General features: G+C 38.9%; 4 protein-coding genes and 2 long non-coding RNA genes across 9 annotated transcripts in view; 4 read left to right on the top strand and 2 right to left on the bottom strand.

Moving 5' to 3' along the window:
* Positions 1–4,331: 4,331 nt before the first annotated feature.
* On the bottom strand, positions 4,332–5,049 carry LOC144657561 (uncharacterized). Its single transcript, XR_013571575.1, has 4 exons — positions 4,937–5,049; positions 4,720–4,818; positions 4,477–4,612; positions 4,332–4,375 (listed from the first exon to the last, which is right to left on the bottom strand). It is a non-coding gene; the product is annotated as an uncharacterized LOC144657561 (long non-coding RNA).
* LOC144657554 (uncharacterized) lies at positions 4,831–11,780 on the top strand. Of its 4 annotated transcripts, XR_013571565.1 has the most exons (7): positions 4,831–5,048; positions 5,151–6,663; positions 6,938–6,971; positions 7,172–7,262; positions 7,718–7,850; positions 8,538–8,681; positions 10,214–11,780. It is a non-coding gene; the product is annotated as an uncharacterized LOC144657554 (long non-coding RNA). The 4 variants fall into 4 exon arrangements; XR_013571566.1 differs by lacking the exon at positions 10,214–11,780 and adding an exon at positions 9,160–10,164 and having other exon boundaries at positions 4,831–6,663; XR_013571567.1 differs by lacking the exons at positions 8,538–8,681; positions 10,214–11,780 and adding an exon at positions 8,078–8,109 and having other exon boundaries at positions 4,831–6,663; positions 7,718–7,838.
* A 2,778-nt stretch (positions 11,781–14,558) lies between these two features.
* On the top strand, positions 14,559–28,824 carry LOC144656339 (uncharacterized). The gene is made up of 4 exons (XM_078516570.1): positions 14,559–14,661; positions 18,177–19,289; positions 26,379–26,388; positions 26,480–28,824. Exons 2-4 carry the CDS (start codon positions 18,286–18,288, stop codon positions 27,401–27,403), a joined length of 1,938 nt encoding a protein of 645 aa, XP_078372696.1. The 5' UTR covers positions 14,559–14,661; positions 18,177–18,285; the 3' UTR covers positions 27,404–28,824.
* An 894-nt stretch (positions 28,825–29,718) lies between these two features.
* Positions 29,719–36,162, top strand: LOC144657530 (uncharacterized). Its single transcript, XM_078517894.1, has 2 exons — positions 29,719–29,805; positions 34,189–36,162. The coding sequence occupies exon 2, from the start codon at positions 34,308–34,310 to the stop codon at positions 34,839–34,841; it is 534 nt and encodes a 177-aa protein (XP_078374020.1). The 5' UTR covers positions 29,719–29,805; positions 34,189–34,307; the 3' UTR covers positions 34,842–36,162.
* A 9,592-nt stretch (positions 36,163–45,754) lies between these two features.
* LOC144658736 (uncharacterized) lies at positions 45,755–47,602 on the top strand. Its single transcript, XM_078519202.1, is given in 4 exon segments — positions 45,755–45,816; positions 46,526–46,863; positions 46,865–47,123; positions 47,418–47,602. Coding segments are annotated over 3 exon segments (765 nt in total). The 5' UTR covers positions 45,755–45,816; positions 46,526–46,542.
* Positions 47,603–55,323: 7,721 nt separating this feature from the next.
* LOC144657080 (sushi, von Willebrand factor type A, EGF and pentraxin domain-containing protein 1-like) overlaps positions 55,324–62,790 on the bottom strand; it is a 20,903-nt gene continuing 13,436 nt past the window's right edge. The window contains exons 6-7 of the mRNA XM_078517374.1: positions 61,848–62,054; positions 55,324–55,429 (exon numbers count right to left, since the gene is read on the bottom strand). Of these exons, the coding sequence (XP_078373500.1) occupies positions 55,425–55,429; positions 61,848–62,054 (212 nt within the window). The 3' untranslated portion in view covers positions 55,324–55,424. The remainder of the gene's footprint in view (positions 55,430–61,847; positions 62,055–62,790) is intronic.

Genomic DNA, 62,790 nt, shown 5'->3' with positions numbered 1-62,790 from the left:
TTTTTCTGCATCATTTGGAGAAAAGTAACTTGCATTCAAAGTCGCTTTAAAAGCCCAGAGAACAGCCGAGCAAAAGTAAGCTCACAGGCGGTCAATATGCCCGGTGCCCGGCCCTTAATGAATCCCCTGCCAGTTTCATTATTCTAGCAGTCTTTGCACGAACACTCGTTTTTTCTAGAGCTGTATTCGTAGTTTTTCCCACCCTCCCTCCCTCTGGAGAAGGGCATTAGCTTTAAATAAATAAATTATGGGTCACACTTTGTGGTTCGGTTAAGTCTGCGTAGCGACTTCCCCCAAGCTTTTGGCATTATTTTGCCTTGTAATTCTAAACCTTTGCCTGAATCTTGTCCGTTGACGGCAGCTACATGTAAGCTGAATTGACGTCCCGTTCAATTTCAACCATCCCGGGTTTTCACGAGAAGAATGCTCGGGGGCCAATTATTTTCTCAGTAGGGAAAAATCAAGCTACATGTACTAGTCGCTACGCCGTTACGAATAGTTGTGCATCATTCGTTGAAATTAAATTTCAACGCGCTGAGAAGTCAACAGCGATAAACCTTCGCAAACAAACGCGTGCACACACAAACATAAAAGCCCGACAGTGAAAAGTGTATACAATAACCTCATGATATCTGCAAGTGTAGGTAAGCAGAAAAAAAAAACATATAAAAACCCCAAATTCAAGTATCCATGAGAAAGCACAGTTTCGATCTTGCCCACTTGCTGTTTTCTGTTGTGAATTGCACAACATTCTTCTGCCTCTGATTGGGTAGTCTACACGAAAGAATTTGAATTTATTAAAAGTGGTCATAGTTTTGAGCGCCTTGCTGTAACTGTCTGCAATTCCATCTCCTTTAATAGTGAATAAAATAGAGAGCTTCCTTGCACCTTGTGCCCTCAAGACTCACACCAGACCACTAAGGATGTTATTGTCGTTTAAGCCTTTTTCAAAGATTGGAACAGCTCATATATTTAGCAGGTGAGTGACGGGTAAAATTGAATTCAATTATGATCATGATATGTAAGTATAAGACAGCTAATCATCCACTTCTATCAATTAAATAAAGTGTCCAGATGATCATACAAGCTTTTGTTTGTTACCATTTTTTAAACTGTCATATGAGAATAACTGTAGTACATGTGTTGGCTATTTTGATTATTCCTGTTCTCCATGTTACTATTTTCTCTGTGGCATGAGTGGATCCACTTAGAGTGGATCCACTTTTTCTTTTCTGTTTACATGCGTTTCAACAAGACACATTTGTCTCTCAAGAATTACAAAGACAGTTCTGGTAAGTAAAAATGCATATGTTTATTATGGTTCAAACTTTTGTTTGATTTTGCTTTGCTTTGCCCTCTCCCGGGATGTTTATACGTACTCATTATTTATAATACTCCGAGTGCATATTATTTTTCTATTGGCTATTTTTATATGATACTTCTGGGTGTTTGTACATGATAATTTTAAATGCCAATGCTTTTTAGATTTTGGTTTTTTGTACATGATTTACATTTGGCTCTCACAGTTCTGGTAAGTAAAAATGCATTATGTTTAGTATGGTTCACTCTTTTGTTTGATTTTACTATTGGGTATTTGTACATTGATCATTTTAAATGCCAATGCTTTTTAGATTTTGGGTATTTGTACATGATTAATTTAAGATCAGACCACTAAGGATGTTATTGTCGTTTAAGCCTTTTTCAAAGCTTGGAACAGCTTGTAAGCAGGTGAGTGATGGGTAAAATTGAATTCAATTATGATCATGATATGCAAGTATAAGACAGCTAATCATCCTCTTCTATCTGTAAAATCTAATCAAGTGTCCAGATGATCATACAAGCTTTTGTTTGTTACCATTTTTTTAAAACTGTCATTTGAGAATAACTGTGGTACATTTGTTGGCTATTTTGATTATTCCTGTTCTCCATGTTACCATTTTCTCTGTGGCATGAGTGGATTCACTTGGAGTGGATCCCTTTTTCCTTTCTGTTTACATGCGTTTCAACAAGACACATTTGTCTCTCAAGAATTACAAAGACAGTTCTGGTAAGTAAAAATGCATATGTTTATTATGGTTATTAAAACATTTTTTTTTATTTTACTTTGCTTCCCCTTCTCCTGCCCGGATGTTTTTACATACTCATTATTTGGTACTCCAGGTATATTATTTTTCTATTGGCTATTTTTGTATGATACTATTGGGTGTTTGTACATGATAATTTAAGTGCCAATGCTGTTTTGATTTTGGGTATTTGTACATGATTAATTTAAGTTCATGCTTGTTAAATACTATTGGGTAACATTTTAAGTACATGCTACATGTATTTTACTATTCTGGTATATGATAATTTAAAATTTGTGCTATTACCATTTGGTATATGATAATCCTTTAGTGCATGCCATTTTATTGTTTTGAATATTTGTACATGGTAGTTTTATTTGCCTGCTTTTAAACTATTCAGTGTATTTGTACGTGGCAAGTTTAAGTTCATGCTTTATTTTACTATTGGGTATTTTTACATCATGACAATTTTAAGTACATTCTATTTTACCATTTAGTATATAACAATTTTTGAAATGCATGCCATTTTACTATTTGGTATGTGATAATTTCAAATGCTTCCTTTTTTTAATATTTGGTTTTTATAATGATAATTTTATGTACATATTTTTTACTATTCGGTATATGATAATTTTTGGTACATGCTTTTTCATTCTTGGGTATTTTTATGTGGCAATTTTAAGTACATGCTATTTTTACTATCCAGTATATGATTATTTTAAGTACATGCTATTTTATTCTTGGCCATTTTTACATGACAATTTTAAGTGCCTGCTTTTTAGCTACCGGTATTGGGCTTTTGTACACGATAACTTAAAGTGCATGCTATTTTTAAAGTGCATCCTTTTCTTGTCGTGGCCTGTGGTCCCGTGGTTGTCCTGTGAACGTGCAAGCGAAAGTCGTTCTTTGTTTCATGTATGTTGGTATGTGGCAGGATGGCCTCGATCTCATGCGAGAAGACATTAGAAAGCAATCAATTGCATCACAGCAACGTAACGTCAACAATGACATTTAGCCGCAAAGACAGCGCGTGCAAAAACAATTCATTAAGCCGATACCGCTAGGCTGTAAACAATTTTTGCTTTCGGCGGAAGGACAACTCATCTAATCTTGTGGTGGCGTGTGGTCCCGTGGTTGTCCTGTGAACACGCAAGCGAAAGTCGTTCTATGTGATAGGGATTGTGGTAGGTTGGCTAATTAGCTGCCTTGTGCGCTGTTGGATTGAGATTGTTTCACTGATAGTTTCAAGTGATGTTGTACGCACGCTTTATGCTGAGCGCTCAGTCGTTTGAAAATTGAAAGACGATATAAACACTCTTGTAACTCAGTTTACGTTTGCTAACCTTATCTTGGGTCAAACGCATGCCTCTGCCAGGGAAACCAAAAAAACTAACAAAACTAACTAACAAAATGTAAGAAAACTATAAATTAAGGTGTGTGGTGTTTGCCCCCACAGACAAAAAATCCTAGGTACGACCCTGTTTTTTCACAGGATATTAAACAACTCTTTAACCAATGGCCATTTGCTTGCAGATACTGGTAGTTATGTCTTTTTTATTTTTTGTTAACCTACCTCTACGCTCAACTCAAAAAGATATTTTTTATAATTTAGTGGGTTTTTACAATTATCTTAGGTGAATTAGCCAGTCTTTTTATTCTTTTTAATCCTTTTATTGATCTTCTATTTTTACCTTATGCAATTAAGTTGCAACTTTTTAATATAGATATGTAATTTTTAATTGTAAATAACTTGTAAAGCGCTATTTAAAGAAGTAAAATATTTTTCAAGGCTACATGTACTTTTTACAGCAATGATAAGAAATATGTCTGCAGTGCATTCATGTGAACCTCACATGTTATTTTAGTTATAAGGCTAAAATTGAATTGTTAAAAAAATTAAGAAATTTAATTTCTAGGTTAAAATATTTCCTAATAAATGACAGAAGTGGTTTTGAAGTATCTCCAATCTCTCAATTCCAAGTGCATGCAATTTTACTATTGGGTATTTTTATGTGCATCCTTTTTTTACTGCTTTGATGTTTTTCTTATAATACGATTAGATCTATTCCAAATACCATGCATGTTTTCCTGGTGTCCTTGTACCACTTTTATCAATTGTGATCCACTCAGCATTGATACACATTACTGGAAGTCAAGGGCTAGCACAAAATGAAAATAGAAACCTACCCCGTTCTTAAAACGTTCCATCAAATGGAATTGATTCGCAAAGAGTACTTGTTGATTTGACCGATTTGCACAGTCATGACCTGCATCACCGGAAGTCAACCGATCATTCGAGACGATTTGTCTGCCTTGATCTCTACCCCAACACATCAGAAGTCAACTTGGAAAAAAGGGTTAAAAACATTGTTAATTTGATTCGAACCGATCACCTACGAGACGATTTGTCTGCCTTGATCTCTACCCAACACATCAGAAATCAACTTGGAAAAAAAGGGGGTTAAAAACATTAATGTTAATTCGATTCGAACCGATCAATTCGAGACAATTTGTCTGCCGTGATCTCTACCCAACACATCAGAAATCAACTTGGAAAAATGAGGGTTAAAAACAGTGTTAATTCGATTTGAACCGATCAATTCGAGACAATTTGTCTGCCTTGCTTGATCTCTACCCCAACACATCAGAAGTCAACTTGGAAAAAAAGGGTTAAAAACATTGTTAATTCGATTCGAACCGATCAATTCGAGAGAATTTGTCAGCCGTGATCTCTACCCAACACATCAGAAATCAACTTGGAAAAAAGGATTTCTCCCAAAAAAGGGTTAAAAACATTGTTAATTCGATTCGAACCGATCAATTCGAGACAATTTGTCTGCCGTGATCTCTACCCCAACACAACAGAAATCAACTTGGAAAAAAAGGGTTAAAAACATTGTTAATTCGATTCGAACCGATCAATTCGAGACAATTTGTCTGCCTTGATCTCTACACGACACACCAGAAGTCAACTTGGAAAAAAGGGTTAAAAACATTGTTAATTCTATTTGAACCGATCAATTCAAGAGAATTTGTCTGCCGTGATCTCTACCCCAACATATCAGAAATCAACTTGGAAAAAATGAGGGTTAAAAACATTGTTAATTCGATTCGAACCGATCAATTCGAGACAATTTGTCTGCCGTGATCTCTACCCAACACATCAGAAATCAACTTGGAAAAAAAGGGTTAAAAACATTGTTAATTTGATTCGAACCGATCAACCTTCGAGACGATTTGTCTGCCGTGATCTCTACCCCAACACATCAGAAATCAACTTGGAAAAAAAGGGTTAAAAACATTGTTAATTTGATTCGAACCGATCAATTCGAGACAATTTGTCTGCCTTGATCTCTACCCAACACATCAGAAATCAACTTGGAAAAAAAGGGTTAAAAACATTGTTAATTCGATTTGAACCGATCACTTCGAGACAATTTGTCTGCCTTGATCTCTACACAACACACCAGAAATCAACTTGGAAAAAATGGGGGTTAAAAACATTAATGTTAATTCGATTCGAACCGATCGATATGAGACGATTTGTCTGCCGTGATCTCTACCCAACATACCAGAAGTCAACTTGGCAATAATGAGGGTTAAAAACGTTAATTTGGTTTGAACCAATCTATTCGAGACAATTTGTCTGCCTTGCTTGATCTCTACCCGACATACCGGAAGTCAACTTGGCAGAGTGTTAAAAACGTTGTTAATAGGATTCGAACCAATCGATTCAAGAGGATTTGTCTGCCTTGATCTCTACTCGACATACCGGAAGTCAACTTGGCAGAGTGTTAAAAACGTTGTTAATTCGATTCAAACCAATCGATTCAAGAGGAATTGTCTGCCTTGGCAAAAATGAGGGTTAAAAATGTTGTTAATTCGATTCAAACCAATCGATTCAAGAGGATTTGTCTGCCTTGGCAAAAATGAGGGTTAAAAATGTTGTTAATTCGATTCGAACCAATTGATTCAAGAAGATTTGTCCAGGCCTTGATCTCTACTCGACATACCGGAAATCAGCTTGGCAAAAATGAGGGTTAAAAATGTTGTTAATTCGATTCGAGCCAATTGATTCAAGAGGATTTGTCTGCTTTGATCTCTACTCGACATACTGGAAGTCAGCTTGGCAAAAATGAGGGTTGAAAACGTTGTTAATTTGATTTGAACCAATCGATTCAAGAGGATTTGTCTGCTTTGATCTCTACCCGACATACTGGAAGTCAGCTTGGCAAAAATGAGGGTTAAAAACGTTGTTATTTTGATTTGAACCAATCGATTCAAGAGGATTTGTCTGCCTTGATCCCTACTTGACATACCGGAATCAATTAAGGAGGGTTAAAAATGTTAATTGGATTCAAACCGATTGATTCGAGACAAAATCTTCAGAAAATGGTCCAAAATCATCAGAAATTTCATATCTCCGTGCAACTATGTAACATCCTAAATGTATTCAAACTGTCTGTTTTTAATACGACTCTCTTCTCCTTGCTGTGCGCTTTGTTTTCTTAATATTTTTCAGGGTTTTTTGCCTGGATCGCCTGGATGGAAATCTATCCACCTGACTGGTGCTATTTCTGGATATATATATGTGTAAAAGGTAAGGTATGGCTACACTGGAATATTATTTTCTGGAATAAAATTAGTGACTTTTGTGAGGCCCCTTAGACTTTTGTTATAAAGACAACATCTTGTCAAAAGAGCAATTTTTATTTGAAGAAGTTAATTGGTAATTTGAGTGAAGAGAAGTTTCAAAAGGTATTTTGAGAGTGAGTTATTTCTAATTAATATAGTAAATGCACATAATAAGATTAAACTTATCTTATTGTGAATAGTACTTTACCTTAATTTAGCATTCTTATTTTTTTTTTTAGAATCAACCTTGAGAGTTGGGGGTGCGGCTTACATGTATGTACAAGACTAAGTGCAGCTATTATATGCCTTATAATTATACACATGTCTTTACGGGTATTAATTTTTTTTAATGGAACACAAATTAATAGTCTGTAATTTTAAAATTTAGTGAGCAATCTCTTTTCTGAAAATCGGTAAAATTATATTCCATAATCCTTGAACTCTAACAGCGCTTCTTTTGTGTCTGTTTACAGCTTGAATCATCATTGTAAATTGCACCTCAAAAGAAGAGAAGACCCTGGAAATGAGGAGGCTTTGTTGTATCAAAATGGCAACAATGAAAAAGTAAGTATCATTACAATTGTAACCACATTGAACACTGGCTCTTAATTTGCAGTATAATGCATTTTGAAGTGTCATTGCGGTGGTTTCGTTTCGTTGTTTCGGTTTTGGTACATGCCCAGTTTGTTAACCTACTTTTTTTGAAAATAACACCAAATTGATTTGGTCACCCTTCTAATAGTTTTGTAAAAACAAAATTATTGTTTTTTTTTTTTTTTTCAAAATCCAGCTGGTAAATGTGCCCAGTAGTTTATGCTTCAAAGACTACATGTTGTGTTTCCTCCTTGCCTTAATTAAGACTAAAACTTGTGTTATTTTGTTTTATGAATTTTGAAACAGTAGCAATGAATGCAGTCTAATTTAAATCGCCTGAAACAGTCACCTTCAGCAAAGGCACTGGTTCCTAATTATCACAGAGCTACAATAAACTTAAGTATATCCTTGATTTTTTTTTTCAGACAAGAGAAGAAGTGTAAATCTATCAAGCATGTTCTATTCAGTGTCCACAAAGAAAAAGTTGACAAACATTCTAGTACTGCCGAGATGCAGATTGCTTGGACAATGCTTTCGAGCAGAAAGGTAACCTGAAATGTTTCCTGTTTCATATTTTTCTTTGAGGAGAAGGATCAGAGGGCTTAATTTTTTACAGTAATTAGGTAAAGGGATTACCGGTAGTGAACACATGATGCATAATCTAAACAAGACTACATTGATCAAAACCCTTTCTTCTTCTTAATTTCCTGGAATAAACCTTCTGACTTTGTGTGGCCCTGTTAGGGGATCTGTCAATAATACATAATCCTGTCTGTTTACAGCAGTGAGCTTAAATCATCATTGTGAGTTGCACTTCTGACAGCCCCCCCCGATGAGACGGCTGTACACAGGCAGTTGCACTTCAAAAGCCGTTAGAGAGAAGACAGCATGTCCGGCCGATACATTTTCTTGGGTGTGTACTTATTTTCATTTTGCCCCTTCTACATGTCCCCACTACACCCCCTGCTTCGTGTCCCTTCAGTGTGAAGAACACATGATTTTGTCGCTGCTACATGTCGCTGTAACATGTCTGTGCGTGTTGTCCACATGTGTGCATGCAGAGAATTTTTAAGACCTTAAATAAGCTTGACGTGTTATTTTGTTTTATGAATTTTGAAACTGCAGTAGAAATGAATGAAGTTTATTAATCACCTGAAACAGTCACCGTCAGCAAAGACATGGGCTGCTAATTATCACAGAGCTACAATAAGCTTTATACATATTTGATTACTTTTCAGATTTGAGAAGAAGAAGTGTAAATCCATCTGGCATGCATTGATCCTATTCCTGTCCCACAAAGGAGGAGAGCTACAGTGTAGTTGGCAAAAATTTTAGTACTGTCGAGATGCAGATTGCTTGGACATGCTTTTGAGCTGTAAGGGCAGAAAGGTAACCTAAAATTTTGGCAGAGTTTTTAATTTTTACAGTATTGGGTAAAGGGATTAGTAAACACATGATGAATTAAAACTGCATTGATCAAAACCGTTGAAAGATCCAAAGTTGTTTACAAAGGAGATTGTTCTTGTGGCATTTATTACATTGGTGAGCCTGTGAGAAACTTAGCCCATCACATTCTTTCACCTGGCGTGTTCTCTCCTCAGCACAGACATTCCACAAGCGTAGGATTGTTGACAGGCTAATGATCCAACAGTTCTGCCCCAGCTTGAACAAACAAGTTATTTCTTATGTTTCCAAACTTTTCCGAACAGGAGTTACATAAGATATATATGCTTGCATGTGGATGGTTTTACATTTTAATTTTACAATATTTAACTTTTTTAGCCATGTAAATAGTATATATAATTATCTTGATTTACCATTCACCACTGACATTAGTGACAACAGTTATTTTGTAAATTTTTTGTAGCAAGAATCATATCTCGGGCAGTTTCTATCAGATTTGCAATGGGCATGATTGAAAAACCTCAGCTTCATATTGCAAACCCCAAAAAATACAGAAGCCTGAAATTTTAGACCCAAAAAATACCTGGCATAAAATTTCCAACCCAAAAAATACAAGACTTAAATACCTCAATACTGTTTTTTTTTTTTTCAATTAAGCAGAACTTTCTAATGCACAATGCTAGAAAATGTTTGAATGAATATTTTTCTGATCCACTGATTGCAACCAAAACCTGAATGAATTAGTTCACTCGGAGATAAGACCCAAAAAAATACACATACGCTTTAAGACTGCTAAAAAAATGTGACAGGTCTCTTGGCCCCCCAAAAAAACCGAGCATGTATATTTTCAACTAAAAAACTGTCGGACCCCCCCCCCCCCCCCCCGTCATGTATACTTCGAGTACTCCCCCTGGGGGCGCAGTGGCCTAATGGTTAGCATGCCGGACTCTGGACATTACAGGGTCTTGGGTAGGTGTACAAATGGGTACCGGCGAAATAATGCTGGGGGTACCCTGTGATGGACTAGCATCCCATCCAGAGAACCAGGATAAGCTCCAGCAGTATGTGCCACTGGTTCAAGGCTGCCCTTTATTTCCGGGTGGGGCTTATAAGCAGAATAATAAAGGTTTCGAATTGAGTCATAGCAACATTGAATGAACTCAATGAAATAAATTTCTGTTAAATGGGAGAGGGGGGCTTGTAACAATGTTGATCAAAATACATAATTTTTTATTATCTGGATGTGCATAGTTAAGCTTTTAAAAACTTGTAACCAAATCCAATTCATTTCAATATTTGGAGCGATATTAAGAGAGGAAGCTTATATTTTCTGTCTAGACAAAGATGAGCTTTTTTCTACTGCGGTCAGATAATGAGATACTTGTGTCAGAAATCCTAGTGACCCCATTCAAGTAGCCGCTCTTATAATCTGTATGTCAGTACATTTCAACAGTAATTGTTCAAGCTATGGATCAATTTGCTTGCAAATCTTCAGTATTTTTCAACTTTCTTTGCAGGTTTTTTTCCACAAAGTAACAAAGTCCTCAGAGGAAGGGCAATGCATAACTCACCAACACTCAATGTAGCAAAGTACAATTACATCCAAACTGTATGTTACAAATGACTAACAGTGAAGATCATGAAAGGACATTGATGTAGTCAGTTGGATATGCTGTGTTTGGAGTCCAGACAAGATTTCTTTTCTACTAACAAACGATATTGAGAAGATCAAGTGATCATCTACTGATTTCTCCTTACATTGTTTGTCCACTGTCCATCAGTCAAGTGATGAGAACAAAGACAATCATCAACTGGAGAATACTGTCTTGATAAACCACCAAATTCTCAAAACAAACATTAAAAGAAATGTATTGGGAATAAGTAAGGAGAATTGAAATGAAACGAAAGAAAAACTAAACAGCATCTTGATCAGGAACGATCTCAATTGCATTTACTTTCAACACACATTTACATAATACAATGATGAACAAAACAAAACCAGGTTCATCTATGACCTCTTCAGTTGGTTGCCATAATAGATTTGAGTCTGGGATGACTTTATGTAATCATGCCTGAAAAGTTAATCTTGCTACCAGCTTCTAAAAGACAACAGCTATATTAAAAAATAACCAACATAAACAGTAATATAAACCATACACTGATAACAAAATATCATTATTAAATACTTTAAGAGAAGATAAGCAATAAAATTACGTAACATTTCAATGAGCACATGCCATACACATTTACATTTGAAAATGTTACAAATGACAATGTGCAGGGTTAAACGTTCATTAAAAAATTATGTAGTAGTTAAATTGCTTGCTTAATCTTAATGTATTTATTTAAATTCTTTTGTTATAAAATCTTTAGTTGTTATAAATAAATACTTTAAGATAAAGATGAGCAATAGAGTTACATAAAATTTCGATGACCCCATGCCGGCATGCGCATTTACATTTGATATTTTACAAATGACAATGTGCAGGGTGTTCATTGAAACCTTATGTAGTTCAATCGCTCCTCTTAATCTTTATGTATTTATTTTAAATCTTTAGCTGTTAAAAATAATAACTTAATTAACAATAAATATAATTTAAAAATAGAAATAAAAACTTGGAACCTGCTATCAAGGTATTTTTCATGTGTGGTTACATGAAATCATCCCACTTTCAACTCTTACATGGCAACCAATTGAGGAGGTCACAGATTTGACTTGCTTTGCAATTTCTTATTTCATATGTAAAAGTGTGTTAAATTTAAAAGTAAGTGTAGTTGTTCTCGATTGAGGTATTTGTCACTGAGATTTGTACTAGGATGTTTACATAGCCAATAAATCTAGTACAGTCAACTCTCGTTATAGCGGACACGCTCAGGGTATCGTTTATTTCCATTATAGCGAGAGTCTGTAATAGTGGGAGTCATTTCCAGTCAAACCTCTTTCGCCGGGGATCTAAATTTTGTCCATAATAGCGAGTGTCCACAAGGCAAGAGTTGACTGTACCAGTAACCTTTATTTGGGAAGCTCAGAAACTATAACAGTAAAGAGTTATGAATCGAATGGAAATAAATGTAGTTGTACCTTATTAGCGCTGCCTGAAAAGTATTCTAAGCCGGAGAAATTGGGGGAGAGGCATGAAAAATAAAGACTAATACTAAAGGAAGAGTCTCTAAAGCTCCCCCACATCGATCCAACATCAATCACCCCCCCCCCCTCCCCATTAGAAAAAAATGTTCCGCAGTCCCTGGTGCTTAGTAGGATTGCAAAAAAAGTAACAAGTTACCATCTTGAAAGGATGGAGTTGGAGTGGAAAAGTTAAGGGCTGGGGGGGGGGGGGGTAGACTTGCTTACAGGTCGAGCTCACAGGGTCTACTACCACCAAACCGGAAACGAGAAGCGAACAACTTTTAGAAAGTCTAAGGACGGCTAATAAGGAACAGGAGTCGCGTACTTTTGCGTAAGGACCAATGACCACTCAATAGGCTAGTTTCGGATTACGCTCCACTGATCACAAACAAATAAATAAAGTCGAGGTTGTGAAATAATTTGAATTTCTCTTTTGTTTTATTCTTCTGGACCTCAACTTCACTCCTTTTTCCTCCCCCTCCCCCTCACTGTGTTTTCAGCCTCGTTCCTACTACCCTAGGGCACGTTTCTTCCTTTCCCCAATCCACTCCTGAGTAAGGATCCAAGATGGCGCCCGATCAAAATGCGTTCGAATATGCTCGCTAATTTGATCATGCTCCATTTCATAATTATTATTTCTTAAATATTTTTACTTAATTTCAATATTTAAAATTTATTTAAATTTAATTAAAACAGACTACCGTTAATTCCGGTTATAAGCCCTCTCCCCCCCCCCCCCGCTTAAAAGCCCCTCCGGTTATAGGCCCATCTACCTGGAAACAAAAAAATACATCCCATTATAATTCCCCCCCCCCCCCCGGATATTACCCCCCTCTGCTGGATGACAGTACTAAACAGGGCTAAATGTTGCTTTATTATGCGTTTTTAACTTAAAAGCATAAATTATTTCGATCAACACTCGCATGGCTCGTTTTGAAACGATGTTTTTATTCCGCTTCTAAGCCCTCCGCTTATAAGCCCACTCGAAACCCCTTACGAAGTTGAATAAGCCCAAGGCTTATAACCGGAATTTTACGGTATTTTTTTTGTCTTTTTTGTCAGTGTTGGCTCGGACGAAATCAGAAAAGCGGTGAGTTTAAGCAGAAACAGATTTCAAAACAGCGAATTATTTATTGTCAGTGACATTGATGAAAGCTAATAAACAGACTGTTTTTTCATTTACGTGATACATCTTCTGAAAGCTACCTGATTGCGAAATTTTGCTTTTCAGTTTGGCAATTTTGCTCAATTGTTATATTTAGCCGTCGCTTGTGTTTAACAATTTGATTAATAAAAATGTTTTAACTTTTACTTCATGCATTGTTTTTGTCTATATAATAAAAAGAAAATTACACGGTGGCTTGAAGAAATGAATTTTATTTTCTCGTGGTAAAAGCAATATTTTACTCATTACCACTTGAAAATAAAATTCATATTTGATATAGGGAATACAGGGGAATACAGGAGATTACAGGAGAATACAGGGGAATCAGGAGAATACATGAGAATACATGACAGACAGGGGAATACATAAGAATACAGGGGAATGCAGGAGAATACAGTGGAATACATGAGAAATACAGGGGAATACATTAGAATACAGGGGAATACAGGAGAATAGGGGGAATACATGAAAATACAGGGATACGGGGAATGCAGGAGAATACAGGGGAATCAGGAGAATACATGAGAGACAGGGGAATACATAAGAATACAGGGGAATGTAGGAGAATATATACAGTGGAATACATGAGAATACAGCGGAATACTTTAGAATACAGGGGGGAATACAGGGGAATACATGAGAATACAGAGCAATTCAGGAGATTACAGGGGAATGCAGGAGAATACAGGGGAACACATGAGAATACAGAGCAATACAGGAGATTACAGGGGAATGCAGGAGAATACAGGGGAATACAGTACGGGAATACATGAGAATACAGAGCAATACAGGAGATTACAGGGGAATGCAGGAGAATACAGGGGAATACAGGAGAATACAGGGGAATGCAGGAGAATACAGGGGAATACAGGAGAATACAGGGGAATGCAGGAGAATACAGGGGAATACGTGAGAATACAGAGCAATTCAGGAGATTACAGGGGAATGCAGGAGAATACAGGGGGAATACAGGGGAATACATGAGAATACAGAGCAATACAGGAGATTACAAGGGGAATGCAGGAGAATACAGGGGAATACATGAGAATACAGGGGCAAAGATTCCAACCCTCCCGATTTGATCAGGAGTCTCCCGATTGATGCTTGCCTCCCGCTCTCCCGAATCGATAAAGAACCATTTAGTACTTTTTGCGATCTGGTGTAGCAGGACAAAAAGTGTGGAATAAAGACCTGAAAATTGAATGAGTCAGGAAATGGCCGGTAATGCATTCCGGTGGCCAGACCCCCTAGGGCGCACACCTTCACGCTAGAATACTCCCTTTTTCCTTCAAGGTGGAATCTCCGCAGTGGAATAATGAGAATAAGAGCAATAAGGAGGTTACAGGGGAATACATGAGAATACAGGAGAATACTTGGGAATACATGAGAATACAGGGGAAAACATGAGAATACAGGGGAATACATGAGAATACAGGGGAATACATGAGAATACAGGGGAATACATGAGAATACAGGGGACACAATACATGAGAATAAGGGGAATACAAGGGAATACGGGGGAATACACGAGAGTACAGGGGAATACAATATCTGTATACACTATAATAAGGGATACATAAAGTACATACCGGAAATCGAGCCTAGTTGAGTCATGGTCATGCAAGCTTTCGAAGTCGGCGGCTTGATTTTTTGACTAATTTGCTACAGACAAGGTATGTGCGTTGAGCACTTATTATAATAATCTTGATTCATTTTGTGATCCGTTTTCTGCCCAGTATTCTCCAAATTATGACGGGGCACTGGAGAAAAACCAAAACTAAGAAAAACAATGCCCTGCGATTGAATTCCTGTTCCAGTTGAATATGACTGAATGCTCTGCTGAATGTAAGCTTATAAAAGTGAGGATCTATGGGTTCTATAATGTCTATACAGCTTATATACGGATATACCCAATTTGGGGACATGCTTATACCTAGAAAGAGCCACGTTCGGCCGTTGTCGGTTCGACTCAAACGATCGAAAAATAATATATGCTCCAAAAATGGACGAATTTGAGATCTTTCGTTCCTAAATTACAATAAACTGTAAGCCATATAAATATAAAGATCACTTATCTATTGTTGTTTGTCTGTTTTTGTGGGATTTTGAGGGGTTTTGGGACGTTTATTCCTCGCTTGCCGCTGATAAACGTCCCAAAACCCTTCAAAATCACACAAAACCAGACAAACAACAAATTATAGGTAAGTGCGATCTTACAGTTTATTGTAATTTAGGAACGAAAGATCTCAAATTCGTCAATTTATGGAGCATATTTTTTTGATTGCTTGAGTCGAACCGACAACGACCGTTGCAAATAATTAACAAATAATTAACGAGAGAGCCTGGGCCGCCTGTGTTGCAACACAAGCAATTGCAAAGAAGTCTGAAAACAGTAGCCTGCAGAACAGGCGGTTTATTTGCGGGTCGAAGCGCAAAGTGCTAGGTTTTTATTTAGCGGGTCACGCAAGGGCGAGCGCGAAGCGCGAAGCGCGAAGGAAAAATAAACCGCCTGTAGACACACCATTGTTTATGCTCTTCCAACCGTTCACCTGACGAACGGTTTTTGGTGATTGGCTGCTTTAAGCCACGTGATATTAAGGTGGCCTGCGGGTATTTATGAGGCTGACAGTTCCCTTTTTTAAGCACGTTTTAAGACTTGAAAACCTGACGCGATTGCTTAGATTTTTGAGAATCTGAAAGAAAAATCCTTAACATATATCAAATGATAAGTTTTATAGCGATCAAACGCGATTTGTTTAAGTTATGAGCGATTTTCGGAAGCCTTTGTTTTTAATAAAATGCGATTATTTTTAAAATGCCACGGTTAATTTTTTTGCAATTACTCCAAAACGCTGCAAAACAGTTGAAGTTTACTCACAACAACTTACAGGAAAATCCACTCCGTAGATTTCCTGAACGAGCGACATCTTTTTTTTGCCTTTGAAAACTGTTGTGTTATGCGTCTGACTTGACCGTCGCATAAAAATAAAAATGTGATACTTATAATAACCCAGCACCAGCCAGTTTTGAGGCTGATGTCGCCTTAATCTTGTGTGCAAAAGTTAAAAAGATCGTGTATATACATCAAATGTTAGCAGTCAATAAAGATGGATGGTTTTCAGCCGAATTTTTGAAAATATAAAACAAACGATGTTATTTCAAATTGCGAAAAATTTGTAGATTTGTTTTGCATTTTTTTAAGTAATCTGCATTTTTACAGAATATTTGTCAGACCTTGTCCTTCCAGAGCGAAAATTTAACAAATAGAAATGAACCAAAACAAACTGAACTTAAGCGAAACATGTGGCAAATTACAGATTTAGAGGTGTCAAACGAGACGACCAACTGTTTTCCCAGTGTACTAATACTTGAGACCTGTTTCGCGCTAATAAATTTAAGCGTTCTTTGATTGGTCCTTTCTCAGTCTTTTATGTCAATCAAAAAAGTGGGCGGTAGAGCATGAGTGATGAACAATGGTCTGGCTACAGGCGGTTTATTTTTTCCTCGCGCTTCGCGCTCGTGGGGTCGCGCTTCGCAAAAAAAAATAAACCGCCTGTTCTGCAGCCTAGAAAACAGTTCAGGACTTTAGGTTTGGAACGCATGCCCACATGTTACTCTCATGCAATGTTCTACTAAGCTTATTTATATATCTCCCAAGGTATCCAATCTAACGTTTGGCAATCAAACCCAATCAAAACCCTTAATCAGCCTACCTTTAAATCAAAGTTTTTGCATAAATCTTATCGCTACATAACTTTACGTTTATGGAACAACCTACCTGACAATATAAGAGCTGAGGGCTCGTCCTCTCTTAGAATTTTTAAAAATTTACTGAACAATGTTAACCTGACCACCGAGGTATCGATTGGTTTACATTTTTAAATTTTATTGTCTACGTAGTTTTTAAATTTTTATAGTCCAGTCTTTATAGTCTAATTTTTGTATTTTTATTGAATAGATAATCATATTTAAATTTTTTACATTGTAATTTTTAGAATACACGTTTACTTTTAAACGAGCCCCAGGCTCATTGGTGACATGTGTTTAAATAAAGTACTTACTACTTTACTTACCCAGTCGAACACAAATCGTTTGATCACAGACAGCCCAAGCTCACAATGAGAGGAGTTTATCATACTACTCTTTTGAAAATTATGATTTATGCGCGAAACGTGACTCTGACGCTTGGTGGCATATGGAGGTGTTGTGTTACAAAACAAAAAATTGGTTTGTTTTGTTGAAAGAGAATCTGGGATCATTGTGCCTTCCTCCAATCAGGTGTATAAATGGAGAGCAGTGATTTAATGCTAAAGGCTAATGCTGCGATGGACTAGCATCCCAGACAGGGGGCCGGAGTAGAAATACTCCTACAGCTGTAGTCACTTCATGCTACTGAAACAAGGATAAGCTCCAGCCTGACGGGCCACTAGGCTTGTATGCAAAATTAACCTTACCAAAAGTAAACAGACACACAAATAATAAAATTAATTGTATTAACTTAAATGACAGAAAAGTCATTGTCATCAAAATTATGCTTTTATCTATGAAGAAATTTAAACGGTTTCATTTTTATTTGTCTTAGAATCAAATTTGAAAATCAGACATTGTAGGGCCACTTATTTGCACTTACCCGTATTAGCGTTTGTAAATATTCAGTTAAAAAAAGCCATAAAGCCACATGTTATGTAGTCTCCTTCGCAGCTGCTATTTGGGAGGTAACACAACGCCATCCCAATGAAGGGGGAGCGTTGTGTGACATCCCAACAGGCTGCTGCAAAGGAGACTACATGTCATACTGTCATAAAACACGGCGGGGATTTGAAAGCACAAGATAAATTTAGAAAACAAAAGCCACAGGCGAGTAAGTTATATATTTTACAAGTGTTTTCAAATAAATGGAGTGTATTCTGCCCAGGTTCAGGCTACTTAAAAATATTTTATGTGGAGAGGATCTGCCCTAAAGTTCAAACCCTCACTGACTGTTTTTAATATTTTTGACAGAAATAGCTAACCCTTTGGCCTTTCATATACGGTTACCTTCGATAGAAAATGGCAACCCTTAGAGATGATATGTGTTTCTGCTGCCAACCTGCATGAAAACATGGAAACTACCAGCTGTGTTTGCTCATTGCCCATTGTAACTTCACAATGTTTCAAAAGTTGACTATCTGTTTTTTTTTCTCCAAAGGTCTTACACAATTGGAATTTTCTGTGAACTTTGTTGCAAGAATTTTCAGCTCTTCCAGGAAAGGATAATTTAAAAGAAAGGACAGATAGTTTTTTTTAAATCAGGTGCTATGGAAAGTGGTGAAGATGGAGAACAACGGATAGATGCATTGCCGCAAAGAGGGCAAAAGCCTTTTCAGTGTGACCAATGTAACAAGTGTTTAAGTTCTAAAAGAAGTCTCCACAACCACGTCAGAACACATACCGACAGAGAGAAGCCTTATACATGCGATCAGTGTGGCAAGTCATTAAGTGACTCGGGAACTCTCAAGAGACATAACTTAATACATACTGGAGAGAGGCCTTTTGCATGCAACCAGTGCGACAGGAGGTTTACTCTATTGTGGGATCTCCAGAGTCACAAAAGGACACATACGGGTGAGAAGCCCTACACATGCAACCAGTGCGATAAACGTTTTAGTTATTCAAGGAATCTTCAGAGACATAGACGAACACATACAGGAGAGAAGCCTTTCAAATGTAGACAGTGTGACAAGTGTTTTCGTCAGAAAGGAGCTCTTTGCAGACATGAACAAACACATTCTGGAGAGAGGCCTTTTACATGCAACAAGTGTAACAAGAGTTTTTGTCAAAAAGAGCAACTAAAACAACATGAAATTACGCACACAGGAGAGAAGCCTTTTGAATGTAAACAATGTGGCAAATGTTTTGGTCAGAAATGCCATCTTCAAAATCATCAACGCACGCACACAGGGGAGAGGCCTTTTAAATGTCATCAATGTGGCAAATGTTTTGGTCAGAAATGCCATCTTCAAAATCATCAACTCACCCATACAGGAGAGAAGCCATTCAAATGCCATCAATGTGGCAAATGTTTTGGTCAGAAACGCTACCTTCAAAATCATCAACACCGCACCCACACAGGAGAGAAACCTTTTAAATGTAACCAGTGTAACAAGTGTTTAACTCGCATGGATAATCTCCAACGGCACAGTGCAACACACATAGAAGACCGGGCGGGGGTAGAACGAGGGCAAAAATTATGTGCAGTCTCTAGTTTAAAGTCTTTTTTGAATAGTGACTGCGTATCGATTACGATGTCGCCCGATGCAGTGTAACTGATAACGTAATATCCATCATCGTTAATCGGCCATCATCATTGACACCGTAAGAAACCTTAAAAAATATTTTTAGAACGGAGATATAATCATGCCTGTCAACCGCATGTTGACATCGATGTCCGTCCTTATCTTGTCTTTCCAGATAAATACTTTTAACTGAAAAATCAGCGAAATGCTAAAATTCCACTTTACCAAATTAGAGATTGAAACTTTCTGGCAGAAAGGCTGCACGTAGAATGGAGTGCACGTTTTACTTCTACAAGTCGCAAAAAGTGTGGTAGTTTTTTTACTCGTATCAGGTTATGCAGAACGATAGACAAGACAAGTCAGTAGTTGCTAGTGGCTAGGTCTCTATATTTTACCCTTTTAGTATGAGATTTGTGTCATCTGTCGTGTTGAATTCCTGTTGAGCGATTCATTACAAACCAGGAATCTAACAAAAACAAAAGGTTTTACCGATTTACGCCGTATGAAGGTTTTGGGTCGCACAGGAGCCTTGCTCATTAATAAATTCACCAGCCAAATTACTTGACGGAGTACTATCTTGTAAAGCTTTATAATTCGCTGCATTTTGAGCATCGATTCCGCTAAAATTCATCAATGATATTATAGGATGATGGAATTACATCATAATTGACGTTTTACTAAGAGATGACGATAATTGTGTCCTATCAAGCTAGAATAGCACAATAACTATATAACCTAGTAATAAACATTCACTCTTTTGTATTATGACAGAAACGAAATTTTAGTATTCAATAACGGCTGGACGTTTTTTGCCTCTAAGAGAGTAAAAATGTGAAATCTAAACTTTGAACCGTGCTATTTTTTTTTTAAAGGAAATTTCAAAATTCGCTTCTGTCATAACACAATAAAATCACCATGACACAATAAAATCACCACAATAAAAATCACCACAATAAAATCACGCTTCTGTCATAACACAATAAAATCACCATGTTCCATGCGAATCAGCTCTTGAAATTATTTATCGGCTGAGAAAACTTGGATAGAACATTTTAGGTTTTGAGGCTTCCGAAGAGCTTCCGAGTCAATGTTTACAACATCGTGTGCTATATTCAAATGATTGCAAGGGTCATGCGCGATTTTAATTAAATTGTATATTTTTTGTTGAAAGGTTAATTTTAGTTTTGTTCAGAAAAAAGATTCGCGTTTAGTTCAGTTTCCAAGATTATATAAGCTGGTTACATTCCATCCCTGACATTCCTTAGGTTAACGAGGTGATAATTTAAGCAAGAGATGATTATTCGCATTCACAAGGGTAACTTGTCAAAATAATGACTCTGTGCTGTGCTTGTAACAGTTGCAAACTAATCAGAATAAAGGATGTTGCTGGGCCCTGCTACGATTTGCCATTAACATGTAGGGTGCTACAAGTTACAGAGGTGTTCGATAGACCTATAGATACTGTAACAGAAGCCTGTTTGACAACCTTAAGACGCTTTTCATTTGTCAGAACTGGCCAACCGACCCGGTGTTTTTGAATATGAAATGGGCTTTTCCTGCAAGATCTTCCCCAAAATCCACCATAACAATGTATAATATTTATGTATTGACTGATTTAACAGGACAAATCTGACTAACAAAGGAATTGTGTCCGACCGGCCAGTTCTTACAAATGGAAAGCACCCTTAGTTGACCTCGGGAGTTTTAAAGTTTTCAACGACCCCCCCCCCCCCCCCCCCCCCAAAAAAAAAAAAAAAAAAAAAAAATGGCGATAAAAATCCATGGTTCAGTGTTAGCAAGGCCCAGTATTGGGGATAAGCGGCGAAGTGAGCAAAAAGCAGGTGACAGGGGCGTTCCCTGGATTCCGGCTTTTAATCTCATGCAAACACTTGCTCTGTATTAAAATATCAGATTTGCTTTTTTTCTTTGGATTTCGTTTCAAATACTATATTATTTGGTTGGCGAAAGCAAGGTATTAAACATTTCCCTAGTATGTTTCTCTCGCCTTTCTGAAAGAAAGATCAAGCAACGAATCTTCTCCCTCAGTACTCAATGGTTGAAAATACTATGATTAAATTAATAATTATCGTGAAAACAAAAACAAATTTAATCCAAGTGTGATATTTGTAGTATTTTCATTGTAAAAGGGCCGGTTTACACTGTCAAAATTCCCTTGGTGAAAGTTATGTGTTTGAACTTCAATTTACCTTGTAATTCACACAAGTCACAGAGATCATAAAAATCTTCAAGGACGATTCCATTTCTTAGATAAGTTATAAATAAGAATGCGTAATCAAAGTTACGTGGAGTAGTTTGAAAGTATACCTCAGCCAATCAAACTCTGGCTGCTTAAAAGCTGACCCAACGAAATGGGAAATCATTTCACTAGTTTCCTTACTTCCATATCGGCACAAGAAAAGTCCAGTCCAGTTTCCTGAACGTCGAGAATAGCCTGGACGCTAGTGTTTTAAAACATGGCGACGAGCGACCGTTTGCAGTTGGTTGAAGTCTTCGAAGTCTTTGCGGCTTGATTTATTGACTAATTTGCTTTAGTTAAGGTAGGGAAACTATTCAACAGCAAGTTGAACGCTTACTTTAGTTACATAACTAATAATTCTATTTCTGCCCAGTTGCTGTAGAAAATTAACGAAAACTAAAAGCACTTGGGCAACTACAGAATGCAGGGCCACTTCGGTCCACCGTGTCGGAACGCTTTATAAAACGAGGCATAACACAGTAGATGCTATTCTTATTCAATGACATGCAAATAAGTGGCCCTGTATTCTGTAGTTTAGCGGCAATTTGCTTTTGGTAAACATGGCGTTTAGTCGTTTAGTTTTTGTTGATTTACAGTCGAAGCTCTCGTAAACGGATACCCTCGGGACGCGAAAAAAGTGTCCGTAACTGGAGCTGGCCGCTTACGAGAATGGTTCTCGTAATAATTTTTCAGACAGTGTCGATAAATCACTGGACAAAAGAAAATTATTCCGAGTAAGGTCGAGTACCCACAGGGCGCCCAGACAAACTGTTTGTGTATCGACTGTGCACATTTACATTTTTATAGAGAATGTATGGAATTTACTGAATGGTTTGTAGAATTGCGTGTAATAGACCCTTTGCATAAATGGCGCCCGCATTTGAATAACAATAAATACATCCTTAGCCTCACGTTCACGTAAAAATCCTTTGTTAAAAAACATCCACACGAGGCTAAGGATGTACATGTATTGTTATTTAAATTTGGGTGCCATTTATGCAAAGGGTCTATGGTGCAAAACATTAACAAATTTGTGCTGAATAAATGTTAAGTTTCCTACCATTTGTGTAGTGTCGTTCTTTTGGCTCGAAATGGCGAATTTAAGTCGATTGAAGGGTATTGTACTTTCGCTGTTTACTATACATCTAATTATGTGGAAAGGGTGGAAACTCCAACAGCTCCAAAGTAGAACACTTCCAGCGCCGAGCCGATTTTCGACCTGATAATCCCATCGCACAACTTTCAAACTACGCACCAGAAAAGAGGAAGGCTTGACGAATCTTATCGTATCATTTTATCGAAAATTTATCCAAACGGTCAGGAACAATCCCTCAAACAAAAACGGGTATCCAAAATTTTTAAGCCGTCCGAATGCGTAGCACCAATTTGTGGTGCCGAAGGGAAACGCTATTCCCCAGCCTCTTTGTGATTGGATACAACTGAACAATGGTCGTTCAAGATTTTGTTTCGTGGATAGGGAGGCAAAGGCAAAACCAATACTCAATAGTATAGGGAGTGATGCCAATTGCGCGAGTTGATTATCAGGTCGAAAATCGGCTCGGCGCTGGAAGTGTTCTACTTTGGAGCTGTTGGAGTTTCCACCCTTTCCATATAATTAGATGTATATAGTAAACAGCGAAAGTACAATACCCTTCAATCGACTTAAATTCGCCATTTCGAGCCAAAAGAACGACACTACACAAATGGTAGGAAACTTAACATTTATTCAGCACAAATTTGATATATTTTGCACCATTATACGCAATCCTACAAACCATTCAGTAAATTCCATACATTCTCTATAAAAATGTAAATGTGCACAGGCCATACACAAACAGTTTGTCTGGGCCCCCTGTGGAGTAACGCGTCACGCTCAAGTCACGAATGTCTTTTATCGTTTCCTATTGCGAAGTGTAGTCAAGCACGCGGTGTGAATTGAGATGTGATTTTCCTCTGTCGGCAAACTCGCTTTGTTGTCAGTGTTATAAGGAATTTCTCGAGAATAACCGTTGTTAAAATTTTTCGCTTTGCCGTAGTTTATCTGTGATACAATCACAGCAGATCTTCTCAAAAGCAACACCTATTAAACAACGTCTGCAAAACGTACTGTCTGCAAGACAGAAGCCTCGATCTAATGTGACAAACTGTTGATTTTTCGCATTCTTACTGCTCTTGAAGACAAGATTTTTCTCTTCTGGTGTTACGACAAACTGTCGTGATTGACACATTTTTTGCATTCTGATCATTCTTAGTGGAAGAACAAAATTTTCAACTTCCGGTTTGCAGATAGCCTTTATAAACGTGGCGCGCACGCGTAATACGCAATCCGCTGGTCACTGTCAAGATTAGGGTTGCGGGCCTCTCTTGGGCCCGCAATTATAAGAATCACAAATAAGCCGTACAGAAATAAAGCTTAAAATGGCCGGTTCATAAAGTCGCTTATCAGCTGTGGTCATTGTTAAATACAGTCAGCGAAAAGCTTGTTCAAAGCAAGTCGATGGCTTTTTCAATCAAGCAACAAGCAAGTCAATCGCACACAAAAATGTTTATTGAGCTACAATTCACCTTTGAACATGAAAGCACTTCAAGTTGTTATCCTCTTCGATTTTGTTTGGTATTGGATCGTTGATAATTTGAGGACATATATTTTTCTTCCACTTCTGTAAGCTTCGAAGCTGAAGACATTTTCAATAATGCACAATTTTTGTGCATTATTGTCAATACTGCACTGTCGGGGTTTGCTGACGACAGGTAAAGCAAAATCACGTGATCTATTTTAACCAATTGCGCGCATGGATTTTGGACAGTGAACGAAGATTGTATATTAAACTCTGATAAAACATAGGTTTTTAGCAGAGCGCGCATAGACTCCTATCTATATTATAATGGAAGATAATCAAGACCTGGTCTAATCGAATGATAAATTATTGAACTTAATCAAGCTAAACACTTTGCGATCGAGTTTTTGTTCCAGATGCAGTTAAATGCGATTAGATGTAATGTATCAGTGAAATCTAAGATTCAACTCCCCCCCCCCCCGCATACCGCGGGCATTTGACGCCTTTGCCTCCCGGGGGGGGGAGGGGAGGGAATTCAATAGTCAAAGGTCAAAGTCTTCCCGGGGGTGGGGAATTTGATCCGACCACAGGGGGTGGGGAATTTGAACGCGGACTTAATATCTGGTCATACCTGTCCTAGTAAATGCGGAGATCGATTATCTTCTATGTATCGGTTATCTTGTATATATATTAACTACCTATACAATAGAGGAAAAAATGCATGGTGAATTTATAAAAGCCTGCGTGAAGACAGGATTTAACAAGCATAAGAAGCTATACACAGATAAAACAGTTATCAGTTTAATTATTAATTTTTCCCGGTGGTGGGGGCATTTGATCACTGATAATGGGCTTCAAATACCCAGGGGGGTTGCCTGGGGGGGGGGGGTTGTTGAACCTTCGTATTGACTACTGGTAATACATAAATTGAGGTTGTGTAAAATGGAAAAAGTCGTATTAAAACAATATTTAGATCTGTTCAGTGCTGTCATCCAGCAGAGGTGGGCTTATATCCAGCAGGACTCATAACCGGATGTATATTTTTGTTTTCAGGTAGATGGGCCTATTAACCAGGGGGGCTTATAAGCGGGGGAGGCGATGCTTATAACCAAAATTTTACGGCATAGGAAATAACTTATTATAATTCACTTAAGAAAACAACTTACCTCGAAGAGAAACCTGGTTGTATACTTCTCATTCTTAAAACATGCCATACCAAGGTTTTAAGGGGGCCCTATGGGTAATAGAAGCAAACATATTACTCGTAAAATTCCCAGAGGCCGGTGTTATGTCGGGGGTGTTTGTTATGGGAGCGTTATGACCAGCATTCCTTCAGTGGGATTTGAACATATGGCCCAAACATTACCGCAGAACAGTGCTCTACCAACTGGCATATAAAGAGGCGTAATGAAATATGGGAGAAGGTCCTTCCCCTAGTTTTTCTCAAACCCCCAAAACAGTAAAATAATATTGCTCTGCAATTTATCTACAATTACTTGTCAAATATCCTTAATCTTCTAACACCCCACCACCCCCCCCCCCCAAACCAAAACAAATCTCAAGAACAGTGGTGACAGTTTGTATCTGGTAAATTCCAAATTAATTGTGTACAAAAAACACTTCATTCAAATGATTACTGGCAATGCACATCAAGTTTTAAAGCAGTGACTGCATTGAAGTTATCACCCATACCAATTTGCTCTGTATGCTATTGCAAGTGTAATATAAAACCAATTAGCATCTCTACCCATAACATTGAGTGAAATTAGCCATAACTGGTGTTGTAAGTTACAGCCCTTAATGGCAGCCCTGAGTCATAACATAACAAAATATACAGCACAGACATTACTTGTGCTACTTTAATACTTTTTCATAATACAAGATACACTTATGGCAGTACTGCACAACTTCTACAACGGATCATGTAGTAATATTTTTACCTACTATCACTTTACAATAATAATATTCACAATATTAAATGCTAAATGTTCATAAATAGAAAGAACACATACACACTCAATGTAATAGATAAATATATATTCACCACCTAGCGTGATGAATATTGCATCATGAACTGATGGAGGCTCAGTCCTGAAGTCCAATCCGTTTTTTGGATAGGAAAGTTAACCCTTTCATATACCTTCAATAGAAAATGGTAGCCTTTGCAATTGATAGGTGTCGATAAGTGTTTCTGTTGTCCACCTTCATGTACTCATTTGGGAACTACCAGCTTTGGTCTGTTCGTTGTCCTCCACATGTTGCAAAGGTCGATTAACTGTTTTTGTTGTTTCCCCCAAAAGGTCTTGCAAGGTTGGATTTCTCAGAAATCTGATCTGTGAACGTGTTTTATATCTGGAAGAGCTCCACGAGAAAAACGTGATTTAAAAGAAAGGAAAGATAGTTTGGAAATCAAATACTTATGGCAAGTGGTGGAGGTGGAGAACGATCTGAGAAGAAACCTTTTAAATGTAACCAATGTGACAAATATTTAAGTTCTAAAGGTAGTCTCCACAGCCACATCAGAACACATACCGGAGAGAAGCCGTATACGTGCAATCAGTGTGGCAAGTCATTTAGTGACTCGGGAACTCTCAAGAGACATAACTTAATACATACTGGAGAGAAGCCTTTTGCGTGCAACCAGTGCGACAGAAGGTTTAGTCTGTCGTGGGATCTCCAAAGTCACATAAGAACGCATACGGGTGAGAAGCCCTACACATGCAACCAGTGTGACAAGCGTTTTCGTTATTCAAGGGATCTTCCGAGACATAGACGAACCCATACAGGAGAGAAGCCTTTCAGATGTAACCAGTGTAACATGAGTTTTGGCAAAAAAGCTCATCTTAAAAGACATGAAATGACGCACACAGGAGAGAAGCCTTTCAAATGTGAAGAATGTGGCAAATGTTTTGGTCAGAAAAGCCATCTTCAAAATCATCAACGCACGCACACAGGGGAGAGGCCTTTTAAATGTAATCAATGTGGCAAATGTTTTGGCCAGAAAAACCATCTTCAAACTCATCAACTCACCCACACAGAAGAGAAGCCTTTTAAATGTCATCAATGTGGCAAATGTTTTAGTCAGAAACGCTACCTTCAAAGTCATCTACACCGCACCCACACAGGAGAGAAGCCTTTTAAATGTAACCAGTGTAACAAGTGTTTAACTCGCATGGATAATCTCCAACGGCACAGTGCAACACACATAAAAGACCGGGCGGGGGAAGAACGAGGGCAAAAATTATGTGCAGTCTCTAGTTTTAAGTCTTATTTGAATAGTGGCTGCGTATCGATTACGAAGTCGCCCGATGTAAACATAACGTAAAATCCACCATCGTTATGAAACGTTAAAAATATTTCTAGAACGGAGAAGAAATTACGTCTGTCAACCACATGTTGACATTGATGTTCGTCTTTATTTAGTCGTTTCAGATAAATAACCTTTTACTGTGTAAACATAACGAGATTGAAACTTTATGGCAGAAAGGCTGCACGTAGAATGGGGAGCACATTTTATTTCTTTAAGTATTTAAAAGTCGCAATAAGTGTAATAGTTTTTTTACTCGTATCAGGTTTTGCAGAACGATAGACAAGACAAGTCAGTAGTTTGATCTTTATATTTTACCCCTTTAGGATGAGAATTCTGTCATTTGTCGTTTTAAATTCCTGTTGAGCGAGTCATTGCAAGCTAGGAATCTAACAAAAACCAAAACATTTTACCGATTTACGCCGTTAAGGTTTTAGGTGGCGCAAAAATTGGTCTCGCAGGATCCTTGCTCATTTATAAATTCATTAGCCAAATTACTTGACGGAGTGCTTTCGTGTAAAGCTTTTTTTAATTCGCTACATTTTTAACTCGAATCCGCTAAATTTATCAAGGATATTAGGGGATGATGGAACTACATCATTGTCCATTTACTAAGAGATGACCGTATACTGTGATGTTACAAGCCCTTAAAAGTTTAACAGCGGATAATGCGATTTTCTGTCCAGCTAGAATAGCACACCAAATTAAATTACTACATAACTCTATATTGACTCTTTTGTGTTATGACAGAAACGAAATTCTAGTAATCAAAAACGGTTGGAAGTTATTTGTTTCTAAGAGAGTAAAAATGTGAAATCTAAACTTTGAATCGTGCCATTTTCTTTTTGAAAAGGAAATTTCAAAATCCGCTTCTTTCATAACACAATAAAATACACCAAGTTTATGTTCCTCGCGAAGATCTTCCGAGTCAATGTTTACAACAACGTGTGCTATATTCAAATGATAGCAAGGGTCATGCGCAACCTTTATTACATTGTATATTATATTGTTGAAAGGGTAATTTCAGTTTTGTTCAGAAAAAAGATTCGCTTTTAGTTCAGTTCCCAAGGTTATATAAGCTGATTACATTCCATCCTTGACATTCCTTAGGTTAACGAGGTGATTATTTAAGCAAGAGATGATTATTCCATTCACAAGGGTAACTTGGCAAAATAATGACTATGTGCTGTGCTTGTAACAGTTACAACTGATCAGAATAAAGGATGTTGCTGGGCCCTGCTACTATTTGTCATTAACAGGGCATCACTTGTGCTACAAGTTACAGAGGTGTTCGATAGACCTATAGATACTGTAACAGAAGCCTGTTTGACAACCTTAAGACGCTTTTCATTTGTCAGAACTGGCCAACCGACCCGGTGGTTTTGAATATGAAATAAGCTTTTCCTGCAAGATCTTACCACAAATCCACCATAACAATGTATAATATTTATGTATTAATTGATTTAACAGGACAAATCTGCCTAACAACGGAATTGTGTTCGGCCGGCCAGTTCTTACAAATGGAAAGGCGCCCTTAGTTGAGTTTTAAAGTTTGCAACGACCCCCCCCCCCCCCCCCCAAAAAAAAAAAAAAAAAAATTGCGATAAAAATCCATGGTTGTTAGCAAGTCCCGGTATTGGGGATAAGCGGCGAAGTGAGCAAAAGGCAGGTGACAGGGGCGTTCCAGGATTCCTGCTTTTAATCTCATGCAAACACTTGCTCTGTATTAAAATACCAGATTTGCTTTTTTCTTTTGATTTCGTTTTAAATACTTGATTATTAAAAAAAATAAATAAATAAATTATTTGGTTGGCGAAAGCAAGGTATTAGACATTCCCCTAGCACGTTTCTCTCGTCTTTCTGAAAGAAAGATCAAGCAACGAATCTTCTCCCTACTCAATGGTTGAAAGTACTATGATTAAATTAAAAATCATCGTGAAAACAAAAAAAAAACATATTTAAGCCAAGTGTGATATTTGTAGTATTTTCATTGTAAAAGGGCCGGTTTACGCTGTCAAAAATTCCCTTAGTGAAAGTTATAATGTGTTTAAATTTCAATTCACACAAGTCACAGGGATTGAAAATCTTCAAGGACGATTCCATTTCTTGGGTAGGTTATAAATAAGAATGCGTAATCAAAGTTTCGTGGAGTAGTTCGAAGTATACCTCGGCAAATCATACTTTGGCTGCTTTAAAGCTGACCCAACGAAAAGGGAAATCATCTCACTAGTCTTCAAACTTCCATATCGGCACAAGAAAAGTCCAGTCCAGTTTCCTGAACGTCGAGAGTGCCTGGGCGCTAGTGTTTTAAAACATGGCGACGATGGACAGTCCGATGGATACGCGTTTGAAGTTGGTTGAAGTCTTCGAAGTCTTTGCGGCCTTTGCGGCTTGATTCACTATTGACTAATTTGCTTTAGGTAAGGTAGGGAAACTATTCAACAGCAAGTTAAACGCTTACTTTAGTTACCTAACTTCATTTCGTAATTTGATTTCTACCCAGTTGCTGTAGAACAAAATTAACGAAAACTAGCATCGATAACATGGCGTTTAGTTTTTGTTGATACTGTTATTATTCTCTTTGATTTTTGGTTGGTTAAGTGGAAGATAATGAAAACCTGGTCTTATCGAATGATAAATTATTGAACTTTATCAAGCTTAACATTATTTTCCGATCGAGTATTTGATCCTCATCTTCCTGTTGTGTTTGCAAAAATCCCAGCTGAGGGCTTCAGTGGGTGACCAATCAAAATGCCCCCTAGCCTGCGTGGCCGGCGTTCAAAGGGGAAGGAGAAGGGGAGTTCGAGCGCGAAGCGCGAGGTGCGAGAAGAGAGCGCGAAGCGCGATCGGGGAAGGGGGGAAGGGGAACGCCTGCCCTGACGCTATTGTTTTTGTCGTTTTTTACGTCCAGATTCTGGACGCAAAAATCGTGATTGTTCTGATCAGTCAGATGTATGTCATTCAATCGATTAATTTGATGGCTGTGGTCTGTTCTCAACTTTCATTCAATGCAGAGGAATCCAATGGCGAATGTTATGAGCGATTTCTCTGCGAAGCGGTTGATTCTTTGAAAGAAATCGGCCGTTGTAGGATTTAGTATCAAACTACTAAATTTGCGAAAAAATTATAACAAGTTATAGCAGCCGGTAACCGCTACACGCTGTGAATTATAAAGTTGTATGGGTCACGGCCAGTTGCAATCCGACGCCATAAACTCCAACACCGGAAACGCTGCTTGATTGAAATAAATGTTCTCTCAGTCTCAGAACGGCAACTTTTGTAACAAATCCGCAGTTGAAGGGTGCAAGGGAGATATATCTGACCTCATCTACCATGAAAAGATTTTGTTTTTCCATATTTCTGACAAGAAGACAAGAAGAAAAGAATTAGATAGGCAATTCAAATGGTGAAGGGTTTTATTCCCCGCGAAAATCGGCACCAATCAGATTGGATAATTTTGACAGCCAGACGTAAAACAGAGGGCAAGCAGATGACAAGAACTTTAGAGGCGGTATGAAAAAAACAATAGCGTCAGGCCGGGCAGGCGTTCCCCTTCCCTCTTCTCCGATCGCGCTTCGCGCTCTCTCCTCGCACCTCGCGTTTGAACGCCGGCCACGCAGGCTAAATGCCCCCAAGACAAAATGCTACCAACAAAACGCCTCCTTAAAAGCACGCGGTACGCAGTGTTCTTGATGTTTCTCATAGCTTCCAAGCGCTTTTGTTTCAACTCATGGATTAAAGAACGAGGTATATAATTCATGTGAAGCGTGCTTGTTTCGGCGCATGGCGGGCATGTGTCGTAGCCAGCACATTACACGAGGGGGGGTACTCCGGCTTGTTAATGACAGGGATGATCGAAGGATTTTTTTGGGTTTGAAATTTTCGATTCCGGGATTTAGATAGGGGATTTTTTGGGGTATTAAAAACGAACTAAAGTGCCTTGGCGTATGATGAATAAACAAAACGAGCGTTCTTTGTGTTATGTTATTGCTCCCCCCCCCTGGCAATTTAGTGGTAATTTGACAAGGGATTTTTTGGGGGGTTATTTTTAGTCCAGTGATTTTTTGGGTAATGTCGTGTGTTGATGAAAATATGTTTTTAATTGAAAAAGTCAAACTAAAGCAACATTTAGATCTGTTCATGCAGTGCTGTCATCCAGCAGAGGTGAGCTAACATCTGGCAGGACTCATAACTGAATGTTTATTTTGCTTCCAGGTAGATAGGCCTATTAACTAGGGGGGGGGGGGGTGCTTATAACCAGAATTTTACAGTATAGGAAATAAGTTATTCAATAAGAAAACAACTTCCCTCAAAGAGAAACCTGGTTGTACACTTCTCATTCTTAAAACGTGCCATACCAAAGGTTTTAAAATAGAAGCAAACATGCATGTTCCTCATAAAATTCCCAGAGGCCAGTGTAATGTCGGGGGTGTTTGTTATGGGAGCGTTATGACCAGCATTCCTTCAGTGGGATTTGAGCATATGGCCCAAACATTACCGCAGAACAGTGCTCTACCAACTGGCATATAAAGAGGCCAGTAATAAAAGGAACAAGGTCGATAATAATGTTATTGTGGATATAAAAGTGATAGAATGGCAAACAAGGTGCTATGAAATTCCACTTTAATATTTATACAGAGATGCCAACCTAAATACAATGAAATCGGGGAGATCCTTTCTCTAGTTTTTCTCAAACCCCCAAAACAGTAAAATAATATTGCTCTGCAATTTATCTACAATTACTTGTCAAATATCTTAAGCTTCCCCCACCCCCCAAACCAATAAAATCTCAACAACAGTGGTGACAGTTTGTACAGTCGAAGCTCTCATAAGCGGACATCCTCGGGACGCGAAAAAAGTGTCCGCAACTACTGGAGCTGGCCGCTTACGAGAATGGTTCTTGTAAGCCGCCACTAGAGGTGTAGGGGATAGATGGCCGCTTACGGGAACTTGCCCAGCTAACATAATGGTAATATGCATGTTGGTGGTGTTTAGAAATGTAATCGGACGTGGATGACGACCAAACAAACACTAAAATATGGTACTGTAATTACAGAAAAATCATTATGACGAACGGTGATGTGAAGTTGATTGATTTTAAATACAAGATACAGAGGTTTTTTATATGATTTTCTTTGCGGTGTCCCCTTACGGGAGCTTAAAAATAAAGAAAAAGTCTAAGTCGTAATCTCGGAAAGTGTCCGCGGCCGCTTACGGGAATGTCCGCTTACGAGAATGTAAAAATACAGAGTTTGTATGGGAGTAAAAACGGGGTTTCTAACAAGGTGGCCGTAAGTAGAGCTGTCCGCTTACGAGAGTGTCCGTTAAGAGAGCTTCGACTGTATTTGGTAAATACCTTATTAATTGTGTACAAAAAACAATTCATGCAAATGATTACTGGCAATACACATCAAGTTTTAAAGCATACATACTTTATTCGTCCCAAATGGGCTTTTCAGAATAAAGAGATAAATAAGTAACTTAAAAATTAATCAAATATCAAAATTATGTAATTAAAGTTTATAAAGAAAAACAAAAGCAAAGGTAAAACAATTAGTCTCTGCATATTTGAAGTTATCACCCATACCAATTTGCTCTGTATGCAAGTGTAATATAAAACCAATTAGCATCTTCACCCATAACATTGAGTGAAGTTAGCCATTGATAACAGGTGTTGTAAGTTAATACAGTCCTTAATGACAGCTCTGAGTCATAACATAACAAAATATACAGCACAGACATTACTTATGCTACTTTAATACTCTACTTACAAAACCAATGGTATGGTTTTCGGCAAACATTGGCTAATTGAGTAAAGGAAAATAGTTGCTTACAAGATACACTTATGGCAGCACTGCACAACTGCTACAATGGATCATGAAGTAATCTTTTAACATACTATCACTTTACAAAAAATATTCACAATAATGCTAAACGTTCATAAATAGAAAGTACACATACACACTCAATGTAATAGATAAACATATATTCACCACCTAGTAGCATCAAAAAAATGAGCTTCTCAACCAATCAGAATTTCCCATTCTTGAATTCACCTTTGGAAATTGTACTAACAGTTTATATATGGCACTTAAATTATATCATTGCATCTTCAGCATAGGCTTGAATACAAATTTGCAAAAATGTTGTTATGATATTGCTCCATTTGTCTATGGGAATTAAATAGAAGAGAGTCACACCTGTATTGCAGTAGAACAGAACAAGCTTTTTTGTGCCACTGAGCAAATGACAAAGCAAAAAACTATATCCTTGGATATCCTTGCTGAAGGACAAATTGGTCAAAGTGGTCAAACCAAGTACCAAAAAAAAATATGAAAATGTTAGTACATTGTTACATTCACAGCCAAATTGTCTTAATCTTCTACTTGTTAATTTTCACCATCACCAGTTTGCAGAAATTCAAACTCTACCACAACCCTAGGGAGGGAACTTTCCTGTAAAAGAGGAAAATATGCTTATCAAAAACTTTAAACTAAGCCCCCAAATGAGACCAGTCTGGCTGGGTGTTCTGACTAATTTTAAGCTTTTTTGATATCTAAAAGTAAAAAGTCAAACCAAATCCACCTCCCTGCACTAGATGGATTTGTGTTTGGTGGTCCCAAATTCAAATTATCCGTGCTTTGTTATAACTAGTGTATGTTTGATTTATAATACTGATTTGTTTATCTATTTACAGTGTCCCAAATTAGCACAGCCATGCTAAATACATTGACACTTAAATAAATGTTATAATTTTTTTTATACAAATGTTGATTAACTGTTTTTGTTGTTTCTCTCAAAAGGTCTTGCAAAGTTGGATTTCTCAGAAATCTGATCTATGAACGTGTTTTATATCTGGAAGAGCTCCACGAGGAAAACGTAATTTAAAAGAAAGGAAAGATAGTTTGGAAATCAAATACTTATGGCAAGTGGTGGAGGTGGAGAACGATCTGAGAAGAAACCTTTTAAATGTAACCAATGTGACAAATATTTAAGTTCTAAAGGTAGTCTCCACAAACACACAAGAATGCATACCAGAGAGAAGCCTTATACATGCGACCAATGCGATAAGTCATTTGCTGAACTAGGAGTTCTCAAAAGACACAACGTAATACATACTGGAGAGAGGCCTTTTGCATGCAACCAGTGTGACAAGAGGTTTAGTCTGTCGTGGGATCTCCAGAGTCACAAAAGAACACATACGGGTGAGAAGCCTTACACATGCAACCAGTGTGACAAGCGTTTTCGTTATTCAAGGGATCTTCCGAGACATAGACGAACACATACAGGAGAGAAGCCTTTCAGATGTAACCAGTGTAACATGCGTTTTTGCCAAAAAGCTCATCTTCAAAGACATGAAATGACGCACACAGGAGAGAAGCCTTTTAAATGTAACCAGTGTAACAAGTGTTTTACTCGCAGAGATCATCTTCGACGGCACAGTGCAACACATTAAGAAGAACTGGTGGGGTAGAACGAGGGCAACATTATATGCGGTATTAAGCTTAGATTCGTATCTGAATAGTGGCTGCGTGTGAAGTCACCCAATGTAAAAATAACGTAAAATCTACCATCGTTAATCGATTGTCTTGGATTTCACGCCTTTTCCACGTCACCAGAAAATCATCATTATTGACTCCGCGTGTAACAACATACTTAAAATATTTTTTTTAGAACGGCGAAGCGAGCCTGTCAAAACTCAATGACATAGATACATCATTTTTCGTATTTATCTAGTGTTTCAAGATAAAAAAGAACTTCTTACTTTCCGTGATGCACAAATACTATATGCAGAAAAACACATTGTACGTGTGCCAGTATTCAAAAAGTCGCAGTACGTGTGGCCGGTTTTTTGTTCGTATCAGGTAATGCAGAAACGAAATGCAAGTCAAAACGGAAAGTGGTTAGGCCTTTGTATTCCTTCCCAGTTTTATATGAGAACTGTGTCATGTTGAACTGTCGTGCCATTAATTGTAAACTAGAAATCCAAGAAAACATTGTTCACAATTTTAGCGGTACGAAGATTCCACTACATAGTTTATTGTTGAGAGGTCAATTATTTCAGTTTCGTTCAGAAAAGGTTCGCGTTTAGTTTTCAAGATTATTCAAACTGATTGCATTCCATCCCTGGCATCCCTCGGAATGATGAGATGATTGTTTACGCAGGACATGAATTTCGTTCACACGGGCAAGGGCCTGTTTATATGGAGGATATATTTGTCCCTGGTTAGAGGGTAACCCTCTCCCCCTCGCCCCACCTTTTGCTTAGCGTTTATATGAGGAAAGTTGTCCCTGTCAACCGAGCCAAAATATGGCCCTGTCGGATCCACGCATACTCTGTATGACCCTGGTAGTTAAGTTAAAAAGAGGCAAAGTGTTTGCATGGGAATAAGTTGGCACGCCCCCGAGGGTCACCCTGCCTTTAAAGCGAGTGACCCTCCACCCACTGTCACCCTGTCCTCCCAAGCCAACTCAAATGCAAATTCTCATATAAACAGTTCACAGCTGTTTTTAAGAAAAATGAGTGAAAAGCCATCTTGTGCAAGGTGGATCATTGGTAACCCTTTTGCCAGGGACATTTTTTTTTCTTTTTTTTTCCTAACTTAGAAAAATACGGCCCGGTAACCTAATGACTCTGCGCTGTGCTTTTAACAGTAATCACTTACAAGTAAACTACAGTAATCAGAATAAAGAATGCTGCTTAGTACATTCACAATACGCCACTGAAGCTACAAGTTGCAGGGGTGTTCGACAGATCTTTTAACACTGTAGCAGAAGAATCGTATTTTAAAGTTAGTAACGACCGCCCCCCCCCCCCCCCCCAAGAAACAGAAAGTAGCGATAAAATGAAGAAGAATGCTTAGCCGCTCTTAAAACGTTTGAGAAAAACAAAACCCTAGGTTCAGATGGACTGACTACAGAATTTTACTTATGCTTCTGGGAATCCGTGGTAACTCCTTTAATAGACTGTTTAAATGAAGCCTATCATAGAGGTGAAATGTCGATCTCGCAAAGGAGAGGTGTGATTTCTCTGTTGCCTAAAAAGAATAAAGACACCCTCCTTCTCAAAAATTGGCGGCCAATCACGTTGTTGAATATTGACTACAAAATGGCAACGAAATGTATTGCAAAACGATTAGATAAAGTCTTACCAACGTTGATAAATAATGATCAAACAGGGTACGTGGGGCTGCAGACTTTCAAACCACGATCGCACGACGAATTGACGTACCCGCCGAGGGTATTTTGATTTATTTTTTTGTGGAATCTTTGATCATGATCTGGTGGCATTCCCAATTCTCGACACCATAAGTCTTTTCTATTAGCCGGCAGGGCGTTGCACAAGAAACAAAGGCACTGGAGACACAGGATTTCCAGTCCTAGCTTCTAGGTCGTGATGTTTCTATGTACTGTGTGAGGTGGTTTTTGACTTCCGTTAAAGCATTTCTTTGTTTCAAAAGTTAATAAACAAACCTAATTAATTAAAAAATCCTATATTCACAGAGCCGTTCGTTTCTCGTCCAAAGGCCCCGCCGGCTAAGAGAAATGAAAAGGGCTATGGGGACTAGAATCCCGTTTGAAGTTTTTCTGTTTCATGTTGCACCTAATTATGAACGAATAGAAAAGAAAACACGTTCCATATTTAAGTTTCGTTTTGACATTCGTTTTTCGCTAAAACATATACAAGTGTACAAAAAGGCTCAGCATTTGCCTTAAAAATCGTTACAATTTTTAAATAAAGTCTGACAAAACAGTTCTGTGATTTTACATCGTTTATATATTAAGCTTTTTGAAACTTATTTTCATCCCTTCGGACAGGTCAAATGCAACTGTAATGCAACATGGAAGAGAATCGACCTAACATCGGCCTGAAATTGAGCCTAACGCTTAGGCCGGTTTCCCTGATTATGGAGTGTTGAAGTGTCGTGATACTCCCAACGTCCTTCAAGAAGACAAACGATAACCTTGTTCACGAGCTCATCTTTTTTCCAATAAATCGATCGAGATTTGTATTCATTACATAAGCAAAGTCTTTGTTTATTAACAAAATTTTAACAAGATTTCAATTCCTTTTGTATTAATATATAAGATTTACGATTTCTTGATTTCTCACGGTTTGCTGTCTTCTGCTCTTTCAAAATGTTTGGTTAGCTTTAAGTGTCTTATACCTTTGATTGAAAGCGTCGTAAAAATCAAATGTGAGATCGATCTGAAGGGAGAGTATATTAGTGAACTGTGTTTAAAATGCACAGGTTAAATTCCTCCGTTAGGATGATTTGAAAAGCGTTAAAGAAATTGGAGAAAGAAACAAAAGGATCGAAGCAGGCACTTCCCCTTTAATTTCTTGGACTGATTACTATTTTTGTTTGGTTCCGCCATGTGAAAACTTAACTATTTTGCTATCTTACACGTATTCGATATTGTAATCCAGAAAAAAAATGACGAATTTAAAATATTGAAGTTTTGTGGTTTTCCATTCCGCCGAACAGGTAAAACAAGCTAGTCTTCGGAGAGTGACTCTTTGATTCCTGGTTATTGGTTAGAAAGAGCCATGATTATTTTTAGTTCTTAAGTATTCAATATTTTAATTGGAACAAACGATAAGCTCAAGTGTTTTCTCTTAATAAAACAGTAATAAAAGAAAAGGATAACCAAACTTACGATTACTTACTGATTTTCATCTCCAGTAAGTTTACAAGGACAGCTTAAGCTTAAGCTTTAAGGCCAATTGTCCTGTTTATGAACCGGTCGAAGTGTTACAGTATCATTTTGGATGCAACGTTCTTTCAAAACTTAAAGACAAAAGATAACCAGGCTCCCCGCTTTTTTCCGACTGAAAATTGCATGCATTGCACCAGGGAAGTCGTATAGTTAAACAGAATCTCCTTATATATTTACATACAGTGTATGTGCACATGCATCAGGTGGCCAATTTATTTCAAACGCCTTGTTTTCTGTTAATGCATTAACTTGGTAGTCAAAAAGGTGTCAAATACGGGGCTTGCTGAAAAAATATCATTCCTGCTTCGTTAACCTATAAGCGAATTGTGTTTAAAATGTACGTGTTAAACGCATTCATTGCTTGATTTGTGACAAGAAGAAAGCTATGGGAGTAGGAGGCTAACACACGAACTTTGTTTAGTTCTGACTGCTTACTGTTTTCGTTCGTTCCTGCAATGTGTAAACATCTGAAAATTTGGGTTTCTTTTTAAGATAACTGAGAAAAGACCATTTTGTTCCTCGATTGAGTTTTCAATATCTTGCCTTCTGTTTATAAACCGTTCAAGTCGGCTTACTGCGTTATGCTAGACCCTGTATATAGACGTTAACAAAAGACTGACAGAACCATTCCAGTTTTCGATAGAAAATTATACGCCATACACAAAGAAAGTTTTACTTATGCAGAATTTCTTGTGTATTTGCATGTGTGGAAAAAGATTTCCTGTTTGCTGGTTTTTGCTCTTTTAAACGTTTAGTTGGCTTTTAGTGTTTTACAACGTCGTGAAATAAGTGGAGAATTGTAGAGGTAAAAGCGAAAATGCATTATTCCGTAAACACAATAAAGGTAGCTTTTAGCTAATTAATCGGGCGTGGCCGATTTATAGTTTACCCTTTGGTCGTCCTAGAGCGTAGTCTCCTGGCGCGGCCAAAAAGACGGGGATAGCTTGGGGTTGCTACAAAACCGCTACGGGTGACGCATACCGCAATGGTTTTCATTTTAGTTTTGACAGGAAATCGTTGCAGGCACACTTGGTCGACTTTTGGGTTAATGTGTAATCAGGTTGTGTTTATTTGCTTCGGCGGAAGGACAGAGAAAAAAGCTTACGGGGCAAAGTACAGTATGGGGCCCAGTTCTCGGCCACTTTTGACGTAAACTTGTATTTCTTACCTCAGAAGAACCGCGGGAACTTGAAATTTCTCCCAGAGCTAGCTACATTATTCAGCTTTTTGGTGTAAAGCTATCGACCGATCAAAAATTAATTTGCCCGAGCAATAATAAAAATAAAAGCTCCATTTGTGGGCCCAGTTCTCGGCCACTAAAAAGCTTGTGCGTAATTATCTGTAAAAAAAAATGCTCAATTAATTTTCACAGTCATAAAATCACTCTGTAAACCTATTTATGTTATATCGATCCCAAATTATTTTTATGAGGCTTTGTTTTACTTTAGAAAAGAAGGATTTTAACGCGCCTAGTTGCCTATGTGCAGGTTCTGGCAAAACCGCATTGTGTGACCCGTGCATTTAGATGGTTTATTTTGCAGTGAAAAGGTCTTGAAAGATTTAGGTGTTGTAGAAATAATAGACAAGACAAGAGTCAGCTCAAAACTTAGAGATAAGATTGAACTTTATTTTTAAAACATTTATTTCTTTCATTCTGGCAGCAGCAGATGAAATTATATTAAAAACCAAGCGCTAAGCTGTGATAGCGAGCAGGGTGGCCGAGAACTGGCAAATACGCAAACGTCGCAAGAAAAAATTTCGAAGTAAATTAAGACCAAAAATACAACGGTTCAACGAAAAGTTAACTAAAGCAGAAAGCTGAATTATTCTACGTTTCACATGCCAAAAATTAGCTCGTATGGTGGGGGCTTTTGGATAAAATACGAATTTAACTACATCCATGGGCAAAGTAAAGTATGGGGCCCAGTTCTCGGCCACTTTTGACGTAAACTTGTATTTCTTACCTCAGAAGAACCGCAGGAACTTGAAATTTCTCCCAGAGCTAGCTACATTATTCAGCTTTTTGGTGTAAAGCTATCGACCGGTCGAAAATTAATTTGCCCGAGCAATAATAAAAATAAAAGCTCCATTTGTGGGCCCAGTTCTCGGCCACCTTGGCCCAGTTCTCGGCCACTAAAAAGCTTGTGCGTAATTATCTGTAAAAAAAAATGCTCAATTAATTTTCACAGTCATAAAATCACTCTGTAAACCTATTTATGTTATATCGATCCCAAATTATTTTTATGAGGCTTTGTTTTACTTTAGAAAAGAAGGATTTTAACGCGCCTAGTTGCCTATGTGCAGGTTCTGGCAAAACCGCATTGTGTGACCCGTGCATTTAGATGGTTTATTTTGCAGTGAAAAGGTCTTGAAAGATTTAGGTGTTGTAGAAATAATAGACAAGACAAGAGTCAGCTCAAAACTTAGAGATAAGATTGAACTTTAGTTTTAAAACATTTATTTCTTTCATTCTGGCAGCAGCAGATGAAATTATATTAAAAACCAAGCGCTAAGCTGTGATAGCGAGCAGGGTGGCCGAGAACTGGCAAATACGCAAACGTCGCAAGAAAAAATTTCGAAGTAAATTAAGACCAAAAAATACAACGGTTCAACGAAAAGTTAACTAAAGCAGAAAGCTGAATTATTCTACGTTTTACACGCCAAAAATTAGCTCGTATGGTGGGGGCTTTTGGATAAAATATACGAATTTAACTACATCCATGAATTTTACGGAGCCGTAAACAAACAAATTTTTCGGGAATGCAAATTCACCTACCTCCGCGTAAACTCGACGTGTGAGCTTTCTATATCGAATTGAACGATCAAACTCAAGATACTTAAAGCACATGAATCAGTCTATCGTTTGAAGGAAATACCTTTTTCTTTTAATTCAACTGGAGTGTGAAAAAACGCGTTAAACACAAAGTGGCCGAGAACTGGACCCGGCCGAGAACTGGGCCCCATACTGTACTGATATTCACCATCGTGAAATTGCACTTACTTTGACAAGTTAAAGTTATTTTTGTAAATGAAAAAGGTAACGTCATTGATGTCACGCAGTGTTTTATTTAGCAAACTAGATGGTTTACTGGTTTCTGACTATGAATGGGGGTGTGATCTTGCGGTATATTTTTTGAGCCTGACTCCGCCGTAAAACTTTTTTTTTATTTAGCAAGAGCTGTGTCGATTTTTATTTCTGAACAATTGGTCGTCAAGTCGTTTGTCACAAAGAGTAGAATGTTTGTACAGCATGTTTTGGAATTATTTTAGATTTGGTTAGTAAGACGCTTCTGAAGACCTGAGCAAAACATTGGGAATGTACAGTATTAATAGGAACTTGAATGGAATTTTTCACAAGTTGGATTAAGGTATCAACTGAAAAGAATGGACTTCAAAATGAGAACTTGGATTTTGTTGTAATTAAATTTTATCGCGGATTGGATGCATAATATCACGGCTTTGAAAGTCTTCAAATAATTAGAAAGGTTCCTTTCTTCCTTTTGATCTTATTGTTATTTTCATGTATTGATTATTCGAAAGTGGTTTTCGTTAATACGAAAAAAAAAAACGGGTTTTCACTGAATTGCTTGAAGTATTTTTAGACGTGATAATATTGGCTTAATCAAATTACATTGTGCACGAAATATTTGTTATTCTTTTGTCTTGAAACTTGAGGAAATTGAAATTTTTGTTTGACAGTAGAGGCATTTTATAGAACTGAATAAAAAATAATAAAGGTTATTTCATAGATTTATTTTGCCTGATTTTGAAGGGTTTCAGGAGTTTTAAAGAGTGCTGGTAAACGGCTGTATGTTGTTTGTGATTACGGATCTTATTTAGTTTCGAACGCTCTAATTTTTGAAAGGTTAAAACAGGTTAAAACCGGGCGGTTTCATGAGTTTTTTGGGTAGAAAGGTACGGTGGTGGTCCAAAAAAAATGTTTAGAAAGGAATGACTGTAGTAGCACGTAAGTCGGAGGTTTGCGTGATTCACGGGGTATAGTATGCGTGAGCTGGATTTCCGGCGTCATAACGGCATGTTTTGTTTACTGAAAGATACACTCGACGTTTAGTTAGCTTAGTCGGCTTGGGAAACTATTTTAAAAATGAATGTTGTAATAGTTAATTAATAGTAATCTAGAATTAACCCACTCTCGATTGGAGTCTGTTCTGGATTCGCGCTACCTTTTCGCCGCGAAGGAATTTTGTAAAATTTCGCTAGTGGAAAGAGGTACTGTAACAACAGTATCAATAACTCAAAAGGAGGAACTTCTTTGTAGCTCTGAATTAAGACGTATGATAAAATTTTAGAATAAGAAACTTTCGATATATGGTTTTCATATTGTTTTTGTCAATTTCCTTTTGTGGCAGATTTTTTGAGAATCAGCTTTTCTTTCGTGTGATGACAGACACAGGACAGAACGAGAGGTGGATGAGAAAGATGCCGAAGATGAATAGGCACCGAAAAACGACAAGAACCGTCAAGGACTTATCTTTAGAGGGCGGGGAGTTTTGGCATACTGTATTTCGAGGACTGGACTGGACTGGACTAGTAAAACGCGGACTAGTAAAACGAGGACTTGTAAAACGCGGACTAGTATAACGCGGACTAGTAAAACGCGGACTTGTAAAACGCGGACTAGTAAAACGCGGACTTGTAAAACGCGGACTTGTAAGAGGCGGACTAGTAAAACGCGGACTAGTAAAACGCGGACTTGTAAAACGCGGACTAGTAAAACGCGGACTTGTAAAACGCGGACGTGTAAAACGAGGGCTTGTTAAGCACGGACTTGTAGAACGTGGACTTGTAAAACAAGCGCTTGTAAATCGGATAAAACTAAACGGTTTAGCGAGCGAAACAATTTGTGTTTGAAGCTTTTGTGTGTTTCTTGGACGGCATATTTCTAGCTTTTTTGAGCACTCTATGGTCTGTTTTAGCGTGGAGATGTTTTTGCAGTATAGCACATGTTCGTTCTGCAAACCCCTACTAAAACAACGGGATTGATGCTATGAGTTGTGTGCATATGTTTCTCTCTTTCCACTACTTGACGTCTGTTGAATGCAGTCGTTTGTATTGCTCGCACGAGGTAGAACGGGGCCCGTCCAGAAATCAACAGTCAATGGTAAATAAAGGTGACGGGCCTACACGACTCCTACGTTCGTGACATTAGAATATTTGCCGTTAAATGTTTAAATTCGGTCTTTCGACCTTATTTGCCTCTGACTTCTTTCTGAGGGTACTGTTTTAATTTGGGGGCAGTATGTGGTAAATAAAGGTGACGGGCCTACACGACTCCTACGTTCGTGACATTAGAACATTTGCCGTTATATGTTCAAATTCGGTCTTTCGACCTTATTTGCTTCTGACTTCTTTCTGAGGTTACTATTTTTTGAGACATTATGTATTGAAGTGAGCCGTAAGATGATTGTGGCCAAGGAAGTGTCTAGAGGCGTTTTACACGTCCGCGTTTTACTAGTCCGCGTTTTACTAGTCCAGTCCAGTCCAGTCCAGTCCACGAAATACAGTATGCCGGGGAGTTTTAGTATAAACAGAAACGTCTGCAAGTCCCAAAACACGAAGTCTTTCTATGCAGGCTGAATTCTTTTTTGGTTAAACCGGCGGTCATGTAGGTCTACAGAGATGCATATGAAAATTCGTAGCTGAGCAGCAATTAGTGAGAGGTATTTCAGGGATCTCTCGGAATTTTTGGCGCGTGGGATCAGCGATTAGAATCTGAGACGCCCATGGTGGGGGATGGAGGTAGGGGATGAATTGGGCCTAAAAAGAGTCACGTTTGATAACAATTAAGAGGTGGGGGGCGGGAGATAGAGACGAGGTCTGGGACCGAATAGTCATGTTCCGACAACTTGTGCCCAGAACAGGTGGTTTATTTTGCGGGCGCGTGAAGCGCGATACAGCGAGCGTGAAGTGCGAGGGCAAGCGTGAAGCGCGGAAAACTTGCAATGCGATCAAGTTACGATTTCATAAAGCCTTCATCAATTGCTATTACAGTAATGGTATGAAACAAATGTTCAATCATTCATCAACAAGTTGTGATCATTTTCTTGACAATAGTAGTTCCCCGGTAAACAGTTGTAGTACTGTCCCATCAAAGTGCAATGGCTGGAAAATACCGAAAAGCACACGACCTTCAGGTGAAACCGCACCTTACAGTATTACCAATACACTGCACTTTGCTAAGTCTTAAAACTTTACATTTTCTAGTCGTCTACTTCAATCGTTTATTTGTATTGTGTGAAATACATTTATAAATTGAAACCATCATGTCATTAAGTAATAATGCAATCTCGACAACGTTCTAGATATTATATTATGCACACTAATACAGCTCATGCAAGCCCTGTGACTTACACAAACACAGTCGGACTGAGTGCTACTTAAGTAACTGCTTCGTGGTTTCTGCTGTACTGAACCCTGCCTTTCAAGGCAAAGCGCCCGATTTTAAGCTTCTCAAGCTTCTCAATGTTCTTGTTGTGTTTAAAGTGCACAGGTTAAACCCTCCATTGTTTGATTCGTAACATAAAGAGCGTTGAAGATATGGGAGTAGGAAGTAAAGAGTTCGAATCAGGTACTAGGCTAGACCAATGTTGAACCGTTTACTGCGTTCGTTTCTTTGAATTTGTTTTCTTTTTCAATGATCTTATCTAAAAAAACGAAGCCATCCCATCGGTGAGGTGAAAAGATGTTAAGCCACTGACTCTTTTGATATGTTTGGTTATGTGCGTTAAAAAAGCCATTATGTTTCATTACGTATTTATTATTGTTTTGGACTAAACAAGTGTCGCGTGTCTTCTAGCGAAGACAAAAGACAATCAAACTAAATAATATGCCATGCCTCGGTGGAGACTCAGGGTACTGTTTCGTGTATTACAAAATCGACTTCCGTCCTACTTCAAAATAAATTTTTCTCTACGAAAATTTCAAAGCTATTGCTTAAGCGTAAGTCTTGTTTCCTTTTTATGAAACAGTCAAGCGTTAAGTCTCATGTTGCACCCAACGATCCTTCACTAAGACAAAAGACAAGCAGGTCACGCGATTATTTTGTTCTTCGATTGAGATTTAAATGCATTACACGAACCTTGTAATCCTCTTGCTTAGAGGTAGTTCGTAATCGTTTTAAAATTTTTTTTTGGCATTCTATCGCAGCAACACCAATAATTCTGAGAAAAAACTTTCTGTACCAATTTGTAGTATAGATTCTATCAAAGAACAAGGGGAGGTCACTTTGACATCAAAATTAGCTGATATGGTGACGTTATGATCAAAAGCGGTAAGAATACGCTATTTGTTTACAAAGGTAGAAAAACACCAAGGAGGAAACAATAAACTGAGAACATACAAGGACAACCACAAATGAGAAAGATAAAGCCTGTTGGTATTAAGAAAAAGACACGTACGTTAGGCTACATTTTACAAAACGTTTTATCCCTGACAAACCTTATTTGAATTTGCTGTTGCTGCCCTAAATTGGCGTGAAATATGTAAAGAACTGTAGCAGTAAAAGCATAACTGCTTTGTTCCATTAACACAATAGAGGCAACCATTAGCGCTTCTTTGCTTGGATAATTTTGACATCGTGCAAGTTCTTTGTTTTCCTTTCTCGCAGCAGAAATCTCAAGAAATGTTGGCATTTCTCGCAGTCGTACTGGTCATTCTTCAATTCTGCCTCCTAGAGGGAATATCAGCAGGTTTGTTGGTGGTATTTTATTCCCTTTTTGGGTTGTCGTTGCTAGTTGTATCAAGTTGAAATTGATTAATTTAAATACTTTTTTCCTAGCGTAAATTCTGCGAGATAAAACATTTTTTTCCAAAGCTATAAAATTAAAAGAAATATTCATACATTGATTCATTCCTTGATAGGATCGCCACAACTCGAGAAAGCAACCAGATTTCTCAGTGTTAAAGATCACGTTTTAGTACAAATTGCCATTGTCGTATTTTCACTTCTCTTTGGTTATGATTTTTGCAATTTTTTTTAGACCACGTAATATTTGCTGTGTCGGCCAAGTGGCCCACAGATCTTATTCCGGTTTTTGCATCATTATGCGACTAGCCGTATTTCTTCTTCTTCTCCTTAGAAAGAGTAAGTCCATCAACGAATTGACCCCAGCATTTTATATCCTATTCCCATCAGTGTTCTTTTGTAATATTAGGAAGGATGCAAACAATGAATTCGTCAAAATGACAGTTGGAGGCAACAAATTATTTTTTACTCGGTTCGAGGTGTCCAAAATAATATATATTCAGACTTAACGAAACGTTATCGAAAAAAATACCACAGACCGCCAAAAAATCTATAGGTTTTATTTTGAGTTGTTTTGTACGAAGTGACATGCTAAGGGTGAAACTGCTAGCAGGCATGAAATGCTGATGGCGATGTTAATTTGTTTTTCTTAGGAGACTTGCAGGTACAAATGGCCATATTTTCAGGGCGCGTAGATCCACAATGGTCGGTGATTTCGACTGACCAAAAGCTTGTCCAGATCCAAAATCTTTTGAATACTGCAAGAAAGAGTGCCCTCGTGTACACTTCAGATGATATGCCTGCAAGGCTTGGCTACAAGGGCTTCCTAGTAGAAAACAACAAAAAGTGGGAATTGATTGTGGGTCCAAAAACGGTCCAACTTCAATTGCTTCTGTTCCAGTCCATGCCAAAAGGTATGATACCAGAAACGATCATCGAACGCACTAAAAAGTTGATCAGTGCAGGAACTGTCCTCCCCGAGATAAGCAGTCAAGAAGCGTCATAGACCCCCGTTTGACATAGCCCCGTGGATGGATGCAGCGGTGAAAACGAATAACAACTGCTACAATTATGCAAACATCAGAATCACCAATACCTTTGCACAGCCTGGAAGAGGTTCAGGAGCAGTATACGCCGCCATGACTGCTAACGCGGTGCGAACTGCTTCAGTAAACGATGGTTTGGTGGTGGCTGCGAACGCCAACTTCCCTGCACGAACACGACACGTCGTGGCTCTTGTCGTAGACCCTGGTTAGTACAAATTAAATTCACGAATCGACAGTATTCCCAATGAAGATGCTTAGCCACTATTTGGATACGATGTTAATAAACGGATTACCTACCTACCTACCTACCTACCTACCTTACTTACTTACTTACTTTGTTGCTACTATGTACTAAATATTCTCCAAACGCGCATGCGACATCACAAAACAATTGGCCTTTTGTAAGCAAACAAATTGACTTCCTATGTCAAGTTGATTTCCATAATTCGCTCACGCTACGTGGCGTCATAATTTCTCTTTTTGCTTGTTTCTTTTTCAGGTGTCGATTTCCACTGGTACCTAAAGAATAGTGACGGGAAATGATCTCACAAACCTGGCCAAACCAGTGTTACCCGAAAAGATGGCTCAGGAAATCTGATTGAAGATGTTGCGGCCTGTAACATGGGCAACTACCAATTTGTTTGTTATATGACCACTGATAAAAATACTGTCAATATCAATTGAAATATGCTATTGAGTGGTCAACTACTATCCAATAGCTCTGTAATTGCGATTTGACAAATAAAAGAGTACTGTTAACTCGTTTTTAGCGTCGACAGTTAGTTTATGAAAACAAAACACACGTCGTTATGCCCCACCCCCACCCCCTACCTTGCGTTTTGGCCCGCGGGACAATAGCAGACATCCTGTCCTTGGAGTACTGTACAGTCCCCGAAATGATCCCGACCCCGAAATGATCCCCAAAGATGTTTACTTAGACCCTGAAATGATCCCCAATAATTTTTGGAATGGCGTTTAATCATGGGAAGTGGATTGCTCAGTAAAAAGGAAAACTGAAGCCGTAGAATAGAGCAAATCTAAAAATAAATAGATTTTTTTTCTTAGTAATAGTGTCATTACAATAAACAAACAGCAATATGTAACCATAACCAGAACGGGTATTATATGTATAACTGAAAGGAAAGGTATGAACTGTAAACATGCATTTGTAAAGGCTTTTTGATGATCTCAAAACATTTTCTTGGAAGCAGTTATCCAACATAACCGTCTCAATCAACCAGTTGGGGTAGAAACAATCTATAATTTCTAACAGGTTTCTAACGATAAAAAAAAATATCAAGAACATCAAGGAGAATTGTGCGATCCGACAAACTGCAATTTTTTTAAACAAATTTAAAATTTAAAAATGCCATCTATTAAAAATGTATGCGGCGTTCAAAGTGTTACATTTGGTACGAATGCCAGTTTTCATCTTTGGTACACACTTCACAGGCATAACAGTCGTCGGAATAATACTGCGTCATTCCACTTTCATCCTCGTAAACTCCCGCAGACAGGCATTGAAACTTTCTACCGCACTTCGGGCAATTTCCGCTGAGACCTCTCCTTCACCGTACTTGCATTTTCATGCCTTGAAGCGCCATTCGGTTGAGATTGTGGCCGGTGTTCGATGTATCGCGAGAGCTGATTATTCGCAGGCCACCCTCTCCTAGGCTTGACACTATGGCTATGTCAGTCGATGTTTAGCCTGCAGAACAGGCGGTTCATTTTTGCGGGGTTATTGCGAGGTCGCGCGAAGCGCGAGGACCCGCTAAATAAAAACCTAGCACTTCGCGCTTCGACCCGCAAAATAAACCGCCTGTTCTGCAGGCTAGTCGATGTTGAACTTGAACGCCATTCCAAAAATTACTTGGGGATCATATCAGGGTCGGCGTGAAAAATTCTGGGGATCATTTCGGGGTCAATTTGGGGATCATTTCGGTGTTGGGGATCATTTCGGGGTCGGGATCATTTCGGGGGCTGTACAGTACCCTTGTGTTGCTAAAAGTCTTTATAGTTAGAAAGTTCAGTTTGATCGTATATACCGAATGAAATATCATCTTAACATAAAGAGAAAACGCACGGATCATGCAGGAAGCACCAATAAATGCTCACAAAAAATTTCTGAGAAATGATGAAATATGCAAACTGATCCAGTTGTTGAAAATACTAGTGCCTACTCTTTCCCAGGGGGGGGGGGGGGGGGTGAGAGAGAAACTGCCTTTGTGAAAGGACTAAGAAGTGCGACATGGCGGTGCCGGGCAACCGAGTCTACCCAGAAGGAATTGAGTGGTGGCTGAGGGCGTAGTGACTAGAAAAGAATGAATCCCAGGTGATTTGCCACTTTTCGGTTGTTGAATACAAACTTAGGGCCTGTTTATATTGAGGAGAGTTGTCCCTAGTAAGAGGGTTATCCTCCATACCGAGCCACTCCGGGCGAGTGAGCTTTTTGTATATTTACATGAGAATTTGCAAAGTTGGCTCGGGGGGCAGGGTAGCCCTAGGTGGAGGGTCACTCGCTTTGAAGGTCGCCAACTTTTTCTCCATATAAACAGTTTGGTTATTTTTGCTCGCCTACCACGGACAAGTTGACACATACGGAGCATGCGAAAACGCTATAATCGGCCAAAACAAAATTGGAGATAAATTGAAATCGAAGTCGGCGGAACATTTGTCCAAAAAACGGTCTTGGTCGATGTTTTAGCGTTCCTGATTTTAGTAAAGGCAGCCATAGTAAATGTTTTAAAACAACTCTCGCCAGTGTTTTGAACCCAGAGGGCCAAGTTTTGGCTTGGTCAACATATTAAAGCAGTAGATGACGTAATGAGGAAACTTTTGGCACACTACTACAGTTCACGCACACTTCGTGGCTCAAGCAAACCATGGACCTGTGTGTTACTCAAGCGGCTTCTTTTCTAAAGGTTTTTGCTGTACCACACATTGGCATTACAGCCAAAAAAGTGGTTTAACATTTATCGCCTGGTTTTAAGCTTCTTCAAGCTTCGTTTTTACAATAATGAGATCCCCAGGCTGTAAATAGCCAGATTCTTATTTCAAGTTCTATTCACTGTCGATAGCACGGTAAGGGGAATTGAAGAAATTATTAAAGGAATTAACCGTACGCTTACATAAGTGCACGACTTCTATTAAACAACATTTTTTATAGAACATTTTGATAAAGTGTCGGGAACATTACGTTATTCAATACGATTTGACCTGGTACAGTGGCTTCAGCGAAGTCAAGAAAAATAAACATGTATTATATTCTAAGAGTTTATGATTCAAATATTTTGTTTAGCCGCGGCTATTTTGATGTGTAGAAATAACATGAGAATTAATAAGGTTACGTTCTAATTCGCTTCGCTCAACCGAACGTAAATTATTTTACCCTTAAATTCCCGTAAACAATCAGGCAAACAAGAAGTAGGGCAGGATTCGCAAGCGGATCCAGACAGTTTAATACATTATTAAAACGTTTTACAACTTGCAGAAAGAAAAATTTTCGACCTTTTTTTTTTTTTTTTTTTACAGTAAGAAAAACATGAGTGGTTACATTTCAGTATAACTTACTGGACGAAATATCAGAACTTAGATAACATAACATAATTAAAGTCCTTAATACTTTGTTACTTGTAGCCTGTTATAGAGGCTTTTCTCGACCTACATATCTTTGGCAGCGTCCGTCTTCCATTTGCCATGTACTTTCAAGTGCCTTTCGGAACCGAAAGAACGGGCGTTATCCCCACGGAGCTTAAAGCTATGGATACCGTAGTCGTCCGGGTTGAAACCTAAGAATTTCCCTGTATGACATATAGGAGATTTTTTCCATCTCATAGCGTATAACTGCGTTGCTCCTGTGAAAAACAAGTGGTCTAAAGCAAAGGGAGATTTCTATTAGCATCAATACCAACTAAATGCATATACCTTCTTAGAACACTAATGGGGCAGTATCGAGTTCCCGATTAAATGATATAAACATAGTTAACCCTCCCTGTAAAGTTCGGTCTTACTACGAGGCACAAACGTCGTTATGTACTCACTAAAAAATTAAATATGGCTGGGAACAATATTACGTAACTAAATACAACGGAAAAATCCGGCGAAGGCAACTGAACATTAAGCAGCTACCGTAAGGTCCTTTAAATTAGAATCTTCCTTGTTGCAGGAATCAAAAATGGTCTCATAATCTGAGAAAAAGGCTTCGCCTTCATAACTAAAGTTGGATGGAGACTGTGCCATCCCCCTTATGGTCTGATCAAAGTTCGATGAAGGTCAAAAGAGAACTGGCACCAATGCTCTGCTTGAATTAAATACCTGAAAAAACAAAATAGGGAAACACTCTAAAGTAAATGGGGAGGGGGGGGGGGGAATTTAAGGTTGGTGCAGTACATAAATAGAAGATCACGTATTTCAAAATTTAAACGCCCATAATAAGAAGGTGCAGTCACCTATGGCAACGCTAATAATGCCACGTTTCAGTAAGGCCGGTGCCTACAAGATCAGAACTGATTACCTCATACATTCAAACGGGTGCAGTCACCCTCTACTGAGGCCAGCGCCCAAACATTAACAATAACAGGTGCAGTCACCTAAAGCAAGGCGAGTAATGCCACCTTACTATAAGGCCAGTGCCTACAAGATCAGAACTGATTACCTCATACATTCAAACAGGTGCAGTCACCCTCCAGTAAGACCAACGCCCAAACGATATCATAAACAGGTGCAGTCACCATTTACATGAAAAAGCCACTGAGTCAATTGAAGCAAAACACGGATGCTAATCAAAATATAAACAATGTGTAGATGCTGTCACCGTCGGTTGTGGCAAGTGCCTGCTTCCTTAGGCAAAGCTTTAGTCAAGAAATTCTATTCCAAGGGCAATGTCGTGTACATACCCCTTTAAAAGTGCTGGGATGCAAAAGGGGATTAAGATTCCTACCACGGGTGAGGGACTGTTTTCCAACATACATGCTTTTAGCGGATACTAATTCGTAACAAAAGGCCAATAATGAGCCGAAGGCCAAAAAGGGTAGAACCAACAGCCTTAGACACTTCATGTAATGTGGAACCGTCGGGACGATAGAAACAGGCGGGGCCACCCAAAACCTAACAGTTCTCTCCCCTGTGAGGTTGAATTAATAAGTAAACTCCAGCCGTATTGGGATTCCAAAACCAAGAAAAGAATCTGGGTAGCTTAAGTTTATAATAACTTGCGAAACAGTCTACAGAATGCGGTCCCAAACGTGCATCCAGAGACAGAAAATAAATCATCGATAGTGTACCAATCATAAGTGTCCAATAAGCGACTTATATAAACGGTCTGTTGATTAGAGTCCATTGTACTTAAAGTAGATACGTGACTGAATACAAATATCGAAGACACTTCTCGCCATTCTGCGAAACTCTAATTCCATACAGCCCAATTCAATGGTTGAGGCAGCGGCTTAATTATCATAAATCATTGCCATGTGTCCTTAAAAGCACTGGAGCAAATTATTGTAAGGAAAATTCGATTGCATATAATTCCCTCTACATAGAGCCCTGCAAGCCTTTAAACTCTGCTCACATTATCTGGCACACATAACCGCTATAAAACCAATAACAGAACCGCAACCGGTAACGCTCGCGACAGAATAGCTAGCACATGTACTCACAAAACAGTGACTGCTGTTAATATTCATGAGATTACTTTTCCAAAAATACAATTTCTTAGCTTCTTGTAGTAATCATCTTGGCGAAATTCTAAATCCCAATGGTCATTGCACAAGGTGAACATGACGCAATGTCTAGTCATAAAAATAATAATAATAATCATCATCATCATCATCATCATCAAAATCATCGACATCATCATCATCATCAAAATCATCGACATCATCATCATCATCATCATCATCATCAAAATCATCATCAAAATCATCATTATCATCATCATCATCATCATTCTAGCAATGTTACCAACAAAAAGTCCAGTGAAAATAACTTGCCCCATAAAGGAAGCCAAACTTCTCGCAGACCAAAAACGCCGCGTCGATAATTGATTAATGGTGTCAAAATCTTAGTAATCTTTGTCTACGATTTTCCAAGTGCCCAAAACCGAATTCCAAGTGATACCTAACAAGTTAAATTATGGGTGGGTTCCCATACCGATTATAAATCCTGCACTAGTCAAATCCTTTCTTACAGCTTACGTCGTAATGCGACAGCCCTGTCCTTCTTGAACTGTGGCCCAACCGTCATCTATAAATTAAAAATGGCTATAGAAATACCCTGTAATTTCCAGTGTATCTCGAAGGTTTTTAAGAGCTTTGTGAATACAGAAAAGGCGGTGGACAATCCAAACGGAAGGACGGTAAAGGCATAAAATACTTAACGCCCGGAATCAGGTGCTCGCTAGGAAAATCCCAGGAAAGTTGATGTTCCTGTAAAATTTCAACATGACGATACCCGCTTAAGATGGAAGGAAAACACGTACGAATCCTTGAAAAAATAAGCAAGAGCAAGCTTCCAGTCTTCGTATTTTACCATTGCTTAACTAGACACTTACTTGCGTGGCATGCGTAAGTCAAAAATTAACCACTTTACCACATAGTATTATTGACACTGATAAAGGCTAGGGTTAACTACCAAGGCTTAATGGGACCCTTCACAAACACGACCAGAAAGAACAAGCTCATGATTGGCTTGGTCCTCGAAATCAGCATTGAGTCCGGCAAACTTGTTATTTCCAGTTTACGAGCTCAGGTAAACTGGGCAATGGTAATTACAACCGTTTCAATTATACATAAGATGAAATAAGGAGCGCCGGTAGATTTCCAAAAGTCAATGAGAGCCCTGAGATTGCCCTTTACGTTTTAGGAACATACACTTTAGTTTCCACTAAATAAATTTTTTCTACAATTCCTTATACCTGCGCTTGTCCTCTTAAACACTTTTAAGTGTTTAAAATAACTGACTGGTTTTACTGAATTCCTGTTGACTTATTGTAGGAAGGTCCTGGGAAGGAGGATTACTATTGGATTGGTAACTGTATGATCCTGGCCAGAAGGCAGATTAGCAATCTTTGGCCCAGTGGCTGTATTTCACACATATCAGTGAAGCGTCTGAAGCCTTCGTAACGAGCATCCATTCGGTCTACAAACGAAAAATAACAAAGACTGCAGTAAGCTGGGTGGGAGGGTGGGTTATGTAGCGAAGTATTAAACTGCGTGGATCGCAAGCGTGAGTGAATATTCAACGGTCGAAGAAAATATATATATCAGGAACTAACCAATCACAGGTTGTATATCGCACGTAAACGTGCGACACCAAGTGCAAAAGAATTTTAGCATAACTAATTACTCTGAATACCAGCGGAAAATACATTTACGTTCTAATTCGCTTCGCTCAACCGAACGTAAATTATTTTACCCTTAAATTCCCGTAAACAATCAGGCAAACAAGAAGTAGGGCAGGATTCGCAAGCGGATCCAGATTATGAGAAATCACAAAGTATATGAGGCATTGGATGAATAATTAGGTCTTACCGCGAAAAAGCTTATTGGCAACACTACCACCAAAACTCTGTTATTTCTCGCAATCGATGGCCGCATGCTGTTCATGGCGGCGTTTGCGACCAGCCGCCTTCCTAGGTTTCTTAAGACGTTTTGTGTCTTCTGATCCCGACGCAAGCTCGTCATACTCGTATCCAGCGACAACTTGTCAAACATCTTTGCTCTTATCGGCGATCTTTATCAGCTTCTACCTCTTTCAAGTGAGTTGCCTACTGTCCTGTGCAAGATGTCGGATGCGCTCTTGATTCGGTTGACCTCGCTGGCTTTCTGATTCAATATTTTCCAAAATGGAATCTATCGCAGCATTGAGCTCGAACTGCTTTTAGTCTCCTTTGAACTTAAAATGGACCACCTCCTTGTTTATCTTGCTTTTCCGTTCGATCTCCAACTTATTTTCAATGTAGTCCTCGAACAGCGAAAAAACCTGGTGCACTACTGCGCCGTCAGGTTGATTGCCAGTAGTTGTTCCCCCTGATGGGAGAACTGGAGCAGAAGATGTGGAAGATTCGTCTTCAGCGCTCATCGGGAAGATAGATTTAAAACTAGCGAAGTATTAAACTGCGTGGATCGCAAGCGTGAGTGAATATTCAACGGTCGAAGAAAATATATATATCAGGAACTAACCAATCACAGGTTGTATATCGCACGTAAACGTGCGACACCAAGTGCAAAAGAATTTTAGCATAACTAATTACTCTGAATACCAGCGGAAAATACATTCGTTTTGTTTGGCGGGAAACTGATTTAAATAAACAAATCGCGCCAGAGCCTGAACTATAAAATTAGAAGACTGTTTAGAAGGAATGATTCCTTAGTAACCTTAAACGACAAAATATATGTCAACACACAAACTTTAAGCGCAACGTTTATTGAATAAGTACATCAAATAATGTTGCAGATTTAATTCAGCGGATTCTTTCAAATGTCATCATCTCCACGTGTCCCTTGATGCTTCAAACTGCAACAAAGAAAAGAAGGATTCAGGAATCAATTGTGAAATGGTGTTTATGAGGTCATAGGCTGAGACCTATGATATATTAGTAGACTTCGTCTGGTTTACTAATGCAAACGCTGCAATCTGATTGGCTGAGCTATCGTTCACCATCATTCATTAATGTGGAGTGGCTGAAAGTCGTCTACAGAGTTGTAACATTTTCTCGTTTCTACGATATTTCGGAGGATACACCAATTGCAATACCGTTGTCATAGAGAAAAGAAAAAGGAAAACGGGGTAAATATCAATCAGTTAGCGTAGTTTCATAACTGATAGCATTTACAGAAAACTCGCGAGTTTTTATCTGCACACTTCGAGTCCACTTTTTTATGCTGTAACAAGATAAATTGATTTATTCGTATTTTGAGGCATTCTGAGGCAATTCATACGAGTAAATTTCATGCATGTGCTTAATTAATTCCTATTTGACTTTTCCTTTTTGCTTTTTTTCTATTACAACCTTATTGCAATTAGGGGTGTTACTGGATGGTTCAATTCCCGAGAAGACTAAAAGAGGGGCATTCACCGCTTTAAAGGTCAAGATTGTTTAATAGCTGCCTGTTAAGCGTGAGTACACAGCTGAAAGTTGCAAATGATAAGTAAATTAAGTTTGCGCGCGATTTTGCTGGCGTTTAGTTTAGCACTTGTTGAAATCGAAATGAATAATTGAAAATCCTTATTTTAAGAAAAATGAGGCAGAATTCTACTTAAACAATTAAATTATGAGCTCGAGATTTATATGAGGTGCATGATAGTTGATTCGGCATTGGCTTAATCATAGAAATCTTGAGCTCATAATCTAATTGTTAATTATAATTTGGAAAATAATATAGATCCCACTATAACAAGAACTTCAATTATTTTTTTTAGCTTGCAACTACAACGGTAATTCTTACTGGAGTTGATAAGGAATCATGGTTTGCTGTGCTTTAACGTACACATGGTCTACGTAAGACCTGTTGTGATATTGAATAAGTTTGCATAATTAAGTTTTGCACGTGACTAAGATTGTTATGTAACCGCGCCTCGCTCTCGCGTGGTCTTGTTCGTCAGCCATTAAAAGTTGTTGTGTTAGCTTGGACTCGGCGTCTTTACGTTGATCGTAACATGGTGTCAGACGCGGGATTTTAACCCAACTGTTCAGAATAACTTCGTAGCTTCGAAGTCTTCAAGTCCAGCGCTTCGTCCGCGATTGGTAGGCTGTTGTGAAGTCTATAGTTTGCGTTCGAGTTTGCTTTGGTTCGTTGCACGTGGCATTACAAGTATCATGGCTGCTGTCAGTACTACAGCGAAAATTCCCTCGCCGCTGAATCTTACCGACCGTTTGCATCAAGGAGAAAATTGGAAATCGTTTCGACGTGAATGGAAGTTTTACGAGCTAGCGGCTGGCATTCACAAGAAACAAGAAGAAGTTCGAGTGGCTTCGCTGTTGAATGTGATCGGTAAAGAAGGAATGGACATGTACGACACCTTCCAATGGGCTAATGCTTCGGACGCTCTAAAGATTGATAAGGTTCTTGAAAAGTTCGAAGAGCGTTGTGTCCCTGCACGGAACGAAACCTATGAAAGATATGTTTTCTTCAAACGTGAGCAATTGTCCAGTGAGTCGCTTGATAATTACATAACTGCATTGATGAAGCTTTCAGAATCGTGTGGTTTTGGCGCGTTACGAGAATCGCTGGTTCGAGACCGCTTAATTCTCGGTGTGAAGGATGATAGAGTTCGTGAAAAGCTTCTTGGAAAGCGAGACCTCGATCTCGATAAAGCCATCGAAACTATCAAGGCAAGTCAAGTTACTCACGAGCGAGCGACCGAAATTTCAGAAGAATCTTCAGGACACGAAGATATTAATCGAGTGAGTCACAAACCTCCTTTTAAAAACAAGCGCCGGAAAACGCCGCCTCCCAAGCTTCCGTCGCCAAACAAGGGACCTCCCAAGCTGAAAGAGTGTTTGTTTTGTGGTGGTAAACATGCACTGGAAAGGAAATTGTGCCCGGCCTCTGGTCAGAAATGTAAGAAGTGTGGTAAACAAGGTCATTTTGCAGTCAAGTGTCATGGCAACTCAGAAGGTGCGAAAGTTCACATGGTCGAAGAAGAATTTTACATTCATAGCATCAGTGGTCAAGATCAAGCTCTAGTTTCACTAACTGTCAATGATTCAGCATCAGTGACATTTCAAATTGATACAGGTTCTACTGCAAATATTTTGCCACTGCAGGATTACATCAGGGCAACAAACGATCACAGCAAAGCTAAAATTGTCCCCAAGGACATTACACTGGTTATGCATGATCTCTCGAAGCGAAAGGCACTTGGTTTTGCAAGGTTGAAAGTGGAACATAATGGTAGTAAGCATGAACTGAATTTTGTCATTGTCGACCAGATGGTCACACCGTTGCTTGGTTTGCAGTCATCAAAGGGGATGGGTCTTATCAAGATTATGGTCTCTAGTGCTGATACCCCTGTCAATAATGTAATTGAAGCCCCAAAACAAGATCCAGCAGTTTCTGAGGATGCCACCAATGATCCTGTGCTTAGTCCTTTTGTTGATGTGTTCCAAGGCATTGGCTGTTTACCCGGGGAATACAACATCCAGCTGAGTAAAGATGTTCACCCTGTTGTTCACCCCCCACGAAGAGTGCCTGTTCCTAAGAAAGAGGCCATGAAGACCGAGCTTGACAAGATGGTTGCCAAGGAAATTATTACTCCAGTTACAGAGCCAACTGACTGGGTGTCGAGTGTCTTAGCAGTCCCCAAGAAGGATGGATCGGTTCGCATTTGTTTGGATCCCAAAGATTTGAACACTGCCATTAAGCGCTCTCATTACCCTTTACCGACAGTTGAAGATGTCACAACTCGTCTCACAAATGCCAAAGTGTTCAGTGTGTTTGATGCGAAAAGTGGATTTTGGCAAGTGAAACTAACTGAGCAATCAAGCTTTTACACCACTTTTAACACCCCCTTTGGCCGCTTTCGTTGGCTGAGAATGCCATTTGGCATAAGTTCTGCGCCCGAGATATGGCAGCGGAAGATGCATGAAGCAATTGAGGGTCTCCAAGGAGTGGAAGTTATCGCCGATGATTTCCTGGTTTGTGGATTTGGAGACACTGTCGATGAAGCAGTAAAGGATCATGATCAGAATTTAACGGCTTTCCTTCAAAGATGCCGTAAGTTGAATCTGACAATTAATCTTCAGAAGGTTAAGCTTCGCCTATCAGAAGTACCATTCATGGGTCATCTACTCACTGCTGATGGTGTGGTGACCGACCCAAACAAAGTTCGTGCCATACGTGACATGCCAACCCCGACAGATGTCAAATCCCTGAAGCGATTCCTTGGCATGGTTACTTACCTGGCTAAGTTCTTACCAAACCTGTCCAGTGTCTGCGAGCCGTTGAGACGACTGGAGCTTAAGAATACTGAATGGTGTTGGCTGCCTGTTCATGATGAAGCTGTCCAGAGTATCAAGAATCTTGTTTGTAAAGCTCCAGTGTTGAAGTTTTACGATGTCAATCAGGAAGTCACAATCGAAAGTGACGCATCACTTTCTGGACTTGGCGCCTCCCTACTTCAGGAGGGTCAGCCAGTTGCATTTGCCTCTAGAGCCCTAACTCCAGCAGAAGGTCGTTACGCGCAGATTGAAAAGGAGCTTCTCTCAGTCGTGTTTGCCTGTGAGCGATTTGATACGTACCTGTTTGGTCGAGATGTGGTACACGTTAAAACAGATCATCAGCCCCTAGAAGCTATCTTCAAGAAGGACCTTGGCTCTGCTCCCAAGCGTCTCCAGCGGATGCTGCTGCGTCTACAGCGATACAACCTTGATGTAAAGTACCAAAAAGGAAGCTCGATGGTTTTGTCAGATCCCCTGTCCCGAGCCTATCTAGATGAACCTCCCACTCAGACCGAGTACTGTAGTGAGTTAGAGGCGATAGTACTTACAGAGGATCTTCCCATTTCAGAAGCACGACTATTGGAATTCAAAGAAGGCACAGCCTCAGATGAAAACCTTCAAACCCTTATGTCAGTTGTCCTAGAAGGTTGGCCTAGCACTCCCGATGAAGTTCCAGCAGAGGTCAAGCCATATTTTCAGTTTCGAGATGAAATCACAGCTCAAAATGGTTTGCTGTTCAAGGCTGAGCGTCTTATTGTACCTGCCAAGCTAAGAAAGGAAATGATGGAAATGGTTCATTCGTCTCATCTCGGTATCGAGGGATGCCTCAGGTCTACGAGCTAGAGAGGTGTTTTACTGGCCGCGTATGAATGCTGAGTTGAAAGACTTCATTCTCAAGTGTGATATTTGCAATTCCTTCAAGCCAGAGCAGCCTCGAGAACCGCTAATGCCCCATGAAATTCCATCAAGGCCTTGGCAAAAAGTTGGCACAGATATGTTCTTCTTTGACGGGCGTCAGTACCTGATTACAGTTGATTATTACTCCTCTTTCTTCGAGGTTGACAAGCTTGAAAAGACAGACTCCAGAACAGTTATTGCAAAGTTGAAAATGCATTTTAGTCGTCATGGAATTCCGGAGGTTGTAATCTCCGACAACGGACCACAGTATTCTTCTGCTGAGTTTGCAAAGTTTGCAAATGACTGGCACTTTCAACACATCACCTCCTCTCCGCGCTATCCCCAAAGTAATGGAAAGGTCGAGAGTGCTGTGAAAATCTGTGAAAACCTAATGAAGAAGGCAGCGAGTGGAAAGTTTGACCCGTACCTTGCTCTTCTAGACTACCGCAACACGCCCACAGAAATTGGTTCATCCCCAGCACAAAGGCTGTTCAGCAGAAGAACACGCAATTTGTTACCTCTGTCAAGTAAACAACTACAGCCTAACACACTTCCCCCACAAGCTGTCCAAGACAAGCTGATTAACTCTAAACAGAAGCAGGCTTTCTACTACAACCTGAAAGGAAAAGCATTGCCTGAGTTGCAACCTGGACAGACAGTCAGGATGAAGAAGCCAAAAGAATCTACTTGGACAGAAGCTGTTTGCAAGAAAATGATTGGCCCACGTTCCTATGTTGTTGTATCGGGTGGCCAAACGTACAGGCGAAATCGCCGACAGCTGCGATCAGTGCCACAATCAGTTTCTCCAGCTATTGTGCAACCAGCATTTGAGCCACTGCGATCATTGCCACAAGCAGATTCCCCATCTGTTGTGAAACCTGCAGCTGAACCTCTGGCTGTTGTGAAACCTTCAGCTGAACCTCCGCCTGTTGTGAAACCTGCAGCAGAGCATGTGGAACTTGCATCCAATCCGACTGTTACAAGGAGTGGTCGTATTGTGAAACCACCAGCCCGTTTTCAGGACTTTACTACTTAGACCTGTTAGACATTTTTATTTGGAACTCTGATTCATTGTTGAACATGTACACTGTTGTTGTTTTTATTACTAAGGAACTCAGTCGCTTTTTGTGCGAGAACTTTGTGAGACACTTTCTTTACAAAGGGGAAGATGTTGTGATATTGAATAAGTTTGCATAATTAAGTTTTGCACGTGACTAAGATTGTTATGTAACCGCGCCTCGCTCTCGCGTGGTCTTGTTCGTCAGCCATTAAAAGTTGTTGTGTTAGCTTGGACTCGGCGTCTTTACGTTGATCGTAACAAGACCGTCACTTTTTGGGCGTTCAAAAACAGTAATGAAAACAAAGACATGCCATGCACCTTTTCGGCTCAAAGAAAAACGTATTTATGTGGACAAGACGTCGATGTTGGCCAAGTGAAGATCCGGCCCGGAGTTAATCACCCACTTTTTCCTTTTATATTTGTATAAACTAGGCGTCCGGGGACAAACCCTTGCCTTTTTTTATCTTTTTTCTTTCGCCATTCTTTGCACTGTTTCCCAGCTGTTCTAATGGAGAAGTTAACTCCAGAATGGCCATTTATTTTCTTTACGCCAATAAAACGTTTATACAAAGACATGTTATTCACCAAAATTTCAGCCTCCAACGTGTGCTATAACCCTACGAAAAACTCGACAACTGAACGCCGCCATCTTGGAGCTGGTAATGTATGCGTTACGTCAAAGAGCTCAGCCTGAAGTTTGGCGGGAAAATTTAAATACTCGAAACTCCTTGTCTTTTGTATTTCTTGGAGCTCTGTTTGAGCAAAATGGAGCTGCACAACAGACATTTTGACAAACAAAAGGGGTAGGGTGGGAGGTATCCTGCGATGGGCTAGTATCCCATAGAAAAGAAGTAGTGATAGCAGCCTTCTAACTAAGCTTTAACCCAAACTAAAATTTATCAATATCAACCTTTTGTTTTATCTGTCGAAGCTCTAGCATACACCTGTATGTTATCCATTGTACATGGCGAGTCTATTCGAATAGCGTCACCCAAAAGCCTATTTCATTTTAATACGTCAAACGTTTGTCATACCTGTCGAGGCTCCAACATACAATTGTACGGTATCCTTATTGCAATCTGCAGGGATTGACCGGCAAAAGGGAGGAGGGACAAAAGGACCTGCCATTAAGGAGATGTATTTCGTCTTGATAGCGGCTTGGACGTTGGGATCATTTGCTTCACCATTAAAGAAAAAATAGGGTCCAAAACGAATTTTATAGAAACTCGGATTTGCCGTATCTGCAAGAGAGAGAAAGAGGAAAGAATGGTAAACAGGTATACCATCCACTCCAGCCAATGAAGCTGATTTTAATATAGTTGACTGAAATTTCCTTGAAGCTTTACTGATAAAAAAATGTTACCCACATTATAGATTTAGTTTAAAAGAAGAATTTTTTGTCACCGACAGCGTCGTCAAGAGGGCATCCTTAAACGAGATTGGTAAACCCATCAAACCGAGAAATTTTTTGGTCGCGTACGCCCGGCCCGTACGTACGTACGTATGGATTAGACCTGGGGACGAGGTTGCCCGTGGCAAAGGAAATTACAAACTGCAAATAAAGCTCGCAAGGCAAAACAAAATGCAGGCAACGGGTACAATTACTTAGCGTACTAAACAACAAAGCAACTGAGAGATTTATTATCCAACTGCTCTTTTTGTTGTTTTTTTGTTTTTTGTTTATTGTTTTTGTTTTTTTATTTGTGGGTGTATCGAAAACTCAGTGCGTATGTTTGGTGTTAACGTAAAAAACAACAACAAAAAAACAATTATACCGCTTTCGTTCGACAGCTGACCGAAAACTTTAACAAATTTTAAATTTTTTGGCCTCTGGTTGCATTTTCCGTAACTCTAAAACGAGCAATGGACCTATTTTCTATTGACTGGAAGAAGTACACGTTTCAGTTAGGTCTTTACGAGTGATGATACGGAAACACAGCAAAATTCGTTGCGCGGTACTCACTGTGTAGGCTGAAT

The sequence above is a fragment of the Oculina patagonica genome, chromosome 6 (genome assembly GCF_052425735.1).
Source record: "Oculina patagonica isolate OP01 chromosome 6, crgOcupat, whole genome shotgun sequence".
Lineage (NCBI taxonomy): Eukaryota > Metazoa > Cnidaria > Anthozoa > Scleractinia > Oculinidae > Oculina > Oculina patagonica.
This window is presented reverse-complemented; position numbering and strand designations above follow the sequence as displayed.

Coding starts and splice junctions, on each gene's coding strand:
- LOC144656339 (XM_078516570.1), top strand. CDS start 18,286: ATGGAAAGTGGTGAAGATGGAGAACAACGGATAGATGCATTGCCGCAA.
- LOC144657530 (XM_078517894.1), top strand. CDS start 34,308: ATGGCAAGTGGTGGAGGTGGAGAACGATCTGAGAAGAAACCTTTTAAA.